Source organism: Gymnodraco acuticeps, unplaced genomic scaffold (genome assembly GCF_902827175.1).
Source record: "Gymnodraco acuticeps unplaced genomic scaffold, fGymAcu1.1, whole genome shotgun sequence".
NCBI lineage: Eukaryota > Metazoa > Chordata > Actinopteri > Perciformes > Bathydraconidae > Gymnodraco > Gymnodraco acuticeps.
In genome coordinates, this window is record NW_022990999.1 from 573,388 (window position 1) to 641,651 (window position 68,264).

General features: G+C 43.0%; 1 protein-coding gene across 1 annotated transcript; it reads left to right on the forward strand.

The window, feature by feature from the left end:
• The first annotated feature begins 53,176 nt into the window (after positions 1-53,176).
• Positions 53,177-55,491, forward strand: LOC117559244 (zinc finger protein 862-like). Its single transcript, XM_034235921.1, has 8 exons — positions 53,177-53,205; positions 53,293-53,462; positions 53,546-53,784; positions 53,868-54,125; positions 54,303-54,512; positions 54,605-54,832; positions 54,929-55,081; positions 55,315-55,491. The coding sequence occupies exons 2-8, from the start codon at positions 53,456-53,458 to the stop codon at positions 55,489-55,491; spliced, it is 1,272 nt and encodes a 423-aa protein (XP_034091812.1). The 5' UTR covers positions 53,177-53,205; positions 53,293-53,455.
• The last annotated feature ends 12,773 nt before the right edge of the window (positions 55,492-68,264 follow it).

The window sequence follows — 68,264 nt, forward strand, 5'->3', positions numbered from 1 at the left end:
GTACAATATCAAGTAAGACATGGATCCATTAGTCCACTCATAGAGAATGCCCACATCACTAACAAAACTCCAGCTGTGTTTCAGAGAGTTTCACTTATCCCCAGAGCCAAAAGATCAGCTGAGCAACAAGAGGAGGAGTTAGAAATACTCTGTCCCAAAGGTGAGGCGGTTACAATCAAGATGATTCACCCCCCATATATGCAGTTCTTGTATCAAATGATGAGATGGGTTTAAGTGATTGGGATATGTAAGTGATGGGAATTTACAGATTAGGGGAATCTCCAAATACACTGGATCCATGTTTTAGTCTGTGCCAGAAACACCCCTGTTAAGTTTATGGACAACCGACCGGTGACCTGAGCACAATTATTGAAAATGATTACAGTAGAAACAGGCTACTAACCCACAAGTACAGCTTTGTACGTACAAACTCTATGAACAAAATTCCCCAGCAGATTGTGGCGACATTGCAGATATGTCCAGTCACAAAAGTTACTTATGTTCTAAATAACAGTGAGATTTAAAGTAATGGAGAAAATATGGGGTTCTTTTATAGTGTGTGAAATATGTGGTGCTTGAAACATGTAGGTATTTTTAATTTATAGAAGAAAATGGTTTCCTGAAAGAGTTATTTGGAGTAGCCATGTTACAGTGGGTGGAAACAATGTTTAGGGATATGGCACAACCATTAGTAGACATTAATTGGGTTTAGATGACATTTAACATCTAAGACAGATAGTAAGATTAGGAAAATAGAGTGGAAAGGATTGGATATGTTTTACCTCAGTGTGTTAGAATTAACTATAGGTAATGCGGCCCGAGATCTCTCTCTCTCTCTCTGCCTGTCAGACTGCTATGACCCCATCTTCAGACAAATGACCTCACCACAGGAGACTCCTCCTCCTCCATCAAACAGACAGACAACCCGAGCTGAACCAACAACGACCTGAGGCATCCAGAACCATCTCCACCTGAGGCATCCGGAACCAAACCAGCATGCTGACAAAAAGGCAAATTCTCATCGGTCCCTCAAACAGGACATGAAGTTCCAAACTGAGCCGCGAGATTTGGCACAAGAGCAGAGTGTGGGACATGAGAGCAGAATACACCACTCCATGCAACAGCGTAGAGACTGAAAAGGAGGAGATTAAATGCAAAGCAGTTGGGCCACTGAAAAGAATTACAGCGGGAAGATCCAAGTGCGGATGGACTGAGGAGAAGACAGGACGGAGGAGAAGACAGAACCAGAGGAGTTGGCATGGGCCAGCAGAACGTGAGGGGGTCGTGGCTTGACGAACAGAGGGGGAGAGAAGGAACACAGGAGTGAGTGAGTTTACACATAAACACACTTATTAGAAAATAATCCTAAAAACACACTGAGGGTAGAACATATTATTCAATCTTTTCATCATTAAAAACAAATTATTCTTATAGAGATTCTTATTCATGTGAGAATTTGGGGAAGATTTAATTTGTTACAATATAGATAGCAGGCAAATCTTTATTTCAATGGAAAATAGTACCAAGCCAAAGAAAGTATTCCAATCTAGAGTATTGGTTTCACCATTGTAGCATGGATATTACCATAGGAGAACTGTTAAGGTGGAAACAGCATTTGTTTGTCGTCCAAGATGTAAAGTTTTAAAAAGACACTAGGCAAAGAGCGATTGAAGATTTTAATTTTGAAAAAACTAGTATAATTGGGAGTAATACATGCGGGGCCTTGGATCACTCATTTTAATGGTGCATATTTTCGACAATAAATATCGTTCAGGGAGAAGGGGTTGCTCAACCCACCCTGCAGATGTTTTAAATCTTACTTGCAGCTTCAGAGGGAGCGCACGGCACCAGAGTATGAGTTTTAAAAGACAAGTGCCACCACCTCCTAATGCTCATCCATTTAATCAGTGATGACCTGACATTTAGAGATGTTATTTAAAAGGAGAAACATATCTGCCATGAGTGAAAATTCCTGAATTGAACTACAAACCATTAATGAAATGACTTCTGTTTTTAAAGTCCTAGTTGAAGAAGTTATCTTCAACTTGAAATTATCACATGCTCGGGCACCCAAGGTTCCACACACTGTTAAAGGGGGTCAGCATAGTTATTTAAGTAGACCAGAATTGAAAATAAATTACTGTAATGCGTTAGTGATATTCCACCGGTTTTCACAACATTTCAGGGACTTTATCACTGCATTAGAACAGACCACCCAAAGCTACTGAAGTAGGGACTTTTAAGTGATGAAATTCTACAACTGTTGTAACTGACCAAAATCTTCTCCCAGAAATGACCGTCTAAAATGCCGTACCCCAGAGTAGATGTTTGGTGGTACTCTGGAACTAAAACCTTGTACTCAGTCTTGCCACAGGATTGGGCTGGGACCTGTGCACTAGCACAGCCAGTGATGTTTTTAATCAACATGGCGAAACACCCCAAAGCCAGTAGGGCTAAGAGACCAGTCCCAGGGGGAGTTTAGGCTCCAGGGTACAAGGATAGCATAGGGGCGCCCAGGGGAGGCCTAGATGTTGCACTAATTCCATGTCCTAAAATACCGATTGATTACAACGGCCTCTTCTAGAGAACATATTACTTTCATACCTTAAATGATATGAAAGGAGGGAGGGTACATTTCTCATGGGGGACAGTTACAAATGCTAGTAGAACAGGACGATCCACCCCTGTATACAGATGAATGAAAATTATGAGTTAGTTTGAATGATGTTAAATGATATGGATGTTCAGAGACCAGGTTGTTCAATGAATGTCCAGCCAATGTGATTCTTTAAATGATGAAATCATGTGAAGAAGTGAGCAAAATAAAATGCTAAAATGGAGTGAATCCATTTCAATTTATAATATACTATTCCAAGATAGTATATTTTTATTATTACATTACACTGGTCCAAGATAGTTTATTTCATTTTATTATTTGTCACTGTTCTAATATGATGGATCCCATGTTTTATTAATCATTGCTATTCTGAAATGGGTCGTTTCTTTTCACTTAAAAACGTAAAAACAAGTGCCTTAACACTGAGCGTGGTATGGGAACGGGTTCTGTGAAAGGAGGGAGGAAGAAATGTTCTGATACCAAGCCATTGCTGCTATTTTGAAGAACCATATTGAATGTTAACACTAGAAGTTATGCACAAGGTAACACTTTTATGTTTGAATACAGTCAAGGTATTTTCGTATTTTTGTAAAGTTGAGGCTATTCGAACCATTCCATTTTGATTGTATGTTTTTGATATATGAGTTATGTACTATGCAGAGTTCAGATGAATAACTCATTTATTTCAGTATTATACACACCTTTTAGGTGTGTAAGGAGGGACTGTTAGAAATTAAAATCAATGTTTTGATAGCATAATGTACCTTAAACATACCGTCAGTTTAAATGCTGTTTTATACTGAAAAACCAGAAGTTCTTGTGCACAACCAGTTGTTAAGCTTTTATTCTGAAAATCCTTCATGACGACATCCGGGACTACCGCCCATTAGTATCATTAAAGTGGCTATTGACGTCGTTAACATGTATTACATATAAAGTTATGAAAGAGATAAGGAGGAGAAAAGGCATGTGGAAGTAAGCAATGAATGTAAAATGTCGAAATCCTCTGTTTAACGCGATATCGGACACAGACGAACGAGGGGGGAAGTCCCTTACGTCACTACAGCTCACAGAGAGGAGGAGCGAACAGCGAGCAAGCGGGAAGGACGAATGCTTGTAAGCTCTCTTCTGCACGGCCAGCACCTGGGAGAGGAAGCTGCAGACTTTCTCTCCTGTCGAACAATATCCTGTTTGTGACTTTACCGCGCCTTTTTATTAATTAAAGTACCACATTTGAACCTCCAGAGACTCCATTTAGTCTCCTTTTTAAGCTTCTCTTTCCTGGACGCTGAGAATAAGAACACAGTTAACATCAGGTAATTGGCAGGTGCATTCATATATAAGCAGAGCCAGCTTGTAACATATGGGGGCTCGTCTGGAATTTGAACCAGGTGATAGTTGTTTCCTTGATTTGTTTGCCTTGATTGTGTAGACAGTTTGTTCCTGGTGTAGGGCATGAAGGAGTAGCTTTGGAATTACCTTTCCTGATAGCCATAAGCAACATCTCCTTTAGGGGAGCTTGTTTGTTTGTTATTTTTGTGCATAAACATGATTCGACATTTTTGTCATGGCACGTCCGTGGCTGTCTTGGTGAGTAACAGCTTCGCTGGGGCTTTACCGGGTCATTGGGTCAGTGTTTAAAACACCTGTCGTGGCATGCATGAAGACTAGGGTGAGACAAGATAGTTAGTATTGGGTAGGCAGTTAGCTAGGGGAGAGGTATTTCAGATATAAAAAATATATATATATTTTTGTAGGTGTCTGTGCACCAGGTTCAAGGGAGTTTGCATAATCATGGCTACATTGACATATTTTGGAAAGTGTCACAGTGTGGAACTGCTGGAAAAATGTACTAAAGACCAACTGTTAAAAATTACAAAGCATTTTGAAGTAGACGTTCCAAAGCAGGGTCGTAAAGACACCATAGTGACGTTACAGGTTGGTAATGCAAGAAGTTCTGCCTGCAGTGGCTGTCGATGATGGTTCCGAGGATGAGTTGACTGAGAAGGCAGCTATAAGTCCAGAGCGGCAGAGAAGTGCAGGTTTTTCTTTGTTTGACTTTGGTGAAATGACATTTGAACAGAGAAAGGAAATAATGCTGCTGCAGTACCAACAAGACCAACACACTCTCACTCCATAATCGTCCAGGAGCGACGTTTGGTCAGTGTCCGTGGCGTGCAGTTGTGACGCTCCTAGGCTCCTTCAGCTTCATAAAGGGACGCAAATAGCTTTCAACTTATTGCAATGTATTCCCATCTGCGCCGGGATTTGACGCTCATGGAAGCACGGCATTCGTTTGTGTCGGCTGCCCTTAAAGGCAATGTGAGCGTCCATTCCCATTGGATAACGGAGAATTGTACACCCAGAAGTAAGTATTCCCCTTACTGTCGATTGATTTTACAGTGATATCTGCACTACTCATCGACTAAAAAACACCAGATTATCCTTGTTAATTACACAACATTGATTGGTTTAAATTGTGTGCAATGCTTTTGTATTTTTCCCCTTCGATTCGGAGAAACAAATATTTTTTCGGAGTAAAGGATGGCAGAAGACACTACCCAGAATCCCCAGCTATCGTTTAGGACTACACCATGTGCGACAAACCCCGTGATTAGTTCTCAAGCTCTGTGATTGGTTGACCTCCAACTGCATTCCAAATGAAAAACAATGTAAACAGGTGGTGCTGTTGTAACCTGTGTGTTTCCTTGTAATCAGCAGTGATGAGACCCACCTGTGGCACTTGGTTCCAGTATTTAAGAGGGCTGCAGAACAGGCTCTCGCTCTCTCTCTCAGCTGCCCTGCTCGGTGCACAGGGTTGGGAGGGTTACTTTGTAAATGTAATCAGTTACTGATTACTGAATACATGGCTCTGAAAGTAATCCGAATACAGTTACAGTTACGTGTCATAAAGTAACGTAATCAGATTACTTTTGGATTACTTTCTTTTTCCATCACAGATGGGTATGGTTTGGTGTACAGGAGACACAAAAAGCAAAAGGAAACTGAACGTGTTTTTACTGTTTTAATGGCTGATCAAGAGCACAACTGACACGATGCAACAACATAATACACTTTTTGGGGATGCAGTTTGGGATGTGAGGAGTGAGGGACACGGCTTATAACGGGCGTGTCGCCTTCTGTCCTGCCAGTGTTGGCAGGACATTAATTAAAATGTCGAACTCGGACTTCATTTTAAGGACATTTCGGCCAGGGGTGTAGAGCTATATTTGTTTAAGCACCGGATTGGCAAAACAGGAGAGTGTGTGCACCAGTCTGCCTTGATCTATGTATTCATGTCTGTGACACTCACAGTATCTGCTGCCCGCAGCTGTTTTATAGAAGGAAAACCTCCTTCACTTCATGAAATCTCTGCAGCACCAGGAGGCAGCCTCTGAGAAGACGAGCGTGCAGTGCCTTTCACGCACCGCCTTCGCTGTGTTTACCTTCAGAATCATAAGAAAGGCTAACGAGCGACCGCAGGCTGATGTGTTTTAACCACACACACCTCTACACACACACGACTTAAACACAGACTTTTGTTCCTCCATATTTCGTTGTTATTGTTTCACTGAGCGGACCCGCCCCTTTTTTTTTTCAAACGCTCCCTTTTTTGGTCCATCTGCGGCGGTAAAGGTTTGTGTGTGCTGTGATGATTCGGCTGTACCTTTAGTAATGAATATTAATTGTTGTGAGGAAATCTTTCCACCAATAATTCCAATAAGTAACCCAAAATGTATTCACTTCAGGTTTACGAAAGTAACTGTAATCAGATTACTCGTTTTTCAAATGTAACGCGAGCTGAATACAGTTACTTGATTTGTGGATTCTGATTACATAACGCCGTTACATGTATTCCGTTACAACCCAACCCTGTCGGTGCACCAGGACACAGCTCCTGTGTTTGTTTTATTGTTGGTTGTAACCACTGTGTTGGTAAATAAATACTTGTTTTGGGCAACTCCTGTGTGGAACTGTTGTCCTCATGTTGCAAGCAGAGCCAGCTTGTAACAATGGTCTGGTGGTTCCTCGGTTATCGCTCCTCGGTCCTCCGGCAGAAATAAGAGCCCCTCAAGGGACGGATTCTCGACGTGGATGGCCCGGGGGCAAGGCAGAGTTCATGGTGGGGGTCTCGGGCAGACGGCCCGGGGGCAAGGCAGAGTTCGAAAAGTCAGGGGGCCGGGCTCGAGGGCGAAGACCACGGCTGGGGAAACTCAGGAGGCCGGCCACAAGGTCGGGCAAGAAGGCGGCGATGGGATAGCTCCGGAGGACGACGTAATGGGACCCCTTCAGTGTCAGCTGGATCACCGGAGCACTGGGATCGAGAGCAGGAGCTGGTGGCAGAGATGTTCACAAGTCTTTTTTTGCAAGTCCAAGTCAAGTCTCAAGTCTTTGGTCACGAGTCCAAGTCAAGTCTCAAGTCTCGAAAAAATAAAAGTCTCATGTCTCTTCTGGTTGTAATAAGCCTTCTATTGTCTGCTGCTATCCAGTCTGTTAAGAATACTGCACTGCTATATCTAAGAAATTCAAACCATTTACTGTATTATTATCACTCCTATATCCATTAGCATACAGTATCAGTACTGATTAGTTGTTTGTTATATGAAAATTTGACCTCTGCAACCGTATTGTTTAATTACACTGGGTCTCTAATGACATCTTTTAAGTCTACTATAAATAAACATATTCCTCTATCCTCTCACTCAAACCCAGTGTAATGGTAACCTGATAAACCTGTAACATTAACGTTACGTGGTCAACAATAAACCTATAAACCGACAGATGTATTTATGTATGTAACTATGTATTTTTCTACGTTTAACGTTAGCCAGTAGATGGTGGCAGCGGAACGTAATGATTAACGTTACCGACCTTTTTTATGTCATGTCAAGAGTTGGATGTCAACGCCACTCAACGCAAACAACTGTGACAAGCAAACATTCACTCATCTTTTCAAATATTCAGTTACAAAGCTAGTAGTAAGCTAAGTTAACATTACATAGCTGATGCTGAGCTAAACATGTTTGCTAACCGTCCATATGCGTTAATGTGACTGACCTCTCCGGGTGAGTTTTCAAGTGCCTGATTAAATTTGACGTTGTTGCACCAGCATCCTTGATTTTAATATTGCAGACTTTGCAGTGTGCGCTCCTTTTGTTGGTGCCGCCGGCGTTTTGTTCGAAGTTTTTATAGTTGAACCTAATTACAAGCGGTATAGCTGCAGGTGTGCTGCCGGTCGCCATGGTGTTACCATGAGGTAGTGCGAGAGGCGCGCACCTGCGTAATGTGGTTACCATGAAAAAAAGGAAGGACGCCCGTCAGACATTTCAGAGTTTCCTCAATGTTAATACGCCAAAAATAGAAAACACAATGATTGTTCAAGAGTCCCAAAACACGAGTCCAAGTCGAGTCCGAAGTCTTTTGAGCAGGAGTCCAAGTCAAGTCTGAAGTCTCTGTGTGTGTGCGAGCAGGGCCGGACTGGGACAATAAGTCAGGCCGGGAATTATACACCCAGCCAGGCCACGACCAGTTTTTTGTGCCATTTTGCTGGATTTATTTGTCAATATTTACAGCGTTGCTGCCCATAGTGATAGCCCTCTAGTTTAAATCCACTACCCAATAATAAACTTATGGAGATGGGTTACTATTTAAAAAAAATTGCAAATCTATTTAGGAACCTGTGTGAACATATTTTAAGTGGGGGTGAACCTCAAATCCTATAGAGGGTTCCGGGGGCATGCTCCCCCGTTAATTATTTTTTTTAAATGCATCAATCTGGTGCACTTTGAGGGGGAAATAAATTGACTACACCCATATGAAACAGAACCTTTGTAGGAGTTTTGAGGTTTTTACAACCCCACTCTGCTCCGCGTGTCGTTTTGACGAGTCCTGCTTAAAATCATAACAGGAAGGAAATCAGACAGAGAACACCCGGATACCAGTTTAAACAATAATCTGTTTTAATTATCAAAGGTAATAATGTAATACATTACAATACAATATAATATACTACAATCATATTGTAATGTGTAAGGAGTATGCCGGCCCACTCCTGCCCTGGTTCGCGTGCTGCGGAGATCCTTCCGGTCCTGACAGCATGCGAAGAGAGACCGAACTCATCACTAAGCCACCAGGGTGGGTGGAGGGGGTCAGGAGGACGGGACTGAACTGACTGCCCAGGGGCACGGCAGAGGACCAGGAAGGGGTCTCGGGCGGACGGCCCGGGAGCAGAGTCCAAAAAGGGGAATTCGGGGCGGACGGCCCGGGGGCAAGGCAGAGGACCAGGAAGGGGTCTCGGGCGGACGGCCCGGGGGCAAGGCAGAGTCCAAAAAGGGGGACTCGGGCGGACGGCCCGGGGGCAAGACAGAGTCCAAGGTGAGGACCATGGAGGGGCGAAGGCAGCGGCAGGAAGAGTCAGGGGACCGGGCCCGAGGGCGAGGACCGCGGCACTCAGGGGGCCGGGCTCGAGGGCGAAGACCGCGGCTCTCAGGGGGCCGGGCTCGAGGGTGAAGACCGCAACTCTCAGGGGGCCGGGCTCGAGGGCGAAGACCGGACAGCTCCGGAGGCCGGGCAGGAGCCGGTGTCGACCGGACAGGATCCGGAGCCGGTGGGACAGGTGTCGGCAAGATTCCCCACGGAAGAGGACCAGGAGTTGGCAGGACCCCCGGCAGAAGCGCAGTCGGCGGGACCCCCAACGGGACAGGACATAGGGTTGGCAGGACCCCTGGCAGGAGGGCAGTCGGCGGGACCCCCAACGGGACAGGACACAGGATTGGCAGGACCCCCGGCAGGAGCGCAGTCGGTGGGACCTCCAACGGGACAGGACATAGGGTTGGCAGGACCCCCGGCAGAAGAGCAGTCTGCGGGACCTCCAACGGGACAAGACATGGAGTTGGCAGGACCCCCGGCAGAAGAGTAGTCTGCTGGACCTCCAACGGGACAAAGCATGGAGTTGGCAGGACCCCCGGCAGAAGAGTAGTCTGCGGGACCTCCAACGGCACAGGACCTGGAGCTGGCAGGACCCCCGGCAGAAGAGCAGTCCGCGGGACCTCCAACGGCACAGGACATGGAGTTGGCAGGACCCCCGGCAGAAGAGTAGTCTGCGGGACCTCCAACGGCACAGGACATGGAATTGGCAGGACCCCCGGCAGAAGAGCAGTCTGCGGGACCTCCAACGGCACAGGACATGGGGTTGGCAGGACCCCCGGCAGAAGAGTAGTCTGCGGGACCTCCAACGGCACAGGACATGGAATTGGCAGGACCCCCGGCAGAAGAGCAGTCTGCGGGACCTCCAACGGCACAGGACATGGGGTTGGCAGGACCCCCGGCAGAAGAGCAGTCTGTGGGACCTCCAACGGCACAGGACATGGGGTTGGCAGGACCCCTGGCAGAAGAGTAGTCGGTGGGACCTCCAACGAGACAGGACAAGGAGCTGGCAGGACCCCCGGCAGGAGAGTAGACGGCGGGACCTCCAAGGGGACAGGACAAAGGGTTGGCAGGACCCCCGGCAGGAGAGTAGTCGGCGGGGCCTCCAACGGCACAGGACAAAGGGTTGGCAGGACCCCCGGCAGGAGAGTAGTTGGCGGGACCTCCAACGAGACAGGACAAGGAGCTGGCAGGACCCCCGGCAGGAGAGTAGACGGCGGGACCTCCAAGGGGACAGGACAAAGGGTTGGCAGAACCCCCGGCAGGAGAGTAGTCGGCGGGGCCTCCAACGGCACAGGACAAAGGGTTGGCAGGACCCCCGGCAGGAGAGTAGACGGCGGGACCTCCAACGGGACAGGACAAAGGGTTGGCAGGACCCCCGGCAGAAGAGCCGGGACCTCCAACGGAACAGGACATGGGGTTGGTAGGACCCCCGGCAGGTGAGTAATCAACGGGGCCTCCAACGAGACAGGACAAAGGGTTGGCAGGACCCCCGGCAGGAGAGTAGACGGCGGGACCTCCAACGGGACAGGACAAAGGGTTGGCAGGACCCCCGACAGAAGAGTAGTCGGTGAGGCCTCCAACGGCACAGGACAAAGGGTTGGCAGGACCCCCGGCAGGAGAGTAGTCGGCGGGGCCTCCAACGGGACAGGACAAAGGGTTGGCAGGACCCCCGGCAGGAGAGTAGTCGGCGGGACCTCCAATGGGACAGTACTTGGAGTTGGCAGGACCCCCAGCGGAACCTCCAACGGACCAGGACATTGGGTCGGGACTTGAGACATGACTCAAGGGGGAACTCGAGAGGGGAACCAAGGGGGAACTCGAGAGGCGAACTAGAGAGGGGACTCCTGAGGGGACCAGAGGAGGAACCAGAGGAGGAACTAGAGGAGGGAACTCGAGAGGGGACTTGAGAGGGGAACTAGAGAGGGGACTCGAGGAGGGACTAGTGGAGGGACTAAAGGAGGGACTAAAGGAGGGACTAAAGGAGAGACTAGAGGAGAGACTAGAGGAGGGAACTCGAGAGGGAACTGGAGAGGGGACTCGAGAGGGAACTGGAGAGGGGACTCGAGAGGGAACTTGAGAGGGAACTGGAGATGGGTCTAGAGAAGTGACCTGAGGAGGGACTAGGGAAAGGACTAGAGAAGGGAACTCGAGAGGGGACTCGAGAGGGGAACTAGAGAGGGGACTCGAGGAGGGACTAGTGGAGGGACTAGAGAAGGGACTAAAGGAGGGACTAAAGGAGAGACTAGAGGAGGGAACTTGAGACGGAACTGGAGATGAGTCTAGAGAAGTGACCTGAGGAGGGACTAGGGAAAGGACTAGAGAAGGGAACTCGAGAGGGGACTCGAGAGGGGAACTAGAGAGGGGACTCGAGGAGGGACTAGAGGAGGGACTAGGAGGGGACTGGAGAGGGGACTGGAGATGGGACAAGAGATGGGACTAGAGATGGGATTAGAGATGAGACAAGGGAATTGACTAGAGGAGGGACTTGAGTAGGGACTAGAGAAGGGACTAGAGAGGGGACTAGAGGAGGGACTTGAGATTGAACTCGAGAGGTGACTCGAGAAGAGACTAGAGAAGGAACTTGAGAGGAAACTGGAGAGGGGACTAGAGAGGTGACTAAAGGGGAAACTGGAGAAGGGACTAGGGAAGTGACTAGAGGAGGTACTTGAGAAAGGACTTGAGAAAGGAATTGAGTAGGGACTAGAGAAGGGACTAGAGAAGGGACTAGGAAAGTGACCTGAGGAGGAACTAGGGAAGGGACTAGAGAAGGGACTATGGCAGCTGGGGCCAGAACTGGGGCTGAAACCATGGCTGCTGGGGTCTGTACTAGGTCTGGAACCATGGCCGGAAACATGGCTGCTGGGGCCTGTACTGGGGCTGTAACCATGGCTGCTGGGGGCTGAACTGGTTCTGGAACCCTGGCCCTTTGGGCTCGTGCTGCCAACCTGGCCTTGCGACTCCTTCCTTTAGGAGCCGTTTGGAGGCTCCGTGGACCTCCAAAGGCCAGACGAGTACCAGCTAATGGCTCCTGGACAGTAGCAAACACTGGGTGAGAAGCAGGGGCTGACGCCAGACGGACCACACCAATGCGTGTGGTATCAAAACGGGAGTTGGGAGGCCTGGGGCTGTCAGGCAGGGGATAACACACCGTGAGAAAATCCAAAATCTTGCCCGATAACAACTTAACCAAGCCTGGCTTCTCCATCGTAATCCGGCGTGCCTCTGCCAGAACAGCCTCTCGCTGCTGAACCCTGGACGCTCCCAACCATCGATACGAGCAGTCATCCAAAGCAAAGGAAAACTCCAATAGCTCCTGCTCAAAGGGATCTGCTGCGCCCATATTTATGGTCGGGTTGTAATGTTACGGTGTGCAGGAAGCAGGACCCAAATGCAGATTTAAGTGACAAAATAATTCCTTTATTTCAAGGCTACAAATCTCCAGACAGAACAGAACACTCACCGCAGTTTACTCACAACACAAGACAACCCGACAAAGAGAGACAGAAAACCCAGCACTTAAATACACCCAGGACTAATCACATAAACACGAGACAGGTGAGGAGGGAGGAGAAAACACAGAGGTACCAGGTGAACACAATCGGGGAGGGAAACAGACAGAAAGCAAACAGGCAGGAAACGGGGGTGAACACTTTACAAAATAAAACAGGAAACCCAAAGATAGAAAAAGACAAGAAAAACACCAACACAGACAGATCCTAACAACTGTCTCCATAGCCCCAGGCCATCTCTGAACTTCCATTCACCCATAATCAGCTCACCCAGAATGAGAAGGACCATTGTTTCTCTAATTGTGTGTGACTCAATTCTCCTGCTCCTTTAGGAGTCCTGAAATTAACGCACATACATTTCTCTCACAAAGATAACACAAAGATTTCATCCCTCATATCTCCAACTTCTGGTTACACAGACTGCTTATTAATTAAACCCACACATATACTATTCAAGACATGTAGACTTCCCTGAAACATGACATGCTAGAGATCTTAAGCAGAATATACTCTCATCCACCTAGCCCCCTGTCCTGCATACCTACACCTCCCCCACAGAGCAATAAAACCCTGTTTACTCCAACCAGCCCAGAATGTTTATAGCCATTTTTAGTCCTTACATTTATGAAAGGATAAAACAGAGAAATCAATATAAAACACAAACACAGGTATTGTTTGAACAGTATTCACTTAACTGCTACTATTGATAACCACCAGAGAAACCCAAAGGACCTCTTTTAATATCTATCTGGAATTTGCAACAAGACTTTCTGCCATTTCAAATGTAACACACTTCTTAAATATCAGATGATAATAATCTTCACTGTATACATTTAAATAATCATAAAATCATAAAAACATGGCCGTAACCAATAACATACCATATCCAATATGAAAAACTTGTTTATTTATTTGTTTTTGGTTCATTTATAGTTGTGAGCGTGTCTGCGCTCCTGAACCAGCCTCTTCTGTCTCCCCCTGCTCCTCTTTGAGGCAGCAGCAAATACTAGTTTTAGCTCTCAACAACAAGTTTTTAAAGTTTATCTTACATTTTTTCACCTAGTTAACGTTTTAAAAAAGAAAATATTATTCATGCATTTTACTAATCACTACCCTCTCAAATGGAAATATGTGTTTACAAACTGTTTGAGACCCACTGAGATAACTTAAGACTATGTGAACTATCTAAACACTCAGAGTCCTTTACCTCACCTGAGCTGTAGTTATCAGTCTCTCAGTCTGACAGGAGAGGACTCTCCTCCACCTTGTTGTTGAAAAAGCTCCTTATATCCGTTAGCGCAGCTAGCTAGCACCAGATGCTAACAGCAACAATACACGTAACCGGTGCACGCGCTTTATCTCACTCGCTCGTGCCACACATACACTAACACATACACTAACAGGCAGGACACCCGGCGGAGCGGTTGTCGGCAGGACCCCCAACAGGACAGGATATGGTGTTGGCAGGAAACTCGGCGGAGCACGTGTCGGCGGGACCCCCAACAGGACAGGATCAGGTGTTCGCAGGAAATCCGGCGGAACCCCCAACGAAACAGGACATGGAGTTGGCAGGACCCCCAACGAAACAGGTGTCGGCTGGACCTCCAACGGCACTGGACATAGGGTTGGTAGAACCCCCGGCAGAACAGTAGTCGGCGGGACCTCCAACGACACAGGACATAGGGTTGGCAGGACCCCCGGCAGAAGAGTAGTCAGCCGAACCCCCAACGGGACAGGACATGGAGTTGGCAGGGCCCCCGACGAAACAGGTGTCGGCGGGACCTCCAACGACACAGGACATAGGGTTGGCAGGACCCCCGGCAGAAGAGTAGTCGGCCGAACCCCCAACGGGACAGGACATGGAGTTGGCAGGACCCCCGGCAGAACAGTAGTCGGCCTCCTGACCTTGTGTTTTTTAGAGGTCTTTTGGATGCTCCGTGGACCTCCAAACGCCAGGCGGGATCCCAAGAAAAGGTCAGAAAATGGAGACTGGCACTCAGGGCTACGAGAAAAAACTCTGAGCAATTCAGGCAACAAGCTCCTCAACCATGGCACGTTGTCCACCTCCATTTGTGCCTTTTTGAGGACAGCCTCTTTGTCCCTTTTAGCCGAGGTTCTACTCCACTCAGCATAATAACACTGAGGAGTGTACTCTAGGGCAATGGTTCCCAAACTTCTTGTGCCCAAGGCACACCAAAGGACAAGTAAAAAATCTCAAGGCACACCTATTGTGCAAAATAGCCCTTATAACACGTGTTATCACTCATATCATGTAAAATATCTGTAAATGTGCATAATTATTTACTAATGCCAAATAAAATGTGACAAAGACAACTATATTACTCATGAAATATTTATTAATGAAATATTTCAGAAATTAATTTGAAACTTTATCAAATTAGGCTTCATCAAAGCAGCAACAACATTAAAAATGAGGCAAAGGAAACTCAGCAGAAATTCAGCACAGAGAACTGTCAATGCAAGGAAGCTGCATTGTCCATGGTCCTGAACTACAAATTATAAATGTAACATTTCAGCAATCAGCATTGAAACATGTGCTATTGTAAATATTTTGCCGACTTACAAATTAGTGAGATACATGTGCCTGTCGGGGCGCGCAGAATTTTTTAATCCTTGGTGGCACTGAGGAGAGGGCCACTCGCAAGTCCTGTTCAACAGAGAGCCGTGGCCTCCTGTTGTTCTTCATGTAAATCAGAGTAGAGAACGACAACTCCAGAGATGGGGTCGTTACTAAAAAAATGTAATATATTACATATTACACTACTTCGTTACTATCTACATAAAGTAACTCGTTACTTTACTCGCCGAGCACGTACGAACTGCGCATGCGTGAGTGGCAATAACTTTCCTTACCAGCAGGCGGCGGTAGTGTGTATTTGTCATTCAAAACATGCAACAACCGGAAGACAGAGAAGAAGAACAGACTACGTGCAGGGGCGGATCTAGACAAATATTCATGGGGTGGCAAGAGGGTGGCAGGAGATTTTGAGGGGTGGCATCCCCTGACAGAAGTATATGCTGATTTAAATCGCAATCATATCAATCAATTAGGGGTGTAACGGTACACGTACCCGTACTGAAATTATTCGGTACGGGCCCTTCGGTTCGGTACACGTGTGTACCGAACGAATATAGCGTTAAATGTAAAAAATTGAGAACATGAACAACTTTCTGGAAGTAATCTATATCATAGAGCGACCAAGTCATTTCATTGGACGAGAGGCATACTATGAGAGCTGGTCACAGGGATGCGTTCAATTGTAGTCAGTAATTTGAGGAACTGTCGAAATGGCGAACGCAGATAAAGTTGAGCTGAAAATCCTCCAGCATCATTGAAGTCTCCGGTTTGGGAACATTTTGATTTCGCAGTTACGTACAAGGATGAAGGACAAAGACAAGTGGACCGAACCAAAGCTGTTTGTCGGCATTGTTCAACTAACATTGGTTACGCGGCTGGCAATACATCACACTCATTTGAAAAGGCATCACCCGAATGTGAATATCACCGGTACCAAAAGAAAAAAGACTGAAGTGCAAACCCAACTAGCATGTAAGCCTCCACCACTCGCAAAGAGTTCAGACCGAGCCAAAGCTATTACAAACGCCAAATATCCTTATGTTGCCATGTTAGCAAAGCGCTACCTGGCTGTATCTGCTGCCACTGTCCCTAGAGAGGGTGTTCTCCACAGCAGGAGACATTGTTAGTGCCAGCAGATCTGCCCTTTCAGCAAGCAATGTGGACAAGTTCATCTTTCTTTAAACAACATGAAAATACAATGACAAGCAAGTCCTAATGTCAAGCTGGCTGCTTAGGTACAGTACAGTTCAAATACAGATTATTTCAGTTCATCGAAATGCTGCACCTTAATGTTTATTTTACTATATTTTGTATTTATTTGAATACATTAGTCACATTTTAATAATAATTTTTAAAAAATATTTAATGTTTTGTGATATTTTTTTCTGCTGTACCGAAAACGTACCGAACCGAACCGTGACCTAAAAACTGAGGTACGTACCGAACCGAAATGTTTGTGAACCGTTACACCCCTACAATCAATGTTAACTTGGAAAGCCACAATATTAATATTTTAACTCAATCACATAGGTGATATTATTGTGGCACATCAGTAAAGCCTTACAAGGTGGCAGACGTAATTTAATGAATTGTACTCTTAGACCAGCAGGGGTACCAAATCTATGCAGACTGCTGCAATAAGTACATTAATTAACTGTCTCATCGATGTTTGTCTGAATGAATATGATACTATTAACAATCATATTATTCCTATCAGCTGTCAATCACTGTTAATAAATAATAATAATAATAATAATAGATTTAATTTGTTAGCGTTTTTACAGGTGCTCAAAGACGCTTTACAGATATAGTGAAGAACTGTTATGATTCACATATTCATTTATTATTGAATAAACTATATTTTATGGAGGAGTTAATGATGAATGTTCATCAAGATGCTTGCTCACCCTCCTTCAAATTTGAAAAACAAGTAATTATATCATTATTGATATACAGTTACAACCTTGACTTTACATCAGAAAGAACAAACATTAAAGAAGTGACTAACTGCATCAGTTAGGGTTAAAAAACGTGTATTCAGCTAAAACATCGCTGCAGTTATTATCCAGTGGAAGGTCCTTACCTACTGGCCTAGTTAAATCAAAGTGGTTACTTTCTGTTGGCTGGGCAGTGTAGTTTTACACACCGTCTTATTTTACTTTCTCAGGACTTAAAACTGTTTTTTGGGGGCAGACCCCCACAAAGAAGAACATATATACACCAGTGCTTGAATTGGAATGAAAAAGGTGCCAGTACTCTAAAATCAGCAACTTTTTCAAGTCAATTTTATATATACAGCCCACAAACAAGAATTTGGCTACTATAATGCTGGTGGGTTTGTCTCTTTACTACTGTATATTTTAGAAAGGTTCACTGTACTTAACATTTTTTATGATAGGCAGCGGATATGGCTAAAGCTCAGTAAGGTCAATATGAACTGAAAATATAGCAATCAAAGTCTAGATCTTCTGCTGAAGACACATGAAGCAGAGACCTTTCAGGTGAGAGCCCCTCTGGTGGTGTTCAACATTAATGACAAGGAAACAAAGCTCTGGTCAGAAGCATTTTTTATAAAAAGCTTTAACAAAATTAAGTATTTCTGTACATTTTGAATGCAATCTAACTTTCCAACTCAGAAAACGAAAAACGAAAAAGGGCCAAAAGTATGGAAGCAAACAAGAGACAGAAGTATTTGAATTTTATTAGACACCGAATTTATAGCATTGAAAATAATTACTTTGAAAATCATGAATCTGAATTTGTTTTGCTCCGAATTTATCTATGTGAAATAAAAATGTAAAAATTCAAGTTAAAACAATTTGAATGTTCAAATTCAGATCCCAAAAATTCAAGTGAAAAAAATTCGACGTCAAATATTTCGGTGTTTAAAATTCGATGTAAAAAAATTCGGTGTGTAAAATTCGACGTCAAAAATTGAGATGCAGCCTCATCCGGGCTACTCAGACAGGATAAGCAATCGAGCCCTAATGCAATCAAACCGACTTCTGGCCTATCAGAGCCAAGCGGCAAACCCCGGGACAGTGCGGTGAAGCCCAATGCTGCAAACTGTAGGCGATGGATGCAGATGGGAGCAATTCCCGTAGACCCTTTGTTAAAATGTCCAACTTAAAAAATGAACATGTTTCTAGCCTGGATCTACAAAAACATATTCTGTATATAGTTAGATTCCCCCTTCATGACAACGGGACTGCTGCTCCTAGCTCCTCTCTGCTAGCTCCGTTAGCTCCGTGATGCTACAGCGGCTCAGCTCATGAGGAGAACACTACTTGAACTCGGCCGTGTTTGTTGTGTTGGCTCCTGGTGGACTATTCGTCATGCAAATATAGGATTTATCTGCGGTTGAAACAGACCGTCCATGAATGCAGTTTCTTCGGTAAGTCAACCCTGCGTACTTTATGTTATGTTACTGGTGTTTTTATTAAGCTAACGTTAATGAATGTTTAGAGTTGGGTTAGCATTTGAGCAATCGTAGCTCCATCTGTGCTAACGATGCTATGCGTAGCATCCAAGAGTGTAAAACATTAAGTCGGATGCTACTGTATACCAAAAGGCTTCTGTGCGCGGTTGCTAAAATAAGGTCATCCTTGTACGTTAGATAGTTAGTTTGCTATTTAGGTTACTGTATGCATTGTTAAGGTTCATTTAAATTCGCTATGCTCTACTATAGCATAAAATAGACTAGCTAACGTCAACGTATTGTTGAAGAGAGGCTTAGTGTATATTAAATCAACCTCACAATGAAATGTGTGTATCTTTAAAATATGAACGTCACATTTCAAGATAACAACGCTCCCTTAGATATTGTAATATGGTTTGTTGAACTGGAGTTATTTATTGCAGCTAACCGTCTATCCAACGAACGACCCAAACATTGTTGTTTTTAATATTATTACCAATGCCTCTTTTAATTGTATTATCCTCACACTTGAGAAACAGCCTTATCGTTGCTGTAGAACGGAACATGTAACTTAATGCCTGCATTTAAGGACGATGAATAGCGTAGTCAATGCTTTAGTGACAAGGAAATGATTTGTTTAAATATGATATATAACGTTATCTGTGACTTCAGTGGAAATTAAGCTTATCCATTGCATTGCATTTGTTCAATAGGTTTGTGTCTAACCCTTACGTGTGTGATACATATGAATATGGCATATGAAAACAAATTAATTTGACTGACTCATGAAAACCTCATCCAAAGTAACAGTAAAATAAAAAGGACCTACACAATAATACTCAATCAAACTGATACAGTATAAGGACTGTGATATCCAGCCATTTCTTAAGTATAACAATAAGATTATGACCTGTTTTTAAAAGAAGATAAAAAGTTGTTTGCATGTAAAGAAGTCTGTAAGCCATGCATGTAACTTTACATCTGTTTGTTCAAAGTGTCCTCAAGGTGATCCAGACAGGCTGGACCAGAGGAGGAGAGACAGATCTGGACCAGAGGAGGAGAGACAGACCTGGACCAGAGGAGGAGAGACAGATCTGGACCAGAGGAGGAGAGACAGACCTGGACCAGAGGAGGAGAGACAGATCTGGACCAGAGGAGGAGAGACAGACCTGGACCAGAGGAGGAGAGACATATCTGGACCAGAGGAGGAGAGACATATCTGGACTTCTAACAGCAGAGAACTTCAGCATGGATTCCAAGGTACACCTTTTTCATGCTTTACAAAGAATGCATAAAGTAATGACTCCAATACACTGATATACATGCCATTAAACATGACTGAGTGAATACTAGATCACCTACACATCAGTGATGTTGAGTGGACTTTATTAGCAAAAGGTTACATTTACATTTTACCAAGCAACATCACATAGTGAGAGCTGCGACCCTTTGTCTTTCAGTGAGACAACAGAGCAAGCTTCCACAGTTGCACTAAGTTTTGATAACAGTTAAATATTATTTTAATAATACATTTATTTCAATGTTGATGAATTTAGAACGGTTTATTCATAACCTGATTATCTTTGTAGTACACATTCAAATAAAATAAAAATCATTATATTTATAGCCCCTGAAGAAACAAACACACCTCTTTCTTAAATAACACACTTGCTCTGCAATAATATGTTTTTTGATATTTCTGTTAGGAAAGGACATGCCTGAGAGACAGGACTGCTTCACCATGTTCTCTTTCTCTGAGGGTCCAGAAGAACATCCAAGAGGGAAAGGAGAAGCTGATGTGATGAGATTTAAGAGCAGTACAGGACATTAAGAGACAGAGAATATTGTTGCAGTCCAACAGGAACTTCATTTGTGTGTTGTTTTGTGTTTTACGTTGCACCTCAGAAACAGTGTGATTATTGTCAGGCCTATAAAGTTTGGCAAAAAAAAAAAGTCAGCTGATCAAATGCATTTGCCTCACTTTGAGCTTCACATCACTTGTGCCTTGTACCGCGGAGTTTGGAACGTCATAAATAAATGGGGCCAATCTTCAGTCAGATGTGAATGTGTAATCTAACAGTTTCAGTAAGAATAACGGACAAAAGGATTGCAAATACAATTTATTGAAATGTGAACTAAAAGTTATCAAGCATGAACCATCACCATTTTTTTTTTTAAATAAAAACGAAATAATATACATAAGTTACACTAAATGTTAATCTGTTAATTGACAGGCTAGGCCTGTGCAGGTGGTAACAGCTATGCCCAGCATGGGCTAAGTTCTGTAGGTGCAGCTGGTGCAGGTCCTCCTCCATCAGGCCTGGTCCTTCTCCCTCAGGCCTGGTCCTCCTCCCTCAGGCCTGCAGGGTCTTTCCCTGCGAGGAGGACTCCTCGCAGGGAAAGACCCTCAGCCCTCTCCGGCCAAACCAACAGACAGGACGTTCATAAAGCTGAGGTTTCCCCCAAAGTCTCTAATCATCCATCCTGTGAATATGAGAGGGGTACACAATTGTGTAATAGTCTTTGAGTTTCATGCAAAGCTATATAAAAGTCCCATGTATTATTATTATTATTAGATGCTTTGGACAATAATAAATATAAAGTTAACTGTTGAGTTGATCAGTTTTTTAGATTGAAAGGGTTTAATAATACAAACAAAAGGAGAGGCACCGTAAAATAAAGATTGGTTTTTCAATAAATTGTGTTGATTTTGTCTTTTGAATTGTTTGTCTGAAGTCAAGTAGCTAGAACTGTTACTTATAGTTTGAATGATAGTCTGGTTATAATGTTTGGAGGAGGCATCACAGGTAAGAGCACCATTTGTTGTGTTCCATCCACAATCAATCAATCAATGTTTATTTATATAGCCCAATATCACAAATGTTACATTTGTCTCAGTGGACTTTACAGTTTGTACAAAATATCAGTATGACAATACGACACCCTCTGTCCTTAGACCCTCACATCGTACAAGGAAAAACTTCCGGAGAAAACCCACAGTTTAAAGGGAAAAATGGGAGAAACCTCAGGGAGAGCAACAGAGGAGGGATCCCTCTCCCAGGACGGACAGACGTGCAATAGATGCCGTGTGTAAATTGAAAAGATAATACATTTGCAACATAGGTAGTCCAAATGTTTGGAAATGCATGTGTGTATAATAGGAAGATGAATCCACGAGGATATCCATCCAGGACCTATGATCCAGGACCACAGCCACGACTCAAGATCCAGGGCTCGCGATCCAGGACAGAGGAGCGCAGGATCATCCATGACTCCGGATCCCGGCGTATATAGACACCAAAAAGAAAGACATTTGGGGAAGCTGGGTTAATCGGAACATGAGAGTACACAGGTATAGACAGAGAGAAGGAAGAAGTAAGATGTCCCCCGACAAACTAAGCCTATATCAGCAAAACTAGGGGCTGAATCTAATCAGCCCTAACTATAAGCTTTATCAAAAAGGAAGGTCTTAAGCGCACTCTTAAAAACGGATAGGGTGTCTGCCGCCCGAACACAAACTGGAAGCTGATTCCACAAATGTGGAGCTTGATAAGAAAAGGCTCTGGCTCCCATTGTACTTTTAGAGACTCTAGGAACAACCAACAACCCTGCATTCTTGGAACGCAATGCCCTAGTAGGACAGTAGGGTATAATGAGTTCTTTAAGGTAAGATGGCGCCTGCCCATTAAGGGCTTTGTAAGCGAGAAGAAGAATTTTAAATTCTATCCTGTGTTCTATAGGGAGCCAGTGTAAGGCAGCCAGAACAGGAGTAATGTGGTCCCTTTTCCTAACTCTGGTTAGTACACGGGCTGCAGCATTTTGAATCAGCTGAAGCGACTTGACTGACTTCTTGGTACACCCTGATAATAAAGAGTTACAATAATCCAGCCTTGAAGTAACAAATGCATGGACTAGTTTCTCTGCATCGTTTTGAGGCAAGATATGCCTGATTTTTGCAATGTTACGTAGATGGAAGTAGGCGGTCCTTGAAATTGATTTTATGTGGGCGTTAAAGGATAAATCCTGATCAAATATAACACCAAGATTCCTTACAGTCTCACTGGAGGCCAAATTAATGCCATCCATAGTTAGTATATCCTTAGATAATTTGTTTCGTAGATTCTTCGGTCCAAGTACAATAACTTCAGTTTTGGTCGTGTTTAACATCAAAAAGTTTAAGGTCATCCACGTTTTTAAGTCCTTAAGGCAGTCTTGAATTTTATTTAGATGATTAATTTCATCAGGCTTGATTGATAAATATAGTTGAGTATCATCCGCATAACAATGAAAGTTTACAGAATGATTCCTTATAATATTGCCTAACGGAAGCATATATAATGTGAACAAAATAGGTCCGAGCACTGAGCCCTGTGGCACTCCATGGCTAACTTTGGTTTGCGTGGAAGATTCATCATTGACACGTACAAACTGAGAGCGTTCAGATAGATAGGACCTAAACCAGTCTAAAGCAGTTCCCTGTATGCCAACTAAGTGCTCTAGTCTTTGCAATAAGATATCATGGTCGATAGTATCAAATGCAGCACTGAGATCGAGCAAAACAAGAATAGAGACACGTCCCTTGTCAGAGGCTATTAGAATGTCATTTGTGACTTTAACCAGAGCTGTCTCTGTGCTATGATGCGTTCTAAAGCCAGACTGAAAAGCTTCAAATAAATCATTGTTTTTTAAGTAATCACACAACTGTTTTGCGACCGCTTTCTCAAGAATTTTTGAGAGGAACGGAAGATTAGAAATAGGTCTATAGTTGGCTAAAACCTCTGGATCGAGGTTGTGCTTTTAAGAAGCGGTTTTATCACTGCTACTTTGAATGATTGTGGAACATAGCCTGATAATAAAGACATATTCATAATATTTAATAAATAAGTGCTAATTAATGGAAAAACTTCCTTCAACAGCTTAGTTGGAATTGGGTCTAACATGCACGTTGATGGTTTAGAAGAGAGAATCATTGAATTTAATTGTTCAAGGTTTATGGCTGAAAAGCATTCTAGTTTACTATCTAGTGTAATATTAGAACTTACGTTTCCGGGAGCTGTTGATAACACTATACTGGTCAAAGGCAAGAGGTCATTAATTTTGTTTCTAAGAGTAACAATTTTATCGTTAACAAAGCACATAAAATCATTACTACTGAGTGCTATGGGAATAGAAGGCTCAATCGAGCTGTGGCTCTCTGTCAGCCTGGCTACAGTGCTGAAAATAAATCTTGCATTATTCTTATTCTCATCTATTAATGAAGAGTAGTAGGCTGCTCTCGCTTTACGCAGTGCTTTCTTATATTCATTGAGAGTAATATGCCAAATTAAACGAGATTCTTCAAGTTTAGTAGAACGCCATATCCTTTCAAGTTGTCTCGACTTTTGCTTTATTTTGCGGGTATCGGCATTATGCCATGGAGCTAGTCTATGTTGTTTTATTTTCTTCTTTTTCAAAGGAGCAACAGAGTCTAACTTTATTCGCAGCGCATCTGTAGCACTATCAACAACATGATCAATTTGGGGTGGTGTACAACAGATTGATGTGTGTGTATTTATTTATTTACTATTTCTTGAATCATTACTGTCAGTCCAAAACAAGAGATTTTGTTTTAGTAACATTTATAAAAAAAAAAAAAAAAAACATTATCTCTTTTTCACTACACTATCTTGAATACTTTAGTTTTTACGTCACTACATTTATCTAACAGCTTTAACATTGTAAAGGTGTCACTTCGGACTCTGGGTAATTATGACAGCATGTCCTACTCAGAGCTCTAGGGCTCTGGTCCTACTATTTTGAGACTTTGAACAAACCAGACCTTCATCTATTAACCTCTTAATGTAGAAAATAGTCAGCACATTAAACCATTATGAAAGTAATAATTAGTTAGCTCATTGTTCAAAATGAGCTCAAACTACAACAGTTAAGTCAACTCGTGCATCGGTAATAACAATAAATCAAATGATATAATATAATAGTATAACTTGTGTCTACTTTAAATACTTTAACAACACTTTCCTAATTATACTAGCATACTTTTACTAAAGTAACATGTTTAAATGCAGGGCTTTTGTAAGAGAGTATTTCGTATAGTGTAGCATGGTCTACTTGACCTATCTAACCGAAGTGATCGTTACGTTACTTTGCAAACCGTCACCCCCCCTCACACACACAAAAGGACACGGTAACGTTGTGATTCACTTCAATTAATGATAACTACGGAGCTTGCTAACAACAAGGCTACTTCACTCATTTAGCTAGCTAATGTAAGATACAAATGCTGTCGAGCCCTCACTGCTTGTAAAATAAAGAGCACAAACTGACAACTTACCCGAGCGGCGAGCCCCGCTATTCTCCGTCATTTTTCTCCCGGGTTGTTGTGATCACATGACTGACAAAGCCGTGCTCTGATAGGCCAAGTCAGTTTGATTGCATTAGGGCTCGATTGCTTATCCTGTCTGAGTAGCCCGGATGATGCTGCACCGCAATTTTTGACATCGAATTTTATACACCGAATTTTTTGACATCGAATTTTTTGACGTCGAATTTTTGGGATCTGAATTTGAACATTCGAATTTTTTTCACTTGAATTTTTACATTTTTATTTCACATAGGTAAATTCGGAGCAAAAACATTTAGATACATGATTTTCAAAGTAATTATTTTCAATGCTATAAATTCGGTGTCTAATAAAATTCAAATACTTCTGTCTCTTGTTTGCTTCCATACAAAAGTCTTCTCACATGGCTGAGCTGCTTTGCAATATACTTCACCACTGAAGAATACAAATATGTATAAAGTAAACTATGATGCAATCTAACTTTCCAACTCAGAAAAATGATAAAGAGCATGAACAAAGAACATGTAAAAACAAATGCAAAATTTGCACAATCTAAAATGAGAAACTGTAACTGCAAGTAACAAAGTCTGAGCCATGGTAAAGAGTTACATTGAACACCAAGCTGATCAGATAACTCCCTGGTTGGTCTGAAGTCCTTCTATCTCCAGGATCTGTACAAATCGGCACATTATGCCAAAAGTCTTCTCACTGGGTGAGCTGCTTTGCAATATACTTCACATTGTTAGAAAAGGCTCCAGAAGGCCTTGGGGACATCAGTATCAGGGGCTGGAGCTGGACAGGCTCTTTCATCAGCACTTCTCCTTCCCTTTGCCAGCCAGGACCTCACATACTGTTCCGGATTGAACTGTCCTAGTGATGGTCCATTACATTTAATGAAAACCAGGCTGGACAGTCGGCTGACAGAGAGAGCATTCCTTTTTGCAGTAAGGATATCGTTCATGCAGCTGAATGCCCGCTCACACTCACTAGTGGAGACAGCGATGGTTCGGACTGCTTTCAGTAGAGGCTCCATGGCAGCAGGTGTACGGGATGCCCTGGTTTCCTTGTATTCGCGAAAGCCCTGAACAGTCTCTCTTCTGTCCACTTTCAGCACTTCGCACAAACGTAGCACCTCTACGTCCCCATACTGTATGTCTAACTCCTCTTCAGGCCAACTTCCAGGATGGATAACTTTCATGTCCTGGATTAGCTGATTGTCCCGGGCCTCCCAGCCATGTAATGGGATTTCTCTTGTGCTGACATGAGAGGAGGTTGTGGAAGTCATTCTGTGTCTCAGATTCTCTACCATACTGCGGAAAAACTGACCTGCATGAATCTGTACAAGCCTGCCATTCTCACGCAGGGCAACACCCTTGAAGGACTTCTCAGCTAGAGCTGTATGAACTGTAGTCATGTGTGGGCCAGGCATGGTGACCATGGATTCAAAAACTCGTATTTCTCGAGTTAAGAGCCTATCTGCTGTAGGCAGTGTCATCTCTCTTTTTTGGAGTTGCCGAGAGAGGTCGCTGAGCTCTGTGAGCGCATCGTACATCAGTCCCAGATTGCTGACAAACGTTGCAGATGTGAGCACATCATCCAGGCCCTTGTACTTTGCTCTGTCTCTGGAATCCCTGCTCGTGTCGTTTGCAGCATTTGTGAAGTGATCATGAAGCACTCGGTAGTTTTCCCAGACTGCTCTGACGCTCCTTTCACTTGAAGCCACCCAGCGGAGGGACAAAACACACTCTATCACCAGGAGACGCTGTCCGACTGCTTGCGCACACTGCGCTAACTGCCTCTGATTTTTGGGGGAGGCATGGAACAAGGAATAGAGTTTGTCAAAAAAGATCTGGAAATGATTGAGCCCTGAGACCTCCTTGACCACATCCCCAACTGCCAGCTCTAGACGATGATTGGAGCAGTGCCACACAAACAGGCTTGGGAATTTACTACACAACTGGGTAGCAACGCCTGTTCTCTTCCCTAGCATGACTGAAGCCCCATCACATGCAAAAGAAACGAAACACTGACCTAAAAAGTCCTCGTTAAAATCTCTTCCAAGACACTCCATTAACGCCTTTGTGATGTCATCAGCCGTTGTTCCATCCAACTCGATCAGCTCCCAAAAAAACGTTTCGGGCTCAGCATCAGCTAATGCTGAGCGTAGACACACAACAAGCACCGTTTTACCACTAATAGTGGTAGATTCATCGACCAAAACACAGAGTTTTCTTTGGTTTTCTGTAATGTCTTTTGCCATTTTTTTCTTCAACTCATGAGCTATGTGGTCGATGATTTCGCCACAGGTTTTATTGGAGTGCAAAACCCTGCCCACGTTCAGCCCATTCAGTTTCTGTACATTCAAATCAATTGGCATGTCTGTGAATGGCCGGCTATGTTTGCCAATTTTATATGCCGTTCGAAAAACTCTGATAGTGGTGTCTAATTCAGATTTATGCATAGACTGCACTTGATGTTGAATAGTTTCACGTGAAGCAGATGTAAGGATGTCAGCAGCTTTTACATGGGCTTGTGATTCTTTATGTTCTTTGATTTTTTTTCTCAGGCTAGCTTGTTGTTTGCCCTTGTCAACACCGAAATGAGACACTGCACACTCACCCCATTCAGTTGACAGTTTCAGTCCTTGTCCAGTGTGTATTCCCAAAGATTTGACATCTCTGCATATCCGACATCCTAGCTTCTTATCTTTAAGAAGGAGCCATGCATTGGTCTTGCAAAAATATTGCACCTGGTCCGTTGTCCAGCAGTCAGGTGCATCGCTTTGCCCGGTGTTGGTGGTGGCAGTTGCGCCAGCAGCAGCTAACGTTAGAGGCTCTGGAGGAGGCGGCGGAGCTAGTGCTAATGCTAATGCACTAGAACTTGGAGCAGGAGGATCAACCAAAGAAAGCTCCCCATCAGACAGAATTTCCAACACAGGTACAGCATTCTCTGTATTTGAAGTTTCTTCCGGCGACAACCGCTGTCTTTTTGCACTTTTATTAATCCACGCTAACATTTTAGAAATGCTAATTTGTGACGTGACTTGCTTTCCTTCTCTCGGGGGCGTGCCTGCTCTGTTCTATCACTCTACATAGCCACCCACTGGGTGGGAGTTGCACTGCATAAACACAACACACGTGCATCTAGGTATGTAAATTGTAAAGCATTAAAACATGGTTTTACTAACAGTTTTCAGTATGTTGTTACTTCGGCATTATTATTATTATTATTATTATTTTGAAACGTGTATTACTATTAAATCACGGTCAAACAGGTTAATTTTGACATAGTCGTTTCCACCACAGTATTTACATGGAGAAGATAAGCCCCGCCCCCTCTCCAGCACGTTCTGTTTGAATGACAGGAGTAAACAGCTGACAGCCGCTGTGAAACTCCAGCGGTTAGAGCGATGAGAATGTCCGTTCGGCACCTCATGACGCATCTACTGAGTACCGGGCGGCTGTATATATATGGATGTATAATAAGAACGGCGGGAGAGTGTTGAGTACTGGCACGGTGCATGAGTACCGGAGTACCGCCAGCATGCCGGTACTGAGCAAGAAGTGCCGGTACTCCATGGGTCAGAACCAGAAGTGCCGGTACTGCGTACCGGTGAGTACCGGCCCAATTCCAGCAAGGTCATCATCTTAACAGTTTGTTATTCTCATCGAGTCGTCCGTGAGCAGAGCATCAAGTTGGCATGTCTATTACAGCTGAATGCGATTACTATTTTGTTCAGCAAAACGCCTCACAAACTTATTAAGATCAACAGCTGTAGTGCGTTTTGATTCAATGCTGAGTACAGCCAAACTTGACATTCTCTTCTCTGTCAGTGTAGACCGCAACTACCTCATTCCTTCAGTGCTTGGGTCCGAAAGGCTTCTCGTTTTGCGCCGTCCCCCCGTTCAAGTGAATTCGCCACCAATCATATTTCCACTCTCGCGCCAGGACCGGGGGAGGGGTTACATGACGTGCTGCATTCAATTGCACTCGGACATTAGAGACTTTCTCTCATAAATGTCCGATGAGCCACAACTTTTCTTTCAAAACAAAGATGCCAACTGGGGTGGCAGCTGGGGTGGCAAGGCTATTGTTTAGGGTGGCAGTTGCCACCCCAGTAGATCCGCCCCTGACTACGTGATATAAAAAAAAAAGCATGTGTTCTTTGCAGGTGTTTGTTGAGGTTTGACGTGGTGTTTCCAGCAGTGGATAACAGCTTCTGGCCTGGACACAGTTTGCACCTCACCGTCACATTCCTGTCTATTCTTCGGACGAACTCAAAATAATGGGCATAGCTCCACCCCTGGAAAGTTATCGCTGACTCAGCCATGTTTATGCAGCACTGCACGTGGAGATGTGGACGGGCAAGTCGCGCAGATTACGTACATATAAACCTACAAAGTACTGATATAGTAAATAAAAAAATTATTATTTTTGTTTAGTTGTATATTGCAATAATAACGTATGGTTGTCACAAAATCCCACGGCACACCCGGACTTGCCTCACGGCACACCAGTGTGCCGCGGCACACCGTTTGGGAACCACTGCTCTAGGGAGATCAAATCCAAGTCAAAATAAAAATCTGCTGGGTCCATAGTTGGTCGGTTCATTCTGTTAGGATCTCTGTAATGTTCGCGGATAAAGGTAGGACCCAAATGCAGACTACAAAAACGGAAAAAGGTCTTGAAACAAAAAGCGAGCTTTATTTAAAAGCTGGTAAACCAAACATGGCATAACTTGAAACGGTAACACAGAAAGCAACAACAACAAAAACTGACCGGAGAGACAAACATGAAGCGTGACGTGAAGGGAGGACAAACAAACAATGAACCGACAGGGGAACATAGGAAGAGACGAGACTAAATACAGGGAGGGGTAATCACAAGGCGAGAAACAGCCGGGCAGGGGAGGCAGAAACACAAGGGCAACAGGTGAACACAATTAGATAATCAGACACACCAGGGAAACTAACGACAGGAAGGAAAACACAGGGAGAAGGACCAGACAAGAAACAAAGAGGAAAACAGGGAGAACAGAACAGCAAAATAACACCCAAAACAAGACAGACTAAACTAAAAACGTGACATGACATTAGGATCGTGATACATGGATCACAATGCTAGTTTTGACACAGAAGAGGTTGAAAATAAATATTCGAATGCACATGACGGACCACAACCATATAATTATGAGCCTGCTAGGCGGCCAAGACACCAGGAGCAGCCAAGGATTAGAAGAAATAACGATCGGCGAGAAATGGAGCTGTGGTGTGAGGAGAATCAGTGGAGAACAGCGTTAGCTAACGTCCGTCACATCGCAACATTGTAAAGTTAGCTATCATATATCAGGGGACTGTTGATGCTGATCCATAACAGAAACTAATGCGCAAGTATCAGCCGTATCTCGCGTTTGTTACGGTATTTGAGAGGACCCAAACGCAGGACACGGCAGAGTGTTGAAAAAGGGTTAATTAGTGGACGAGGTGCGGGGAGTAGAATCCGGCTGGAGTGGCGAGGACGTGGCGGCTGGTGACGGCAACACGGCGGTCAGAGAATGATCCTGGAGCACAAAAAGAAAACAGGTTAAAACATCCAGGTATGAGAAAATAGCTATAATGCTAAGTAGCCTTGAAATTATATCACTGTGGTTTTACAACGATCTGACGGAGAAAGGTTGTGGAGCCTCCGTTGATATGCCATTGTAAATGGCTTGATGGAAAGCAGGTGTGTAGTCAGGGAGGGTGCACAGCTGATTGCAGCAGCTGGGTGGAGGTTGAGCCGGGAGCCAGGAGTGACAGCCACCACGCCCACACAAACAACACAGACAGGGGGAAACAATCAAACACAAAGGAGACGGCTGGAGGAGTACAGCCACCACAGCGTTACCTACGTCTTACGGTGCTGTGTACCGGAGGGGAGAGAGAGAGGAGCGAAGGGGGGAGAGAGATGTAATACGGTTTCCTGATAAACGTTTTGTTTGATAGGCCTCAGCTGTGGAGAGTATGTGCTGCAGGGAGGTGGATGCAATGCACCCAGGAACGAAAGCTAGCTCCGGTCCTTTTCCTGTTAGGGAAACTGTGGACTCGATGTCCTGACAGGCTTGAGTTTGTGCAACCTGCACAAACTCCAGCTCACCATGATTACAAATGGTGAAATGCAATATGACGTAATATGACGCGTATGACGTTAAAAAAAGCAGTTTTAGTAGCAGAGCTCAAAACGGCTCCTTTCCCTCTGAATTCCTGCCCTTATGTCTTGTAAAACATATCAAATCCTGCATTCACCTTTCTAATTGTAATTTTAAGGCAAGGTTAAGCATAAATCTAGTAAAAAAAAAAAAACCTGCAAGTTGCTCTTTAACTCTAAATTCTATAGATCAGTTGTCTCAGACTCCAGAGACAGTTTCTCATGGTCCCGTTGTTGATATCATGTAATAGTGTTAATCTGGCCCGCGCGTTTACGTTTGCGCTTTCAGATTTTTATTTTATTCTTGGATTGATCCCGCTGCTGGCAGGAATCAATCACAGAGTGATCCAAAAGTGACCCAGGCTGCAGTCGAATAGTCCATTTAGCTTAGGAACCTTCCTAACCGAGTGAAATTACCCGGAAGTCCCTCAGTGGCAGCCATGATAAGTGCCGTTCCAATTCTCCAAATGAAAGGAAAGGAGGTTTCAAACTTCCTTTATAACCTCCTTTAGCTTAGGAACCACTGGACCTCCCTCACCGAAAGGAGATGAGAAAATGCTGCCCCACAATGCCTTGCAGCCGCAGCATTTGCCGTCACACAACAGTCGGCCGTTCACGGAAACAAACGATTATGACAGAGAAATTATATCATGAAAGTTACGGTGATTATTAAGCATTTTAAAACGTATGTGGTAAGTTGCCAAAGTGCTTTGTTTTGAACGTTCATCAGTATTATAATCAAAAAGAGAAATTTGAACGTTAGTTTTTACTGAAATGATCAAATAAAGTCAACATTTCACTGAGCTGTGTGGGGTTTGTTCAACTTTGAAAACATGTTTGAATGGTGATATACACAGTGATAGATGTTAAGGACCAACGTTTATAATAAATACATCTGTATTTATTTTAAGATCTATTCATACAATCATACGTATTGGGATAATTTGTATTAATGTGGACCGGAGGGAGAGGGTGACGAGCACAAGTTTCACTTTCCTTTTTTATTTCAATTCCAACTTTGGTCATGAAGAATATGTTTCACTGTTGTCCACGTTCATAAAGCATAAAGCAACAGCGTCAGAGCACGGTGCAGAGTCTCTAGATGAGTTTACAGTAGTCCCTCGTTCTTATTAAACATCCATGTTGTAGTCCGCTATAGAAAACGGTAGTTTCCATAGTTTCCCCACAGCAGCAGACGCATCATAAATACGTCGGATAGTGAAAGTGCAGTCGTATTCTCTAAAGTACCGCAGTCTCTTCTCCTAAATCCTTTTGAATTCTCCTATCCACTATCCCTTAACCCAGGGGTCGGCAACCCGCGGCCCACGGGCCGCATGCGGCCCTTTAAGCCCTCTGCTCTGGCTCCCTTGAGCTTAGACAAAAATAAGAAGGAAATAAAATAAAAGTATTTGTAGGACTATTTATATTTTGTTGCATGGTTGAAAATGTTTCGTATCTTGTATTTTGAGGTGATACTGTGACACATAAATAAAAAACAAAACGGTTTTAATTAGGTCAACTAAAATATGCGTCACATCCTGCTACGGTCCCGCGCGAGCGCCTTTTCTTGGAGGCGAATAACCTGACCCCCGGCTCGATGAGCGAACTATGGATAAATCAAAGAAAAGTACCGGAGGAACACAGGATTTAATTCTGCGTGGACAGAGTTATATGCTTTCACAGCAAACGATGCTGGTTTACCGGTATGTTTGATATGTAGAGAGAAGTTGTCAACGGTGGTACAGCCTTTACGTATCGAGGAACAACAAGGGAGAGGAAGACAGCTGACGATCTTCAGTCATAATTCAATGGGGTATGTCATTTATTTCAGAAAACACTTTTTGTTATATTCCATGGAATGCTCTTAACGTCCCGATAGCAATGAATATATTAAATGCTTTGACAATAAATACATACAAAAATGAATCTCTGGAAGCCGTAGCACTGTAAAAAACATGACCAATCATCTGAGCCGGCCCGGCTAAAATAACTGGATGGCCTAACTGCCTGTCAGCCTTCCATCAGTGCACACATTTATCTCGTGCCCTCATTGGTCATGTGCGCGTTCGTGTGTGTTGGAGGAGGGACTCTGTAAGAAAGTCTGAAGGAAGAGGCATATTTTTTCCGGTTGTGTACTTTCAAATTCGAGCGCATTCGAGCTGGTTTCTCCATTCTTACCTGCCCTACCCAGGGCTCGACATTAAGGACTGCCCGATGGCCCGGGGCCATCTAGTATTTAGCTCGGGCAATGAAGCCTCACCTGCTGGTTGCCCGATCGGGCAATCTATTATGCCAGTATCATGCAGCTCGCGGATCCAGTAATGAGTGACCCGACAGTAAAACTAAACATATCTATAACTAGTTTAGGTAGTTTGAGAGGTAATTAAAATAGCTACGTGTGATATTCTAACCTGAAGTGTGTGTTTTGTCCGCTCACCGCTGCAGGTGATTATGCATAGCTGCGTGTCGACTCGTCAGCAGCAGCTGATCTCTCTCTCCCGTCAGATTAGACTTTACTCGCGTTTATGTCCATGTCGACCAGATCTAGCTAGTTCTAGCTAATGATATGACTACCTGCTTATTAAAAGACACCTAAACAATAAGTGTCGCTATGCAACCGGGTGAGGCCGCAAAGTATAGCGCAGCATTATGCATTTGTTTACATGCCCACCGGAACCCCGAGGCATTACCAACAGATCAAGGCACAATCAACCCATACAGGACATCTCTTTCTTTAGACATTAGAATTGACTATTCTTGTCTGTCACATACTCTTCTTGTCTGTCACATAAGTGGCGCAACTGAAGCGGTATTGCGCTAAAGGGAAATTATTTTGACCGAAGAAATTTAGATTTGCCGGCTAACGGGAAATCTGACGTCGCCATTTTGTGTGCTTCGCGGATGCGCTCGGCTCCTCTCGACTGCTGCTCGGGTCTGCTCGGTCAGCTTCCGGATGAGGAGGCATTCGACCAATTTACAGTAGATAACTTTACAAACATTTTTAACAGGGGCCATAATAGTGTAAATAATGTTTGTTTTGGCAGTTATAACTGAATGTAATGTTTTCTACTTTTTTACATCTGGGAAGGCATTTGCCTTCATCAGATGGAAAGTGTCTTGACCAACAACTTAAGTATTTCTTATAGCTATGCAGGGCATGCAAGCGAGCAAACACAAACAAACAAGTGAAATGAAGAATACAATTGAAATTGTACAATATAATATTGTGGTCGTTCATCTTATAATTCAGTCTAGAGAACCAGACAGCATCTACAGTAAGACCTGCAAAAATCTAAATGTTCTAGGGTGAGGCCCCCCAAACCCTTCGTGCGTAATTTCGTCCACGCACATTTTTCAGGGCAATCTCTATTGGGCTCAGGGCCATCTAGTAAATTAGCTTAGATGGCCCACAGGGCCATCTCCCAAAATCCTTAATGTCATGCACTGCTACCTTTAACTCTTTTTAGGGTGCAGCTATATGTTTTATTTATTTCAAAGTGGGCCTATTTTAATAATATTTTTTTCCCCTTCAAATGTGCAGAAGACTCCCCAAGTGCTGTGTTTAATTTATTTTAAAGTAGGCCTGTGTATTATTTTAAATTCTCCTTATAAGAGTTCTTTGTTTCTTATTAGAGGTTAACAGTTTTATATCATGTAATAAATAGCGTAATAAATGCAAAAAAACTGTAGTTTTTGTCTGATATAACAATAAAAAACTATGAAATATGTTTTGCGGCTCCAGACAAAATGGCTCTTTTGGTCAAAAAGGTTGCAGACCCCTGCCTTAACCTCTTAAGCCCTGAGCCTGTTTTTCAGGTTTCAGGCTCGAAAATGCCACTAACGCAACAAAGACTATATCTTCCCTTATAAAAGGGGTACATTAATAATATTTTCTCTCAAAGCAAGGTTACATCTGTGAGTTGGATGTAGAAGTGTCAGAATCAATATAGATGTTTTTATTTTTAAAGTAAATTCAGATGGAACATAGTAAAAACATGTACATTCTAATGTCCGCCTAAAAAAAACCCATTACTTATAGTGAAAACCACCCTTGAATGATGGGTTAGTAGACTAAAAGCTTTAGGAATCCAAACTATAACATATAATAAGTACCCTGTATCAAGATTGATGCAAAACAAGTGAAATTTGACCTTTTTAGAGAGATTTAGAAAAATAAAGTCCAGGCGGACTCACCTCTGGGTAATTTGGGAACCATCAGATCCATTTGACTTTTTTCACTGTAAAAATCATTTTCTTACTTTGAATTATCACTATAGGTATTCATTCCATCCAAATACAACTGTTGTGAAATAAAAAATAAATAAATAAAAAAAAAAACATACTCTGTTATCCTCTTAGGCCCCACGGACCCGGTTCCGGGGCCGAAATCGCGTCATTTGCAGGAAACAACGTCTAAGGAACCTTCATATTTAATAAACTATGAATATTTTATATCCATATAACGGGGAAAAACTCATTTAACTGATCTTTTTCATTTAAAAATAAAAAATAAAAACACACAATGCTAACAGTGAGCCTCTGAATTAGCCCCGAGCGAAAAATGCTAACCTATTACTGCACCAAAAATCACTCCTAGCTCCCTTATTACTTATCCTAGCTGCACATCCAACACATCGTTTATGATCGTAAAGACACAGAATCTAACGGTGCCCACCTCAACACTGAAAGATACAAACTTGCGACGTTATCAACAAAAACGTACATCAAAACAAGAGACGCTAGGTACTAACATGCACTAGGCTAACATGGTTTACCTTCCTCTTTGTCTGGTCTAAACTGGTCTTCAATGGCATTAAAATGATAAAAACGATGATGTAGTTAATCCATAGGTTAATATCCAATGGGGCTGTGTCCCTTTTGAAATGTTCTGATAATCTATAAGCAATAAAACTGCAATTCCGTTATCTGCTGTCCGCTCTGTGCTCCGTGCGCTCTGGGTCCTGCAATTCCTGCTTCCTTACGAAGTAAATAATAACTAAAGTCTGCTGCGTAAGGTGCTTACGCTGGCTGGCATTCTTTATACTTTACGCAGGACCATATCTCTGGAACCCATTGGTCGATTTGGGTGATTTACACCTTTTTCTTAACCATTCCATCCATTGTGCGACAAGCCAAACTTTTCCGTGCATACTCTGGGGCTCTTGATGAGAGCACGGACATCACTGACACCACTCAGCTCGCAATGTATGTCCGTGGTGTTGATGACAAGTTTGAAGTGACAGAGGAGTTGCTTACAGTGAAACCAATGCATGGCCAGACCACCGCTCAGGAGATATTTCAGCAACTGTGTGATGCCATTGCGGATATCGGTCTGCCATGGAAGAGGTTTGTTGGAATTACGACCGACGGAGCGCCATCAATGACAGGGAGGAAAAATGGGCTGGTGGCACTTGTTCAAATAAAACTGGAGGAGGAGGGTGTGGAGGAGGCTATTGCTCTGCACTGCATTATCCATCAGCAGGCCCTTTGCAGCAAATGCTTGAAGTTTGACAATGTGATGTCTATCGTTGTGAAATGCATCAACCATATCAGATCCAGGGGCTTAAAGCACCGCCAGTTCCGTGCTTTTTTGGAGGAAATTGAGTCAGAATATGAGGATGTGCTCTACTTCACAGAGGTGCGTTGGCTCAGCAGTGGACACGTCCTGAAGAGGTTTTTTGATTTGAGCCATGACCTGTATCGGAGGAGCAACCACACAACTCCTCCTGTTGTTTTTGCATGTAAGCCTGTTGTGTCCTTAGTCCGCTCTCTTTTGTCTTCAGGCGGTCCAGATAATAAGGTCTCCGAGAGGGGAAAAGAGCAGGAGTACTTTTTTGTATTGTAACCTTTTGTCATTAAAACAGATTATTGTTTAACTTGTATCCTGGTGTATTTGAATTCCTTCCTTTTATGATTTTACCCAGCTCACCAAACGACACGCGGAGCCAAGGTGGGTTTCAGACTACTCCTACAGTCCTCAAGTTGTAAAATGTGCTAATAACGTTATTCTGAGAGTTATTTTCCTCGGCATTATGAACGCGCATCTAACCCACGGGGCCGCGCCGCCCGGCATGGATGCCCAATAAGAACGGACCCATATCGCATTACTGCCCACGGAGCTGTAATAATAGATATATATTGCACATGTTTGCTGTAATTCATCATTTGTAAAATATTATACTACATCGGCTGTATGGTGTAAATCTTGTACCGTAAATCTTGTATTAAACAAAGTTAATATTACCGACGTAGATTTACGTCCCTGTAGCACTTGCAATATACCATTAAAAGGAGTTGAACGTAGCTGTTTGTTTTTACTATATAATACCACGCAGGGATAAGCCAGAGCGTACAACCTTTGCATGATGTGGGCACAACACGTTTTGACCCAGTTTGATTCATTCGCTATACCATATAATATCGCCCGGGGAAGTCCTCATAGCCTATTTATACATATATAAATAAAGATATATGTGTCAAAGCTCTAATCAAATGAACAGTTGTATTAATTATAATTGTATATGTATTAGTGCTGTCAAAATTATCGCGTTAACGGCGGTAATTAATTTTTTGAATTAATTGCGTTAAAATATTTAACGCATTTAACGCATGTGCAGAATGGCCCGCCCCATACGTGCCACTAGTGGCAGCGCCAGGGTATGGCTGGGGTAGGCTACACCCATACCAAGAAATGGCTTAGCCCCACCATGAAAAATGATGTTAAAGTAAGCAAAATAAAGTCTGCCAACTCGCGCGGAGTAAATTGCACAGACAGCAGTTAGTAAGATTGATTTCAGTAGCCACGGTTTTGAAAACTTTTGTCACGTGGTGATCGTCTTCTCAATAGAACATCTTTGATAACGGCGTGGTGTTGTTGCAGGAAGTCCCGACGGAGAATACTTTTGCTGTAGTACAGGGGTGCACATAACTGGTACGCAGGTTATGTGCGTAATCTGAAATGCGTACCGTCACTTGTGTCACAAAGCGCATTTGCGTACCGACGTACTTGTGAAGCTTTTCCAGAAGGCGGTTAGATCACAGGACGACAGAGTCGGTCTCTGTGTGCACAGACAGGGCTGCTGTTAACGTCGGTCTGGATAACGGAATTGTGCCAAAACTACGCCAACCGGCTGCGGAGGGAGACTCCCCCCCCTTCACTGGAGAACTGCGCTAAAACAGCTGATCACAACGTTCACACTCTGTGGTCACGAAGTACTCCACTAGCCGCGCCCCCCCCCCCCCCCTCTGTCGACTTTCCTGAAGTACTCCCCCGTTGATAGAAATCAACACGTAATGAATTAAGACCCCACGGTTTGATGATTGATAGGTGTGTGGGTTGTCTTTCATTTTGACACGCAGAAATGTTTTATAATAAACATAGATACTGTATGTTAAATGGATATATCCGCCTTCTTTCATTTATTTTTCCATTCCCACAACAATATACATAAATAAATGGCATATTTTGGACATAGTTTGAATGGTGATTAATCATGATTAATTAATTTTTAAGCTGTGATTAATCTGATTACAAATTGTAATTGTTTGACAGCCCTAATATGTATGTATCAGTGGCGAACCGTGGCCATCACAACTGGACCTTCTGTAGACACGCCCACCCCCCGCCGCCCCCCCGCGTCATTATAATGTCCGTCTTTTCACTGAATTGTCGTCTTGAAAAGGGTACTCACAACAATTCCGCAACAACTTCATCTTCACCTGTTGCACTTGTCATTTCAACGTTAAAAACAATACAACTGCATGAATTGCTTCGTCGCATTCATCTAGATCGGAGGTGGCAAACTAATTTCAGTTAAGGGGCCACATACTGCCCACTTTGATCTAAAGTGGGCCAGACCAGTAAAATCATAGCATAATAACCCACCGGCCCTACATAACGACAATATTTATGTTGAAATGCAAATATGTAGGCTACAAGTACATTCAGAAAATGTCCACATGTAATGAGACGCCAAACGTTATGAACAAACTGAAATGTATTAAGACAAACAAGTGCTACACACATGTTCTTTACAACAGATTACAGTTTCCACCTGATCTGACTCACCACAAAATACAAATAAAAACATGGGAGCTATTAAGTGAGGAGTTTGAGTTACCTCCCTTGCCTTGGAAATATAGAATTTCTATATTGAAAAAAAGTTGGAGCAGTGCAGCCACAGTGTCACATCAAATCAAACTATGTTTTGCCTAATGAAGCTGTTGATTGACATTATAATACACAATGTTCAGTGCCATAATAATATAAAATGTTCAAATATTTCAGTAGGTTCTTATTTTCACAGAACTGAGGTCACAGAACAGTAGGTCAACTCACTGATTAATTTGCTCCTGAAACTTGACATCTTTTAGCCCTCACAAGGGCATCAATATCAGGCTTAAAATCCTGACTAGCAGCCAATTTAATGATTTCATTCAGGCACTTGTGTGTGAGTCTTGAGCGCAGCTTTGTTTTAGTAATGTTCATTACAGAGAAAACCTGTTCACAAAGGTAGGTGGTCCCAAACATGCTCAAAACTTTTGCTGCCAGGGCTGTACATTTTGGGGTATCCTGGCAAAAGATACTGATAAAATGTGCCCAAGTCCGACGAGGCAAATTTGTCCTTTAAATCCTGATCACATTGTAAGTTGATTATCTCAAGTTGTATGTTGATGGGCAGATCCGCAGCCTTAACTGCAAATGGCGAGCGAAAAACTGCAAACTATGTCTCAAACTCACCAAAGACCTGAAACCGCCGCTCAAACTCCCGCAGAAATTCCGTAATTTTGTCTTTGTACCGACTCATGTCAGCAGTAACTCCGGTCATATGGAAATGAGCAGGGTCACCACTTGACAGCTGTGTCTCCCACAAAGCCAGCTTCAATTTAAATGCGCGAATGCTGTCATAATATTCTGTGACAGCTTTTTTGCGACCTTGCATCGTTTTGTTCAGATTATTCAAGTGCTCTGAAATATCCACCAAAAATGAAAGGTCCTGCAGCCATTCTGGGTTTTTTAATTCATGCACTGGCTTACCCTTTTTCTCCATGAACTGTCCAATTTCCTCGCGTAGATCAGAAAAACGCATCAGCACGGCACCTCGGCTCAACCACCTTACTTCAGTGTGATATGGTAGGCTACAGGTGATGTCTTTATCACTGAGGAGGCTGTTGAACTGACGGTGATTCAGCCCTCTGGCTCGGATGAAATTAACAGTTTGGACAACCACTTTCATGACATGATCCATTTTTAACGTCTTGCAACACAATGCCTCCTGGTGCAAAATACAGTGGAATGTCCAAAAACGATCTCCTCCATTTGCTGCTTGTACTTTTTCCCTGAATTTCGTTGCAACACCTGCTTTTTTCCCGATCATTGATGGTGCACCGTCTGTAGCCAGACTGACAGCACGGGTCCAGTCCACTCCGACCCTGTCCAGTGCTTCAACGAGAGCGCTAAAAATATCATCTGCTTTAGTGGTGTCTGTCATAGGAACCAACTCAAGGAACTCTTCAGTGACCGTCAAAGTCTCATCAAACCACGAATGAATATGGCCAGTTGAGCAACATCTGTAATGTCAGTGCTCTCATCGATTGCAACTGAAAATACTACGAATGACTTGACTTTTGTTTTTTTCTGGCTATCCAAATCTGCTAAAAGATCGGCAATCCTATCCTTCACTGTATTCCTCGTTAGACTAATGTTTGCAAAAGCCTGTCGCTTCTCAGGACACACGATTTCTGCAGCCTTCAGCATGCATGTTTTCACGAACCCACCCTCACGCTGTGTCCACACTACAGCGTCGACAGCTTCAAAAACAGTTTCCAACGTGTCTGCCCATTCACTTTGAATGGGGTGACGTCACGTTGCCTCGCTTTTCGCCGAACTGAATTGTGGGTAGCATAGCGGTCCGTCTCCGCCGTCTCCGGTGTCAGAAGTTGAACAATGTTCAAATTCTGACGCCGGAGCGCCAGCCAATCAAATTCCGTTTCTGAAAATCTGACAGCTCAAGCGCTAGCCAATCAAACCGCGTCTAAGCTGGGAGAGATATCCCGCCGTTGATTTCTATATTTTAAAAAAAGATGGAGGAGAAACTATTTATCGCCGTAGCAAATCACCCGGTTTTGTATGACCAGACCCTCTTCACCTACCGGGATACAAACCGGAAGAACCAGTCATGGAGGGCGGTGGCAGAGACAGTGGGTGAAACTGGTAGGTTTTCGCCTGTTTGGGGAGTTTATATATATTGCTCGCATAAAATCCCCAGGGTTTTTTGCTTTGTATGTCGGGGGCGGGAGATTCATGTGATTGGTTGTTGGTCGCGTTGCTCGAATAAAATCCCCAAGCTTCAGACACTCCAAGCTTTTTTTGAAGCTGTAGTGTGGACGCTCCGTCAGAGTATGGCTTTGAGGCTGATGCTATTTCATTAGCGATGAGACAGCTGGCTTTCACTGCTGCGTCACTTATATCTCGGCTCCGGGTAAAAACGGCCTGTTGTTTCTTTAGACCTGATAGCAGGTCATTTATCTTCTCTTTTCTCCGTTGTCCATGCAAGCAGTCGTATTTCTCTCCATGGTGAGTCTCATAATGGCGGCGAATATTATATTCTTTGGGTACAGGTTTTCCATTTTTAGTAGAGGACCTGGGTTAGATATGTATGCACTTAATTTAGGAGAGAATATCTCAACTGTTGTAGACTAATATGACCCCACTGAACAACTTGGGATGTGTGCCAAAATCTCTATCCGGGACGAAAAGCCCCAAAATTACCACGCCCTTTTTTAAATGACCACGCCCCTTTTCATCGGAAGTGCTACTTCCGATATAGCTGTATCTTCTAAACCGTTTGAGCTACAGATTTTCTGAGGTGCTCAAAATGTTCAGAATGGCCATATCTAGGGGGATGGGGGTATTAGACATTTCTAATTTGATATTTTACAAGAACATTCGGTCCACTTATTACCATACAACTACCCAAGTACTGGAAATTGAGTTATCCTCTCATGAATTACATGCCTATCTTAACTTAGGTCTTCTACTAATTAATATAACCATTGAATTATAAACTAACAAGACTGCTTTTGAGGTCCTCAAAATGTTCATATTTTACTAGAAATGGCTAAAAACCGTTAATAGGTCAACTTACATACAACTACCTATACACACTGGAATGGCCATTATATTTATTAATTTAAACTTTCTGGACTTAGAGCAAAGTTAGAACATTTGTCATGTAGAGAGCTTAAATAAATTACCCAACAGCCAACAATACTTATTTAACACCACATTAGTACTGTTTATGTGTCATGTAAACCAGGGTGAGGAACATGAAGAGTAAGACAACAGAGTCCAGGTCCCCGTATGAGGATGATGAGCAGTGCTCATTCAGTGATAGGGTTTTTACAACAATCACCTCCCTTGCATTTGCAGTACTTGCAACACTTGATCCCAGCTACCCTGCAGGGACACCCATTCTTGCGAGCACACTTGCCACATGTGCAGGGATCTGGCAGGCCTTCGGGTTTTGAGATCACAAACTCAGGGACTAATGAACTACCCAATCTTACAAAACCATAATTCTCGGCATTCATAATCGAGGTGGCATCTCTAAATGGGGCTTGGACCCACAGCTGCTGTTGGTGATACCCTCTATGGATATGTTTTCTTGCATTAGTTGATGTGCAAGTGGTTCTCTCGAAGTCCATCTTGAGGGCATTGCTATCAAATGCAGCAAGTCGCAGGTCGTCAAATGTCTTCAGGTCTGTTGATGGTTTGAGACACTTGACCAAGAATGTCTCTGCCAGCTGTATTGCATTTTCTGTTAGCTGTGGACTGTCGAAATTCAGGATCAGAGAGGAATTTTCTGGTTTGCGGACAGCATTCAGGGCTGCAAGTTTAGTTGATATCTTGCTGGTTGTATCGCACCCAGTCAGCGCATGGAGTGCTGGGAGACACTTTGTGAGCTCGTCTCCCAGCGCTAAGCAGATATCGTGGAGTGGTAATATTGATCTTCTCACTCCTGAGTTGCGGACGAGCCAGAGCTCTTTGAGACCAAGATCTCTCCAATTGACTGTGATGTGGTATAACAGGCACACAAAGACATCTGTGTCACCTGATGACAGCGTAATGGATGTAGGTCCTGACCGGTGGCTTAGAATGTCCTGCACATGGAACATCATCCTGTCGTCAGCTTCCTCGTGTGTGCAGTTGAGCCGAGGGAATGGAGAAGCACACCCAGCTGACACCGTCCATGCCTGTGGTGATATACCAAGGTATAGAGGTTTGGTGCCTTGGTAATTGGTGGTGAGCCACTCAACATAGAATGCCTGGAAAGCAGTTTTGCTGATGGAAGACGACCAGAAGTTCTCTAACACCAATGGGACATTTTGGTTCGTTGATATCACATCAAGGACAACCATTTCCTTTGACTTCCCTCTTCTCTCCCTCTCTCCATTCTTGATGCTATCCTCTCTGTAAGTCATGGAATGTTTTGACGGGCGGATCAAGCTTCTTTAAGGGGACCTTTCTCACCAAGGCCATGAAGTCGATAATGATGGCGTGGGTTTGTGGGGATGTTTCTGGACCTTTTTTAATCTATTAGTGGGCACAACTTCAGCAGCTCAGTCCCAAGTTGTGATTTGGCACTCTTCCTCAAGTAACCATCTTTGTCAACCAAGAAGAATGCAGAGTTGGTGATCTCATGCTGGAGTAGCTCCTCAACAGTGAAACCCCGGTGACACCCATACTCAATAAACATGAGAGCTTTGATTGTCTCATCTTTGATGTCTACTTTGGGAGCCAAATTCAAGGTGGTCTTAGGGGACGTAAACTTGATTTTGCTAATAGTTGAGTGTATCGATATCGACCTATTTCTGAGTCGCTCATCGATAAATTTAGCACAAGCAGCGCTGCCCTCCTTCATACAGCACAACAACTTGTCTATGTCTACGTTGGTCACAATTCTTCCAGTGAGAATATTCTTCAGCGCTACCTGGTCTTGTCTTACCATTTCGCTGTACTTCAGTGAGATTTTATCTCTGTTAAACTGGATGGATAAGTCTTTCTCTCATACTCTCTCCAGCTTTTAGCACTGGTGCTATGAATAAACAAAAAGCAGTTAGTTTTATATAATTCAATGGTTATATTAATTAGTAGAAGACCTAAGTTAAGATAGGCATGTATGCACATAATTCATGAGAGGATAACTCAATTTCCAGTACTTGGGTAGTTGTATGGTAATAAGTGGACCGAATGTTCTTGTAAAATATCAAATTAGAAATGTCTAATACCCCCCTCCCCCTAGATATGGCCATTCTGAACATTTTGAGCACCTCAGAAAATCTGTAGCTCAAACGGTTTAGAAGATACAGCTATATCGGAAGTAGCACTTCCGATGAAAAGGGGCGTGGTCATTTAAAAAAGGGCGTGGTAATTTTGGGGCTTTTCGTCCCGGATAGAGATTTTGGCACACATCCCAAGTTGTTCAGTGGGGTCATATTAGTCTAGAACAATTGAGATATTCTCTCCTAAATTAAGTGCATACATATCTAACCCAGGTCCTAGACTATTTACCTCTGTAAAAAAATAGGATGCGGTCAATTTTTCTTGGAAAACTCGGCACCCCGTGTCCACTTTTCTCTTTTTTGACAGAGACATTTGGGGATGAGGGTGTCAGAGGTTATTGACTGCAATCACTACTCTTACTCATTACTTGTTTTACAGTCTGGCTGCGCTCTCACTGGTACCGGTGCGGTAGTGCGCCCACTAGTGGACGGATTTAAAATAGCAGTTTTTTTCCCCTCCTCTCATAGCAAACTTAGCAAAGTCCTTCAGCTCCGTGGGCCAAGCTGGAATGCCTCCCGGGCCGACAGACGTGCAATAGATGCCGTGTGTCGCCACTGGTATGTATATATAGCCTGTGTTGTATGTTTATACACACAAATGAACAACCTTTGTTGTCAAAAAGAATGCTGGGCACAACATAAAGCTCAACAGTGAAGCTGGCAATGCTGAACAAAACCATCTAGAGTTATAATATTTATTCAGCTGAAAAAGTCAAAGCTCTACGAAAATGTAATTAAAAATATATTGCACATGGTTGGTATTTAACAACAAGGGGTGTTATAGTCTGTGTTGTAGTGTGTGATATTGGTATTTATGGAAACATGTTACACCTTGCAGGTCCATCCTCCTCATCCTCCTCATCACCTCCTGAGCCACAAGCAGGTCCATCCTCCTCATCACGTCCTGAGCCACATGCAGGTCCATCCTCCTCATCCTCCTCATCACCTCCTGAGCCACATGCAGGTCCATCCTCCTCATCCTCCTCATCACCTCCTGAGCCACAAGCAGGTCCATCCTCCTCATCACGTCCTGAGCCACAGGTAAATCTGCTCCTCCTGCAGACTTACGGCCCGTCCACACAGCGGCGTGCGTTGAAGCTTCCAACGCTTCTGCCCATTCACTTTGAATGGGGTGACGTCACTTTTAGCCGAACTGCATTTTGGGAAGCGACGTGGAGCGTTGCTGGCGTTGCTGGCGTTGCTGGCGTTGCTGGCGTTGCTGGCGTCAAAAGTTGAGCAATGTTCAACTTTTGACGCCTCGACGGAGGCGTCAGCCAATGAAATCCCGTTTATGCAAATCTGCCCGTACAAGCGCTAGCCAATCAAACCGCGTGTATGCTGGGAGAGACTACGCAGGTCATTTCCTCATATTCAAAAAAATGGAGGGAAAATTCATTATAGCGGTAGAGAATCACCCGGTGCTGTATGATCAGTCTCTGTTCATCTACCGGGATACAAACCGGAGGAGCGAGGCATGGAGGGAGGAGGCAGAGACAGTGGATGAAACTGGTAGGTTTTCGCCTGTTTGGGGATTTTATATCCAGTTTACTTCGTTTTAACATTGCTATTGCTTTGTATGTCGGGGGCGGGAGATTCATGTGATTGATTGTTGGTCGCGTTGCTCGCAAAAAATCCCCAAGCTTCAGATACGCCCACCTCCAAGCGTCAACGCACGCTGCTGTGTGGACGCTCCGTTACAAGCAGAGCAGCCAGCTTTTGGTCCACCAATAGATCCAGCTGATTGGCCATCAGTTCTACCCGATTTCTTTAGGACCGATTTAGTAGGTAGAGGGCCTTTTCAGGTTAATAAACAATTCACTTTTCCAAGAGAAGATGGTAGGAGCTTTCACCATCATTATTTCCACAGAACATTAGTGAATGGGGAAAAGATAAAGCGGACCTGGCTTATCTACTCAAGAAAAAACGATGCCCTTTACTGCTTTTGCTGCAAGTTATTTTCAAGGAAGGACTACACATTAATGACAGAGGGACTATCAAACTGGAGCAGCATAGGCATGCTTCTGAAAAGTCACGAAAGTAGTCCAGAGCACACAACCCTCATGGCAACCTGGAAAGAAGCAAATCCGACGACTTCTCAGTTGCAGTGGGTGACATTATTGTCACAAGTAAGAAGGAAATTACATACCTAGGATCTATTCTTGAGGCAAACCTCTCCTGTGACAAAATGGCATCCAATGTAATAAAAAAAGTCAATCAAAGAACTAGATTCCTATACCGGATCTCCTCTCTGGTAAACAAAAACACCCTGAAAACTCTGGCAGGAGCACTCATTCAAGGGTACTATGACTATGCTTGCACGTCATGGTACCATAGCACCTCCAAGGCGCTAAAAATAAAACTTCAAACATCGCAAAATAAACTGATCAGACTACTGCTTGACCTTTCATCTAGAACCCACCTCACCTCTGCCCACTTTGACAACCTAGGATGGCTTAGAGTAGACGACAGAGTACAGCTACTTGCAATGCGCCTGGTCTAAAAGATCCACTACACCTCTATGGTACCCATGTACATGTCAAAATTCTTCCCAAAGGTCAAGGAATACCATGATCATAACACCAGAGGGAGCTCCATAAATCATGTGAAATCCAGATTTGGCACAAAAAAGGGGGAATACACGTTTCGCAATTATGCCACATCAAGGTGGAACGCTCTTCCCACAACTGTAAAGGATAGTAAAACTATACTTACCTTCAAAACCTCTCTTAAAGAGCACCTTCGGGGGAGAGCATTGCAAAACTGGCCCCGGTAATGGTACAAATCTCAACCTGTCGTTCAATGGACAGCTTCCCCCCCCCATCTATGTATATACTCGCATTTTAGACTCTGTTACTAACTGTATATCTGTAGACTTGGTATGTCTTAAATGTCCGGTTAGGATGTATTAGAACGAAATCTAAAATGAAAATTGTAAATAAGCAATCTGTATGTAAAAACCCACCTGTATGTAAATTGTAAATAAGCCATCTGTATTTCAAATATGTCCCCTGATGTAAACAAGACGAAGGTCTTTCTCTGGTCTGCATCCCCTTAACAATTGTATGTTTTGAGCTGTACTGTACTGTACCCAATATACAAGCTGTTAATAAACAGTTTCAATCAATCAATCAGAACAGCGTCTACAAACCGGAAAGACCATAGACCAAGCTGAAAGGACACTTTTAGAGGCTGAGAAGAGGCGCTGGAGAGATGTCCTAACCCGCCTGATCTCTATAATGCAATCTTTGGCTGAGAGAAATCTTGCATTGAGAGGTTCAGCAAACACATTACACCAGCAACATAATGGAAACTTCTTAAAAGAGGTGGAGCTTCTAGCTAAATTTGATCCTGTCATGAAGCAGCACATTGAGCATGTGGAGAGTGGCCAGTTCAGTCATTCCAGCTATCTTGGAAATCTGATCCAAAATGAACTGATTGCTTCAATCAGTGGGAAAATGTTGGACACAATGGTGACTGAGATTAAACAGTCCAAATATTATTCAATCATTTTGGATTGTACCCCTGATGTAAGCCACCAAGAGCAGATGTCAGTCATCATAAGGACTGTCATAATGGACGAAGCGCCCACAATCAAGGAACACTTTCTAGGATTTCTTGTGGCTTCCGAAACAACAGGTCTTGGTTTGTCATCTTTGATTTTGAACAGGCTTAAGGAGCTTAATATTCCATTTGATGATTGCAGAGGTCAATCATACGATAATGGTGCCAACATGAAGGGGAGGAACAGAGGGGTTCAAGCAAGGCTGCTCCAGAAAAACCCATGTGCACTTTATGTTCCATGTGTGTCACATTCATTGAACTTGGTGGTGGCTGATGCAGCAAAAGCGTCAACAGATGCCATCAGCTACTTTGGTAATGTACAGAAACTGTACACCCTTTTCTCAGCAGCCCCACAAAGATGGGCAATCCTAAAGGAACATCTGACTATTGCACCTAAGTCTTGGAGTGACACACGGTGGGAGAGCCGTGTCAACAGCATAGAGGCAGTGCGGTACCAGGCCCCTAACATAAGGGAGGCATTGTTGGAGGTCAGGGACCAGTGGCGGCGCTAGGGGGTGGCTACTTGGGCTCAAGCCCCGGATGTTTTCTGAAAAGCCCCGGATGTTTCACTTAAAACAAATTTAATTTTTTTTTTTTTAAACGTCTTGGGAGTAATGTGCAGTACCGGAGTCCACCAAAGAGGCAGCCACTGTGGGACATTAGCCTGCGTACTGCGTAACCTGCCCTGAAGAAGAAGTGATCCTTCCTAGTGCCTGACGAGTTTTAAGCTAATAGCATATACAGTTATGGATATTAGAAAGTTATTGTCATCGAAGCAGGCCACACAAGCTGCAGCAGCAGCAGTATCAGCAGCAGCAGTATCAGCAGCTGACAACAATGTCATCACCAGCAGTCAAGAAATGGATGATGTTTCAGGTTTGTTAATCTAATGGTGATATCTGCACTCTGGCTGACTGAGTAAGAAGTGAAAAAGAGTGATGTAACGTTAATGTTATAGCTAGTAAACATGGAGTAACCACACTAATTATACCCTTATATGTTATACTATGTATACAGAACATGACTAAACATTATCCTAAGATGTAACGTTAACCCTTCATAACTCAGTCTACTTTTAAGACACTAAAATAACGTATTCCAATTTTTATTTTGTTTTCACGCGTGGAATTATACCGGCTCTCGTTTCAGTACACATAACAACAGAACTGACAGGCAACCCTCTGAATCAGACTCCGATTGGCTGTGACTGCATCCACTCAGAGTGTCCGATTCAGAAACGTGACTCTTACGGCCCGTCCACACAGCGGCGTGCGTTGAAGCTTCCAACGCTTCTGCCCATTCACTTTGAATGGGGTGACGTCACTTTTAGCCGAACTGCATCGTGGGAAGCGACGCGAAGCGTTGCTGGCGTGGCTCGCTGCAAAAGTTGAGCAATGCTCAACTTTTGACGCCTCGGCAGAAGCGTCAGCCAATCTAATCATATGCCAGTACAAGCTCTAGCCAATCAAACCGCTGCTTGTGTGTCAGGGGCGGGAGATTCATGTGATTGGTTGTTGGTCGAGTGTCAGACACGCCCGCCGGCAAGCGTCAACGCACGCCGCTGTGTGGACGGGCCGTTACACTCTTTACGTCACAAACAAAGATGGTGGATGAGAATAGATCTATAAAACGATAAGCAATGCGCCAGAATCAAGGTGAGACTATCCGCATCCTTTAAAACTCTACGCACATTCGTTTCACCTTAAGTAAACGACTATTTGAGTGAGTTAAGGCATTAGTTTGCTTCATTAAAGGATGTTAATGAGTGTTCTCCAGTGCCTTTTGTCCGCTTTAAGGTGTTATTAAGGTAGGGTTAATGTTGCTCTCAAAGTGCACCAGATTGATGCTTTCAACTTCAATATTTAAAAAAAAATCTTCCCGGGGGAGCATGCCCCCGGACCCCCCGAGAGGAGGTGACGACCCCCCTAAAGGATGTTTGGTCCACCCCCCACTTATAAAAAATAGCACTTTACCCCTGCAAAAGCAAGGAAGCAGAAGTTTTGAGGAGGAGGAGGACAAATGTAAAGTAAACATTTTTGAGAAAATGCTGCATAGATAGTCAAAATAAATAATAAATAAAATGTCAAAATCTGTTTTTACGTTTTTTTTGTGATTTTGGGTCCAAAATGTTCATATAGTAGAAGATCACTGCTCTAAACAAAGTCAAAAATCCTACATCCAAACGAAATAAATATTATTAATTATGATGAATACGTTAAGTCTTGTTCATTGTTTTTCACTTTTATTAAATGTTTGATATTTCCGGTGGAAATGGTGGACTATCGGACATTCAAAATGCAGCATATTTTCACTCTTACACACATATATTCTCCTTTTACATACATACATTTTCACTCTTACACACATATATTCTCCTTTTACATACATACATTTTCACTCTCACACACGTATATATTTACACTCACACATTCATACATTTTGCTCTCATATTATCCTATTTCAATGCACACATTCATATATTGTCACTCACACATTCATGCATTTTGTTCTCATATTCATATAATTTAATGCTCATATTTATACATTTTGCTCTCATGCGAAATCTACTAAAACAAAGTATGTCATGGTAGTGGTCAGCTGTTAAACACAAAAGTGTATCTTAAGGGCTGTAAATATAATAAGCCCAGTGATTCCCACAGCATGTTAATACTAATGGCTCCCCCCAAAGTATAATTTGTGTGTTATTTTTTTTTTTTTTACTCAGTGAGCACTCATTTGCATTTGCATTGGTGGCAATGAGTGCTCAGTGAGTAAAAAAAACTTTAAAAACCATAAATTATACTTTGGGGGGAGCCACCCATACATTATACTTTGGGGGGAGCCATTATACTGGTAAACAGCCTCTATGGGCGCGAGTCCAGACCCACTTTTGGAATCAAATGATGACGTCAGTGGGATTATCTCCTTTATCAACTCCTAAGCATCCCCGGGACAACATCACTAGCCCCGCCCCTAAAAAGGTGTGAACTTGAGCCAATCAAGGACTACTACTACTAGGTCGTCCTTAGACGAGTTTGCCAACGGGTTCGCCAATCCTCACGGTCCTCCATACACCCGGCCAGCTCTGTGGAGCTTTCCACCCCCACATCCTTCCTCAGCACCTCCACGTATGTTGGCGTGGGGCGCCCTCTTGGTCGGTGCCCGTGTGTTGGCTCCCAGAGTACTAACTTGCCAGCTGGAAGTTCCTGGTGTCGATGGCAGTGACCTGCACATTTCAGTTTCCTGGATGCCACCTTGTCACTCAGCCTGGGTAGCCCACCAGGACTAGCTCCGCTCCTAAATTTTTGAGAGATTTCTGAGGAGATTTTTTTTGGAGATTTTTCATATTTTTGGAGAGAAATAAAGGTGGGTGCAACTTACAAAATAGCCATAAAGCTAGTTAGCATAAAAAACGCTAATTAGCATCTGCTAGCTAGTTACAAACGTTAATTAGCATCTTCTAGCTAGTTAGCATTACAAACACTAATTAGCATCTGCTAGCTACTTAACATTAAAAACGCTAATTAGCATCTGCTAGCTAGTTTAACATTAAAAACGCTAATTAGCATCTGCTAGCTAGTTAACATTAAAAAAACGCTAATAAGCATATGCTAGCTAGTTAAAATGTGTTGTCCCTGGGTCATCATAGATGTTGTTCCCATGAATTGAAAAAATACTGGCAAACTGCATAGGTAGCTAATTGTACGTTAACATTATATGTATTCACTCAGCAGGCATGGATAGTTTAGTTACCAAGACCAAGAGAGTTCGGCTTGAGGTTGTGCAAGGGGAGCAGGTAATATTAACTGTTCTATATAAATAAAATTGACATTGAAATGATAAACAAATCTTTAAGCCATGTGTGATTTAATATGGTGTGTGAAATTAAATTCCAGTTAACAGAGAAAATGCAGATGCAACTTGATTCACTTGTTAATTCCAGGGGACGGTGAGCACTAGTGAGAGTGCAGAGGGCAGTGTAGTAGACGCAGCAGGTGGTGTTGAGGCAGCAGGTGCAGGTGTTGAGGCAGGAACAGGTGACCAAACAGCACAGTTCCCAGTTCCAACTTCCACAGTTCAAACCCTTCAATTCACCTAGACAGAGTAAGGAGAGCACTTTTGAAATGCTTTATTCTTACACCAAATGCATTATAATTACAGCTCCTCATCACCGCAAGTCTGGCTGGAATCCTGACTGGTTAAAGGACCCTCTCTTCAACACTTGGTTGTACAACACCAAAAATGGTAGAAATTACATTTGTATGTGTTTAATATCAATTAGTGTATGTAAGAATTATTCAACTAACAAACTTTTGGTTTTTAAGGCATGTTTTGCAGGCTCTGTAGGCTACACAAGCCTCCTCATATTAAAGGCCCTCGGCAAAGGTCCTTTATTGAAGCTGGGTACACGGTCTACAGGAAGGATGTGATCCAGCACCACCTGAAATCCGAACTGCATCAATACAGTGTGGGAAAGCAGGCGTCCCTGGCTTCAGGTATAGAATTATCTTTTAACAAAAAGCCTAGTGAATTCGTACAAGATATTAACCATGTTTGGCATGCACTCTTATTAAATATTTGCTCTTCGTGCAGGCCTCAGTGTGGTGCAGGCTTTTGAGCCCAATATTGTCATGGAGCATGAAGCCATCATAGGAGGGTTCAAATGCCTATACTGGCTCATGAAGAATGAAATATCGCACCACAACAACTACCCAAAGCTCCTCAGCCTAATGCCAATTATTGGGTTGCAGCTACTTTGCAAAGCTGAAGGTAATTAACCCTTTACACTATGAAATTGAACTGATACCACACAAGCCTATCTAATTGATGCATCTCCTTTTCTTAGCTGGACCAGAGGAGTAATTATCACTCCCACAGGATTGTGGACGAAATGCTGGAGATCCTTGCGAAGGTAAAGTAAAGCTATTCACTATTTTTACTCAGTCGTGTTCTATTGGTTAAATGGAATATTGGATTCATGCATTGTTATATTGTGTTCAATAGATGTGTTTTTGGTTCCTGAAATGTTACCCAGTCTGCTTGAATACCCAAGAAAAATATCTCCATGGAATCAATCAAATATATCATTCTACTTGTAGATTGTAGAGTCCTCTATCATGGAGAAGATGAGGGCCTCAGCAGCTATCGGCCTTGAGGTTTCTGTGATGTTTCTGTGATCCGGCAGCTCGATCTACATGTCAGGTGCTGTGTTTTTGAAGGTGTTCAGTGCGTATAAAGATTTAAGGCATTGATGGTATTTTAATGTATGACAATCAAATGTTATTTCAGACTCCTGGACAAGGATGGACTCGTCTACACGCACTTCCTTGACCTGGTCCCATTGGACGATGGGAAGGCTGATACAGTTGTTGCTGCCATCAAACGCGTGATTCAGGAGAAGGGGCTCCCGACTAACAAGCTATACGGGCTCGGGACTGATGGAGCAGCAGTGATGACTGGTATGAAGTCAGTATTACATTTGATGGATTGTGTGAAATGAGGAAAATGACACCTCAACACTAAATGTATATCTTAAACCTAGGTCGTCTGAATGGTGTGGCCAAGCAGCTCACTGATGATATCCCGTGGCTGGTGGCTGTGGCCTGCGCGGCCCATAGACTGGCGCTGGCGTGTAAGGGCGCCTCAGAGACGGTGAAGTACATGGCCACCTTCCGCAACCACCTACAGGACCTGCATCTTTTCTTTCGCAACAGCGCCAATCGGTCAGCCGCCCTGCGCAATGCTGCCACCACACTCGGTTTGAGTGACCTGAAGGTCAAGGTATGTAATCAACAATTTTCACAATATAATTGAACATTTAGTGTGATTATTTTATTCTTATCAGTGTTTCTATGTATGTTTAGGAAGTCAAGGACACAAGATGGTTGTCGCAGGAGATGGCAGTCCAGAATCTGCGGAGGAACCTGCCAGCCGTCCTCTCTGCTCTTGCTGATGAGGCCACCACCAGAAAGTGTCCAATAGCCAAAGGCCTGTACACCTTTTGCGCAACATACCGTTTTGTGGCTGCCCTGTACCTGCAGGTGGATGTGTTGCCGCACATCTGCCTCCTCTCAAAGGTGTTCCAGAAGGCCAACGTAAACTTCTTACACATTAAGACGCAGGTATGAATGTCATGTCAAAAATGATGCTTTTCATGGTGGAATGACTTCCAGATATTGGCTGGTATTCCCAAGGAGTTAAGCAAGCACTTATCCCATAGACATATGGGCAAAGGGCTTGCTTAACTCTTGGGAATACCAGCCATTATCTTGTCATCTTGAAGATCTTTACACATTTAGGTTCCAGCCACACTGGCAACCATCAGGAGTTTTTGGGAGGCAGGCGAGGCCCCACTGCCCAGGACTCACCTCCATCGGCTTCATGCGGACCTGGACGACCCTGTGGGACTTGGGCCATTCAACATCTGCCACGAGGAGGAGCGGGTCAGGAGGGGACGGGACCTCCAGGACCCTCCCAGGGACGTGCTGTGGGCCAGATTTGTTAAAGAAGTAAATACATCCTCTTCAACTGTTACTTGAGATTTGTAAGTATTTTTCCCCCTTGAGCTGAAAAATGAACTAAATTGAACCTATAATTCTAGGTGCTCAAACCATACCTGAGTGGATTGGAGAGCAACCTCAAGAACAGGTTCCCAGACGTCGAGTTGTTGGGGGCCTTTGTTGTGCTTAGTCCTCGGGCAGCAATGGCAGACGAAGACACCAACATTGAAAACCTTGACATTCTTGCGAGGAAGCTCATCCCAGGGCGGGAAGAAGACCTTAAAACGGAGTGGTACTCCTTCAAACCCCACCTCACAGGAGCTTTCAAGGTAAGTAAACTTGCCTGTTTTTGTTTACCAGAATTGATTCATCTTGTCTTGCGTATGGTTAATTTTATTGTATGCTCTTTTTCCAAACTTCTGAAGGACAACAGTCAAGCTGAGATCATGCAGATGCTGGCAAGCGAGAACGATGAGTGGGCTGAACTCTATCCTCTACTCGGCAAGCTTTCTGCGGCTGGGCTGGTGATCCCGGTCTCAAGTGTGAACTGTGAGCGAGACTTCTCGACGATGAACCGGGTACGGAAAATACATACATCCAAATTATTTCACAGGTGCAGCCTGGATATGAAAAAAAAACTTTGGAGCATAAAAGCTGTATAAAGAAAGCCCAAGTGTCTGATGGTGGCCTCTGCTGGCTACTTCTGAACTGCAGCTCAATGATTGTACAGTCATCTTTTTTATTTTCTAGCACTTGTTTTGATTTCTGCATGGTTATTTTAATGCTTGGTGCCTGTTTTCATGCTTTTCAGGTGAAAACTGACCTGCGAAATAGACTTCAGGGGGAGCACCTGGCAGCATGCCTCCGAATATCCATAGATGGACCGGAATCGGAACACTTTCCATACCAGAAAGCCCTGGAGAGGTTTTTTGACAAGCCGCGACGGATCCACTGCTCAAACAGGCTGTGCCGTCTGTGCAACCATTAAGTTTGTTGCTCATTTCATTCACCAGTTTGTACCAGTGTGGAGTTTTTTGTCTTAAATTTGATATAGATCATGTTCTTTGTTGGTTTGTGAGGATGTTCATACACACTTGGTAAGATGTGTGTGTGAAAGAAGACCACAAAAAACAGCAGTGACTGCTCTCAGCTGTTTAACACTTAAAGACCTAGACACCATCACCAGTTGTAGGTTGTCTGAAGTGCAGTGTTACTTTGAAAATTCACTAGAATGCAGGAATTGAGAAAAAAAATCTCAACATTTTTCAAGTTGAAAACTGAACTTGAAAATGGTTTCCTCTTTTTATTTTATTTATCATTTTCGGGACGGGGAGATGTGAGGAGACGTGTGTGATTAAAAATTAATTTGCAGAAATGTAAAGTGATCTAACTAAGTTCTATTCATATTCTTGACGGGAAGAGCAGTGTAAATGGGTGGCCATATGCATTTGAAAAGCAATATAAATCACACAGTTATTATACAATAGGCTATAAAAGCACCATCGATAACCATTACCTTTATCCAATTCAAACTTTGGACGGGAAAAAAGGAAGGTGTACATGGTTGGGCCTACTGTATACATACAAAGGCCATTCATGCTAGAGTTCTTCTGGAAATGTTCACATCAGGCACCTTCAAGTTAAACAATACTACAGTAAACAATTAACACAGTAGGCCTAAATTATGTGGATTAAACCACATTTATTTCGTTAAAAATAAACGAAATATGATTTAGTTTGAATGATTAAATGTCATCAGGCACCTTCAAGTTAAACAATCAGGTGCACACTTTAATGTGCCGCCACCTCCGGACTCGGCTTGACTCGGTTTAAAGAATGCACAAATGTGTTTAATCGTTAATGTCAGATATGTACTAAGTAGCCTAAATACATTTGTTCCTGCTCAAGATTAGATTCAACTTTATTGTTATTGCACATATTGCAGGTACTGAGACAACGAAATGCAGTTTAGCTTCTAACCAGGTGCAACAAGCAGCGAAAAGTAATGTGCACAATACTACAGTAAACAATTAACACAGTAAATTATGTGGATTAAACCACATTTATTTCGTTAAAAAGAAACGAAATATGATTTTGTTTGAATGATTTAAATGTAGGGTGAATTGCCCTAATGTGGGACATTTTTGCATTTCAGACTTCGGGAATATATTGCGATATGAAGCCGATACAATAAATCAAAATCCAGTACCATTCCGAAATCCCCAGTAATATTAGACACTAATAATACAGTAAACTATTAACACTGTACATATTATTGTTTGCCCATGGGATTAGGATGATCGGTAGTGAGACCCGTGCTGCATTTTCCTCCGGTCGGATGTGATATAAAAACAAAGCGATTATTGTTGTTGTTGTAAACTCACGTGGATTAAATTTAGTGCATTCATTTCAACTCGCGAACATATGATAGCCTACATTAAATGATCGTGAGGATGATGATTGAAAATCGTTTGTTTGAGCCGGGATGCATTTCCTGATCTAAAAACATAGCGATGGTTTTGGACTTACGCCAACGTGAATTAAACATTATTTTGTTAAATAAAAACATGGTGATGTTTAGTAAATGATTACATGTCTCTTATTTAGCACAGAATATGATCCTATCCGTGACATATGGATCTTAACAAATATCCGCTATATCAGATACCTGTAGATCAGCTGTTTATTTCACGAGTTCCAGTGTGGCAGCTTTTTAATCACGGCTCCCCCTGGTGGATCCATTATCCATTGCAGCTGGTTTCATTATAATTAAATGTATTTATCAAGGGGGCGTTTCAAGTCCTGCGGGGGGGTTTTCCTTTTCAGCAGGGGCCCACCCCGTGCCGATCACGGACCCGCACGGGTAGGCGTCTGAAATGGAGCGCTCCATCTGTACCTGCTTCCTCCTCAGTCATTAGACACGCAGCTTCTTCCTCCATTCCATCAATTATCCCTCTCAGACAGTAGGCTCTTCTACATTCTGTGCTTCAAATGAAACAGGCCTTTTTCTCTTTTGTAAAAGAAAATGACAGCTGCAGATGCGGGAACAGGCATTGGGCTTCCTGTCAGCTCGTCTGTTGGGAAGATATAAAATATTAGTTTCATGGAAGTCACACCGTCACATATAAGAGCATTAAGGCATACAGTACATAGGCTAAAACAAAACATCTAAAGATATAACCTCGCACTTTGATAAGTCTCGTGAACATTTTCACTATTTTGACATTTTTATAGATCAAAATGTAACTAAAGAAATAAATGGTAGATTAATCCATATTGAAAATAGGTGTCAGCTGCTGCACTAATTATAATAGTTATATTTCTTAATTAAGATAATATATTGCTTTATTGATCCCAATTTGGGAATTTTTTGTGTTGCAACAGCATAAAAAGAAAAACAAAATATAAGTTATTATATATACAAAAGTATGTGAGGGATGGAAAATAAAATTGAATATAAATATAAAATGTACATGTGATTTTACGTCCAAGAGAAGCTATGGAGCAGAGAGTTCTCTGCCAGCCAGAGGTGATTTGTTATTAGTTCAATATGTCAAACTGATTTCCCTGACTACAATCTTTATTTACATGGTGAAACGTTATGCTGCTTGTACTAATTAGACTTATCATATAAGCCACACAGGTTTTAATAGGATTTATTCATTATCTTTACTTATGTTGCGGTCTTTTCAGCAGCGCCATCTCTAAAACGGCGATACAGTCACTACCCATCATTTAAATTTCACCGTGACATGGACAAAAATGTAACGTCAGCTTACCTCATGGCACGAATCCAGACTCTCCTTTGGAAAACATTGTCCGGGAAACGATAGAACGAGCACGTTTCATGCGAAGACCTGTGGCTGCAACCCGGAGCAAAGCAACAAACCATTGCGTAGCTAACTAGTAGTGCTAGCTTTAGCTAACGAAACGAACTGCCGAGTAAAATTGGAAAACACTGGAAATTAATTATTCTATAATTTGTAAAACTACAGTGTGGTAGATATATAGATACTAAAGATAGGCAAGTACTTGCTTTCAAGCAGAACGCGGGGGAAAACAAACTTAGCGGGAGTGTTTACGTGTTCAGCGTAATGACGTACAATGGCTGCGACAATTTCTGTAGTCCTATTCAGCCACTCGGTAACAACCATCGTTTTTCAGACACGTAAACTCTTCAAAAATCACCAGTGGGGTTCAGTGGCGGCCGGCCCATAGGGGCGCTAGGGGCGCCGCCCCACCTCTTCCCACATACAAAATAAAAATAAAAAAACTATTTTTTTTTTTTAATAAACAAGGTAAATATTATATAATTGGTATCAGTAAAATGTATAATCTACAATAACATCTCGTTTAAAATTGTGTTACGACGATATCTAAAGTTACTGATAAGTCACATGTTTCCTGCCTGGCCTTGCCCATGTGTACCTTTATATACCTTTATACCTTTATATATACAGTCTATGGTCATTACCCTCTCTCGTCTGGGTGGTAAGAACGGAGCCCTCAACCAGTGCAGCAGCAGCCACTAGCAGCTGACTGTTGCTATCTGTAAACTATGATGCCGAAACATAATTTCAGCCAATCAGCGTCGTCAAATCTGATGATCACCGGGCGCCAATGTCAGCGCCCGATCCAGTCTGTGAGTAGTTTGGACACTAGTGATTCGTATCCGGTGGGGTGACGCAGAATGGCAGTAGTTGATGAGGATGGCTTCATGTGCAGGTGGAGTCTCCGGACCTCGGTCCCCGCCCAGTTCTGTTCAAGAGCTAATCTCCAATCCTTTCGAAAGGAGAAGTTTGGGAGATAAACTGTTGCATAAAGAAAGACCTTGGACCGGACCAACCCGATTTGTATATATCGCAGCAAGCTCGTGAAAAAGACAAAACGTATCAACGAGGCTTCTCACGTAGCTGGTACACCAGAAAGGCATGGCTAGCTGGATGCAAACAGGTAAATGCTGTCTTTTGTTTCCCATGCTTGCTCTTCAAACAGCCGGGGACAGATACGATCTGTTCAGAAACTAGACAAAAGTTAAACAAGTACAAACCACAGACTGTCTGTGTCATGGAGAATACAGTCGCTGGTTTATTTATGTCTGTATAGGCCGTTGTTGTGAGTGTGGACTGTCGGAGCATTTACAACGTTAGCTTAGCCAAGCTCCATTTAGAAAACACGCATTTTAAAAGGTTTTTCGCCTGCCGTCTGTCTGCAGACTTGTCAAAGCATTAATTCATGGTTTTTACTAACCGGTATCAGTATGTTGTTACTTCGGCATAATTTTGAAACGTGTATTACAATTAAATTTACGGTCAAATATGTTCATCTTGTTGTAGTTGTAGCCCCCTTGCCAGCGATTCTCTCTCTAGTTTAACATACTCAGCCCGACTCAGCCTGGTTGTTCCTGGCCCTAGAACCACGATTTTATGGGGCCAGAAAAACTGTGAATTAGGACCCGCTAGCCGGTACTAGGCCAAGTGGAAACGCAACCAAAAACGGGCCCCGCACGGCTCGGCACGCTTAAAGCGAGCTCCGCGCTGCAGTGGAAACGCGCCATTACATCACCAGAAGTCCTAATTTAAGGGGTCATTTCTCCCAAAAAAATTGTTTTTGCTCACTATATCAACAGCCCCACCAAATATATTTTCCACCAGCCGCCACTGGTGGGGTTACTGCTGATGTATTTAATGTTGTAGAACAAAACGTGATTTATCTCTTCAATTTGTGTCAACCACAGACCTTATTTCGAGCTATTTTTCAAAACCCTATGGAGAAAATGCATTGCTTTTTGACGAAGGAACCGGAAGTGCTAAAAATGCTAACTTACTTCCGGGTTTTAGGAGGCGTCACTACGGTTCTCTATTATACATCCATGGAGTAAACACAGCTGTCCAATGAATGTTACAGGATAGGGATCTGTAAGCATAATAGAGGCGAAGTCCATCCCCTTCCGGGAGCCTCCATGGGACCTTATTTCGGAATAATTATACATTGAAGTCAATGGGGAGAGAAATATTATCTTTCAATCCCGTTTGAATTGTGCCACGAATTACACATATGATGTTTGTCAATCTTAAACAATAATTTCCATGTAAAAAAAGTCACAGTTTGTCGTAAAATTGTTGAAATATAAGACTATGAAAAATACGCAACGAGAAAGACTACAAATCCCAGATCCCATTCTGGGTCACGAAAGTGATGTCATAGGCGATAATGCTCCAAGTGGTTGCGACTCGCAATTAAAGCAAAGAAGATGTCATAACTGATTTATTCCCTCCAATAAATATAAGAGATTGCTAAAATAAATTAACTTTTACAAGATGCCTGTGTGCTTTGTACCATGTTGTAATCACAACAGTAATAATACCTCTTGCTCGTTCTATCGCTTCCCGTCTGATGAAATGACCAGGAGTCGCTGGATCAAACATATCAGGTAATATACATGTTGTGCATGGAACGTATAGTCAAGTTAGCTACCTAGCTAGTAGTGAGCACGTTAGTTAGCATTACATTACTTAGTCTTGTCATTTTTATTAGCCTTAACATGAAGTAAACCAAAATGTTAAACAGTAAGAGTAGTCATGATGGTAAGTATTTCGTGAAACATTTGAAGAGTAGCCTACTGCCCCCTCCACCGGGTGCTAAGGGGGCGATCTTTTCTACTTAATGTTATCTGCACAAATGGTTAACATTGAACATTAAAAAGATCAGGCAGTTCAGGTAGAGTCGAAGGAAGGCAGGCAGCTTTGCATGACATTCTTCTGGACGTGTTTCATTGTGATGATAGTGAGTGTGAGTCAATCTGTTTGTTGGCAAGACAATAGTTGAGTGATAACTGAGAGAAACTTATTCAAAGAGATAATTATTCAAAGTGTTGTTACTTTAAAGCAGAGGTGCCCAGTACGTCGACCGGTCGACTGCGTGGGCAATGCTGGTAGATCGCGAGTCATTCATAAAAAATAAATCCAGCTCCGTTAAAATAGACAAAACCGGTTTTGATCCCTCCTCCCTTGGCCTCCCTGCCACTTAATTCAGGAGTTTACTTGATTGACAGAAAAAGTTACCTATCGCTTTCCAGTCTGTTAACCCAGAATGCAAAGCGATACAAAATCAGTCAAGTGCCGGGAAAACTCAAATTAAGTTAAAGAGACAAACAACAAAATGAGTGCGGGACCGAGCAAAAAGCTAAAGACATACCACTTCCACCCAGAATGGGAGGAAGAATATTTTGTTGTGATGTCACATTCAAAGGTTATTTGCCTTATTTGTAAAGCAAGCGTCGCTCTGCCAAAGAAAGATAACATGGAGAGGCATTATCGGAGTGTTCACAAGGCATATGACAGCGACTTCCCTCCGAGTAGCGAGTTGAGAAAGAGAAAGGTCATGTATTATTGCTACAAAAACATTATCTCGCAGTCTTAGTGTCGCCAACTCGTTTCTAACATGCAAAAAGACAAACAAATGCGTCTATGGTCGGTGTATTTTCGACCTTTCCAATCCAGACGAGATCTCTCTCTCCCGTCTGTGTGCGAGGGGGCGGGGCAGTTTACACACGCGGCTGCTACATGCAGCAACCATAGACTGTATATATAAATGGACGTAGGGTCCGTGACGTCACCCATAGGATTCTGCAGAGTTGCCGAGAAGCCCTTAGTAGGCGGAGTCGGCCACTAACGACTCGACAGTGATGTCAGAGTTCAACTCCCGCCTACTCCAAATAAGGGCAAAGAGGCGGAGCTGAGGCGGGACCTGCTGCCACCGAGCTGAAGGTTCCAGAGCTAGCTGGTAGCTAGTTAGTGCTCTTACCTGTGAGGCCTCCTCCAAACAGCATAATAACCAGACTGTATCATTAAAACTAAGTACCAGTTCTTGATCCTTGACTTTAGACAAACAATTCAAAAGACAAAATGTATTTAAAGACCAATCTTTATTTGAATGTGCCTCTTAACCTGATATATTAGTTATACAGTAATAGTATTGACAATCTAAAAAAACTGAGCAACTCAACAGTCGACTTTATGTTTCTTATTGTCTAAAGCATTTATTATTTTCATTTTCCCCCTCTCATATTCAGTGTGGACGGATTGAGACAGCAAGGTGTCCAGAGAGCTGCAGAGACTTCAGGGAGAAACCTCCGTGTGATGGACGTCCTATCTGTTCGTTTGGAGAGGACTGAGGGTCTTTCCTCAGCGAGGAGGACCAGGCCTGATGGAGGAGCCCATGCTGGGCAAAGCTGATACCAACTGCACAGGCCTAGTCTGTCACGTTATTTGACTACATGTGTTTACTTATACATTTAATAGGTTTACACCTTCTGTCCATATGTGCTTTTTATTTAAAACATTTGATTAACTTTTGGTTCACATTTCAATAAATTGTATTTGTAATTGCACTCCTTTCGTCCATTATTCTTACTGAAAATGTTAGATTACACATTCACATCTGACTGAAAATTGGCCCCATTTATTTGTGACGTTGCAAACTCTGCGGTACAAGGCACAAGTGATGTGAAGCTCATAAAGTGAGGCAAATAGAAATAATCAGCTGATGGAGTGTAGATGTGGAAATAGGTGCATTCGATCAGCTGACTGTGTTTTCACAATAAAAGTAGTTTCTTAGTGTACTGGTCTTAAAATCTCATAACATCAGCTTTTAATGTTCCTCTTGGATGTTCTCCTTGACCCTCAGAGAAGGAGAAAATGTTGTGTCTTTCAGGCATGTCCTTCCTTTCCTAACAAAAATGACAGGAAACATAAAACATATTATTGCAGAACAAGTGTTATTTATGAAAGTGGTGTGTTTGTGTGTTTAGGGGCTGTAGATATAATTATTTTGTAATTGTAATGTTTTTTTTAATTTCAACAGTGAGCTACAAAGACAATCAGATTATGAATGAACAGTATGAAGTTCATCAACATTGAAATATGTTATTATCAAAATAATATTGAACTGTTATCAAAACGTAGTGCAACTGTAGAACTGTACTCTGTTGTCTCACTGAAAGAATCACTTTTACCACGTTTTTTACAGACAATATTGAGAGATAAATAGTAGCAGTTCTCACTGTGTTAAATATCTTTGCCTTCAATACATTAAATTAGAAAGCTGACAAAATCATAGTGCTTGTTAACATCTAAATGTAACTTTTTGCATGGAAAAAACCCTCAACTTAACTGATGTGTAGGTGATCTAGTATTTAGTATTGTTTAATGGAATGTATATCAGTGTATTAAAGTCAATACTTCATTTATTTAAACCAATATCTTTCTTGATTATTTGTACAGTATGAAGAAAAGAGTCTTTGTACCTGTGCTGAAGTTCACTGCTGTGAGGAGTCCAGTTATGTCTCTCACTCTCTGGTCCAGCCTGTCTGCATCACCTGGACACTTTAAACAAACAGATATATATGTAAAGTACCATGTGTACAAACAATATAACTGATTCTCTTCTGTTGAACATGTTGGATTGTGTATTGTCCGAGTCAGGGTCCTTTTTATTTTACTGTAACTTTGGAAGTTGTGTGACCAATGCTTACTGTTTATTTGATACCCATTTGGTAATACAATTAATAAAAACAACAAGGTTTGGGTTCGTTCTTCAGATGACTGTGACGTTAACGTGTAAGCTCAATAATACTCCAGCTCAACCAACCATATTGTAATATCTAAGTAATCATCTTGAAATATGACATTAATAATTGTAATATACACATCTTATTGTGAGGTTGATTTCACGTACACTACTTCGACGTTAACTTGTCTACATACTTGAGCATAGCCAGTTTAAATTAACCTTAGCGATGCATACAGTTCCTACCTACATAATAAAATATCTCTCTACGTTACAAGGATGACCTTATTTTATCAACCTCAAACAGAAGCCGTTTGTTCAACAGTATTATCCCACTTAACGCTTGTCTATTTCGTTTGAACCTTTATATATACAGTCTATTATTTTAACTTGGAGGCTACGATTAGCATCGTTAGCACCGATGTAGCTACCACTCGCTACACGCTAACCCAAGCCTTACCATTCATTACGTAGCTGATTAAAATCATTAACACATAAATAAAGCACTCGAATTTCACTCACCGCAAAACCGCATTCATGCACCGTCTGTTTTAACCGCAGAGCGAGTCACAATAGTCCGATATATAAGCATGAAGAACAAACAACCACGGCCGGCTTCAAGTTGTGTTTCCTGGATGAACTGACCAGGCAGAGTCCCTGTAGCTAGCTTCACGGAGCAGGTAGCTGAGAGACAAGAAGCTAGCAGCAGCAGTCACTTCACAGAGCCGTCACTCAATGTGACCACGCCCTAATTTAGGCAAAAACGTTAAGACCTAATATAAATAAAAGGGTCGTGTTAGAAAACAATTCACTCACAGATCCATAATCATGAAGGTGGAATCTAACTATATCGATAATAAAATGTATGGAGCCAGGGGTAGAAACATGTTTTTTTCTGCTGTAAAATTGGGCATTTTAACATGGGGGTCTATGGAAATTGCTCCTTTCTGCAGCCATCGCCTATCGGCCAATATATGAACTGCAGTGTGTGGCACTTCCGTATTGGCGTCCCGGCTATTCCCCAAAGTTTGCCCCTTGGCAGCAACACACGGAGGAGATGGCAGAGAGAAGCGCTCCAAGGTGGGGTTAAATGTTACCCGTCTTGAGGTGGACAATGCTCCTTGCCAAGAGTGTTTAGCATGTAAGGGCGGTAACACGAGCAATTTGTCTAAACATTTAGCAAAAGTGCTCCACATTCAGACGGAGAAATGCACCGGGTTCGACTGTCTTTCTAGTAGCTCTGTAGCCCCTTCCACGAGTAACTTTTCCACGTCAGGTGTTATGTATGCTAGCAGCACCACACAGAGTTAACTCAATGATACAAACATGGGTTAATGATTAGAGGAAACTGAGTTATTCTTTATTTTGTTAAAGTTGCAGCTATTCTGTTTACAGTTATGTCATCAGATTATTTAATATGATTTGTTAAAACATTGTTGTTTCTTTTGATGTGAAATATTATTTATTTTATTTAAATAAAAAGCAATGTTAATTTTGTTCACAATTAGTTAAGTTAATTTAATAATATATGTATTCTTAAAATCAAGTGTTCATCTTTATTGTCTTCATTGTTAGTTTCCAAATGCCTAAAACAACCTCAAGCTAAATCTAAAAGTTGATGGCTAAATAAGAGCGCTTGAAAAATTGTGCAAGGCATACAGTAACGGCCCGTCCACACAGCGGCGTGCGTTGACGCTTCACCATTCACTTTGAATGGGGTGACGTCACTTTGCACCGAACTGCATCGTGGGAAGCGGAGCGATGCGGAGCGTCGCTGGCGTGGCTCGCTGCAAAAGTTGAGCAATGTTCAACTTTTGACGCCTCGGGAGAAGCGTCAGCCAATCGAATCATATGCCAGTACAAGCTCTAGCCAATCAAACCGCTGCTTGTGTGTCAGGGGCGGGAGATTCATGTGATTGGTTGTTGGTCGAGTTTCAGACACGCCCGCCGGCAAGCGTCAACGCACGCCGCTGTGTGGACGGGCCGTAATAGTCCGAATAGTCAATTAATCGTTTCATTAATCGATAGATTAATCGATTATCAAATTAGTCGTTTGTTGCAGCCCTATTATCCCATGTATAAATAAAACGTGTTATTCAGCAACCCTTGCAATTTGGGATTTTATTTTTGGTTGGTAGATCTCGGTGAGCTGGTCATTTCAAAAGTAGCTCACCAGCCAAAAAAGTGTGGGCACCCCTGCTTTAAAGTGTTGTTACCTGTTGTTACTGACCTTTTTCTCTTTTATTTTCTTTACCTCACCTGTAACTCTGCTGAGACCTTGAGGAACATGCACACTGGACTGACCTGCTCTGGCAACCTGATTTCCATTGTACGTATTTGGTTATGGTATATTATTTATATACATCAAAGGCACAATGCACCCCCCAGAGCTGCACCCCACATAGACAAACATGTATTGAGTGTGATATTTTGCATAGGTCATGTGAAATCATCTTTCCACACTTGAAAACTGTAGGAGCGGCAACTTGTTTTGAAAATTGAATTTTTAATATCCGATAATAAAGTTGATCTGTTTTCTTTATTCTTCTCTCTTCCCAGCTCCATCCATCACCATTCTCTGTTCCTGCAGGTCCTGCTTGCTAATCAATGCTCATATTTTTTTACACAATTACAAATAAAGTCAATGTATTGTATGACATGAAGTTGTGCTTCATTCTGAGTCAATAATAAATAAATTCTGCCTTCAACTGCACAATGATTGTGGACTGCACCGACATCCATGTAGCTGCCCCCCAGTAAGATGAACCAAGCAAAGTTGACATACTCAACATACAGCTGTGCTCTTAAGTTTACATGAAGAATTTGTGAAATATTGGTAATTATTTGGAAAAAATGCAGAAAACTTTTTTTATTTAGGAACAGTGGTCAGGTGAAACCATTTATCACTATATATATGTGTCACACATAAAGGCCTAACACACTGGCATTTTAAGAGCTCTGTCTTACTTCCTCGCTCTTGGTCCTCTTCTACCGGGAAATAAAGACAACCAAAACACACACAAGCTGAATGTTAAAAGTGCTTCACAAGATAAATAGAAAATGCAGACTGTTTAAACTATGGGTAGGGTGACTATTTGGCAGGTTTAAATGATTATTAGTAATTATTATCATTTTCTCATTGTAGACGAGCAGACAGGGAGCCAGATGAGAAATGCAGAATATGCAGCTGCCATTTTCCACATGGAAAAGACAAAGGGCCAAGTTTATTTGAGTGGACAAAAGAAAAAGGGAGCTTAGCTGTAAATCAGTCCACCGATCACAGCTACACCAAAGGGCCTGAGTCTGCAGGCACAGACCCCGAACTCTCCAGCGTGCAGTCCGCAGACACCGACGCCGAACCTGGACCCTCCAGCGTGCAGTCCGCAGACGCCGAACCTGGACCCTCCAGCGTGCAGTCCATAGACTGTATATATAAATGGACGTAGTGTCCGTGACGTCACCCATAGGATTCTGCAGAGTTGCCGAGAAGCCCTTAGTAGGCGGAGTCGGCCACTAACGGCTTGACAGCGACGTCAGAGTTCAACTCCCGCCTGCTCCAAATAAGGGCAAAGAGGCGGAGCCGAGGCGGGACCTGCTGCCTCCGAACTGGAAGTAAACAGAGCTAGCTCAGGCTAAGAAGCTAAGCTAACATGAAATACATGCATACCAAGTTACTGCTAACAGTGTAGTTCCCCTATATAAACGTTACATTCATAATCAAATGAGACAATCTGCAAGAGAATTAGCTATATTTTGTTATTCTTAATGCTTGTCATTCACATGTTAAGAAAATAAGTACCGATACATAGCAGAACAGTTGTGGTGATGTTCAGCTTAATAAGCCTTGTTCAACATAATTTATTTAGCTAATACTACAGTAGGCGAACAAAGTCTGCGTTTCGCTGCATTCCTTGATCTCCAGTTATAACGACGGACTCCACCGCCCGGACCTAACGGAGCCGCAGTGGGCTAGCTCCGGGACGCCGGCTGGAGCTAGCCCCCTGTGGCTCGTTAGCTACGGCGGCCACCACTGGGATAATTGGGTCCCCTATTAACATTTGCTCCCGTTTAGCATTATGGGCGTCATAGCCATAGACTATAAAAGTCTTACCCAAGGCTGGAGGTCGACAACAATGCATCGCTCGTCGCTTCCTGCTCGCTCGTCACTGCTTCGGACCGGAGGTTTGTGGA

Excerpts from the sequence above, each read along its gene's own strand:
- LOC117559244 (XM_034235921.1), top strand. Across the intron at positions 54,833-54,928 it reads ACCTCACAGGAGCTTTCAAG|GACAACAGTCAAGCTGAGAT; the intron begins GTAAGTAAACTT and ends AAACTTCTGAAG. Across the intron at positions 55,082-55,314 it reads ACTTCTCGACGATGAACCGG|GTGAAAACTGACCTGCGAAA; the intron begins GTACGGAAAATA and ends CATGCTTTTCAG.